This window comes from Benincasa hispida, chromosome 3 (genome assembly GCF_027475165.1).
Source record: "Benincasa hispida cultivar pf3 chromosome 3, pf3_genome.v1.1, whole genome shotgun sequence".
In the NCBI taxonomy this organism is placed as follows: domain Eukaryota; kingdom Viridiplantae; phylum Streptophyta; class Magnoliopsida; order Cucurbitales; family Cucurbitaceae; genus Benincasa; species Benincasa hispida.
Genome location: NC_143480.1, coordinates 33004948 through 33077036, shown reverse-complemented (window position 1 = coordinate 33077036; position 72089 = coordinate 33004948). Strand labels below are relative to the sequence as shown.

Below are 72089 nucleotides of genomic sequence, written 5' to 3'. Positions count from 1 at the left end.
CACCCAGCTGGTTCAGTTCAATTGGACCCAATCCAATTGGAAAACGAAAATGACATGAAATAACTATATAATGAACTCGTTTATTTATTTTTATTTTTATTTTTATTTACTATTTTTATGAGAATAATTGTAGTTATTTTTTAAAATAAAACAAATAAATTTCATTATGGAGCTTGAATCTTACCGTCTATTTGATCGTGCTTTATTTTTTCACATGTTTTAAAAAATTTTGCAAGATGAGGATGGAACCTCTAATCTATTATTTAGTCTAAAATTAATTTCAGGCTAATGTCTAATACCCTATTAGTTTTGATTTTCTTTGAAAAAATCAATTATAATTATAGACATCTAATCATAATATGAATTTGCAAAAAATTATGCCTACGTACTTTAAACTTATTCGATTGGTTTTAACACTCTATTTTCAATTATAAAAATATAGTAATTGTATTTATCATAACACTTTAAATTAATCTTTCTAGATTGTTTTTTTTTTCTTTTTGTCGAACTTAATCGAATAATAACTATAATTTCATTCTAAAAATAAGAATATGATGTAAATTTGTATCCAAATTTTATAAAGAGAAGTTAATCGCAAGATTTGTTTGTTTGGAAATGTTGACAATAAATTAAAAATATGGACTAATTTTAAATTTATTAAAAGTATAAAGACTAAATTTAGATTTTTAAAAGAGAGAGAAAATGAGAGAGAAAAATATAGGACTAAAATAGTTCTTTTTAAACTTAAAAAATATCAATAATAATGACAAGAATGTTTTCGTTTTTTGTTTTTCAAATTTCGTATAAAAAATCTTGACACCCATTTCAATTTTTGTTTTTCTATTTCTAATAAAGATACTAATTTCATTTCACCTATGTGTTTAGTTATCTTTTAGTTACGTGTATTTAGAATCTAACCTCATTCCAACATCTAACGAATGAAAATAAATTAATAGAGTTGGAGTAAACCTGAATATATATATATATATATAAAAAAAAATGGAGGAAGAATTTTGAGTCGATATTCTTAGCCGAGCATCCCCGAGCCCAAACATAGACGCCAACCTCCAAGCTTTTCATGAGCACCGGCACCCACCATTGTTTCAAACTCCATGGTTGAAATATCGCTCTAGTACGATGGATCAAGAAGGTCTACTAGAGGAAATGGGAGACGAAACTTTTTTTAAATATATTATATATATATATAATAGAGTTGTTTGTTTTCTTTCTGTTCAAACATTTCTTGTGCTTAGATAATAACACAGTAATATTATTATTATAAGAAGAAGAAGAAGAAGAAGAAGAAGAAACAATTACATTAATCTTGACAAGTCATTTCACCATAATTCTTCAAAAACAGCTTTCCATACAAGTTTGGAAACCCATTGATTCGAATCAAATGGTCATAATCTTTCTTTAATAAAATAAGATTTTTTAGAAAATGTTGATTATTAAAAAGGAAAAAAAAAAAGGGGACACATTTTCCAAGATAGAAAGAAGAGGATTAAAATATTCTGCTTTCTGGGTCACAAGCATGTGTGATGCACACTGTCCATGGAAAAAGAGACAAAACTAAATAGTTTATCCTTATTATTATCATCGTCGTCATCATCATATTAATAAAATAAAATAAACAAGAAGAGAGAGAAAGTGAGCTTGGAGAGAGAGAGAGAGAGAATTTTAGGATATAAGGTAATTGATGTGGGTAGGAGTTTGCAATTATGACCATTTTATCCATTCAGGAGTGGTCCAAAAATGTATGTTAAATTGGATTCAAATCCAAAAACAAATACCCAACAAAATTTTCACAAAAAGCTTTCATAATCATTTATAGAATTCTGTAATTGAATGACTTCTAAAAAGATTTAAATTTCAATATAGATTTTCTGAAGGGGAAAAAAAAAAGGTAGAAAATAGTTATTTATCTTTTCATGGTAAAAAACAAGGAGTAACTTCCAAACTGAACTTCCATTGAGCCACTAAAACTGACTCAAAACCATATCCTAAATCCTATTTTTGATTAAAACTTAATTCTCATAATCTTTTTTTGGTTCTTATAAAGTTGGGAGATGTAATTGAAAATGGAAAGAAAAGGCCAAAAGAAACCTCTACTTAGTCTCCATCAAGTGAGGACACAAAAAATGGAGGAAGCTCTTTTCATATGAATAATCATCCATTGGTGTCTCTCATATATAAACAACCAAAAAGAAAGCATAAACAACTGAAAGAAACTGTTTATATACACATTTTTATGAAGAAAAAAAAAGTTTTAAACAACTTTTATGTATAAAATAACAAAGATTACATACATTCAATTGGTTGAGAGATACTACACTAGCAGCTGCATGCTATGCCATCTCAAAGTGGTGTACACAAGAAAATTTTTAAAATTTTGAGCTGCAAAATCTCCCATCATCTCCATCCATCCTTTCTTCTTTTCCCTCCAAAAGAATTCTCTCGATTTCTTCTCTTACTTGCCTTCTGGTTCTGGTACTTCCTTTAAGCTCATATCTACCATGTCGACGCCGAGGTTATCAGTTCCAATTGTAGATTGTGAATCCATCCCCGATCCCGCTTGGATTTCCTTGAACATCGTCATTACTTGGATCATGGTCGGACGCCGCCATGACCTATCATCTAAGCAAGCAACGGCTACTTTCAAGTGTTCTAAAAGCTCCATCTTGAGGCTTGGATCCTCCTTTATGAGTTCGGGATCAAAAACATCGGTTAGGTCCAACTTGGCGTGTTGTTTTACCCATCCAACGAGATTGTTGTCCCCGAAATCTGCAGAGTCTGTAGGTCGTTTTCCTGTTAAGAGCTCGAGCATAACAACACCGTAACTGTAAACGTCGCCTTTTGTAGAACACCGGAAGCTTTGGTAATATTCGGGAGGGACGTAACCAGGTGTTCCGGCTAATGTGCTGACACTCAAATGAGTGTCCATGGCGCTCATTAGTCTTGCCATTCCAAAATCTGAGACTCTGGCTTCCAAATTCTCATCCAGCAATACATTGCTTGATTTCATGTCCCTGTGAATGATGTGAGGGATGCAATTATGGTGAAGGAAAGCCAGTCCCCTTGCAGCTCCAATGGCAATTTTTCTTCTTGCTGCCCAATTCAGTTTGATCCCGCCTTTCTTCTGGTCGTGTAAAACGTCTTCCAGGCTTCCGTATTTCATGTACTCATATACCAGAAGTCGTTCTTCTCCGACTTTGCAGTAGCCTAAAAGCGGTACCAGGTTTCGGTGTTTGATTTTGCCAATGGTTTCCATTTCTGCAGTGAACTCTCGATCACCCTGTCCACTGACATGAATCAGCTTCTTGATGGCTACAGTACTTCCATCCTTCAATTGAGCCTTGTATACGTCGCCAAATCCCCCCGAACCAATCAGGCTATCGTTGTGGAAGCCATTAGTAGCCTCCAGAAGATCAGCAAATGTAAGCTTCCGTAGTGGCTTCTCGAATGTTGCAAGATTGATGCTCAATGCTTCACGAGCACCGGTTAACTTCCAGTTAACGGCGGTGGTCGTGCCTGATTGGGAATGACTCTCAACATAAGAATCAAGAGTAGAATCCTTCTTTTTCCTTCTCTTCCTCATCTCGATAACGACGATAATCAGACCGAAAATACAGAAGAGGGAGAAGAGTAACCCCATTGCAACACTCCCAGCAAGGGATGCCTGTTTCCTATGAGATCTTTGATGTTGAGAGTTTGCATTTCCTGCTGAATCAACCACACATGGAGGGAGAGGATACCCACATAGGCCAGAATTATTCGCAAAACCAGATGCCGAGAATGTTTCGAACTGAGCTGATTCAGGTATCGAACCATTGAGATGATTGTTGGACAGATCAATCTCCATGAGGGAGGAAAGTCCAGTCAAAGACAATGGAATTGATCCTTCAAGCTCATTGCTAGACAGATCAAGAATGTTAAGTTTCGTCAAGTCGCCGAGCTCCTGCGGAATCGGTCCCGAGAGACTGTTATGTCCCAAATCCAAAATGTAGAGATAGTTTGTAGAACCGATCTCCTTGGGAATACTACCAGACAACATATTGTGGGAAAGATCAAGAAAGATCATGGAGCCATTATGGTTAAAAGTGGGCTGAGTCATTCCTTGATAAACCCTAGTGAAATTGCAAGGACTCTTACTTGAAATCCTGTTCACTTGTTCCTGTCTTAGTCCAGCAAACTCAAGCAAATTTCCAGCTCCATGGCACTGCTTACTACCATCATTCTTAATGTAAGCATAAGACTTTCCTGTGATAAAGTTAACAGCAATGTTACCCGATTGACGAAACAGCTCCGAAGGGATTGTTCCATTCAAGAGATTGGTATTAAGGTCAAGCCAAATCAAGCTCCGACAATCGCCAAGCTCCCGAGGAATCCTACCGTAGAATGAGTTGTTGCTGAGCTTAAGGATGGCAAGGCTCGGTAAGCTCCCAATCCAAGCAGGAATCTCTCCGCTTAGCCGGTTGTTCGATAACGAAATCCAGTTCAAGTTGGTGCAGTTGCTTAACCCGGAAGGGATGGTCCCGGTGAGCTCATTGAAATCCAGGATCAGATTCTCGAGCCCTTGAAAGTTGCTAAAATCCGATGGAATCTCCCCCTCCAGCTGATTCAACCACATGATCAAGTTCTTAAGCTTAGAAAGCGATCCCAAGCTGGAAGGGATCGTTCCACTCAGAAAGTTGAAGCTCAAATCAAGAGAAACCAGCTGTGAACAATTACTAATACTCGAAGGGATTCGACCTGTTAACCAATTGTTCTGAAGAAACAGTTCTTTCAAGCTGTTATTAGGGTCTTCACATAGCCCCGCCGGAATCGACCCAGAAAAGTTATTGGAACTCAGATCCAAAGAATTCAAAATGGCAAGCTGAGACAGAGAATCCGACAAAACCCCAAAAAATTTATTGTCTGAAACAGAGAGTTTCTTGAGACTACTCATTTTGGCAAAAACGGCAATGGGGAGCTCACCAGTGAGGTTATTTTTCGAAATGTCTAATGTTTGCAACGAAGAACAAGACCCCAAAGCAGTAGGCAAAGCCCCAATCAAACTATTAGAAGAAAGATCGAGCTCTACCAAACTAGAACACAAATCTGCAATACTTACAGGAATCTCCCCCTGGAAATCGTTGTTAGCAAGCGAAAGAAACCACAAATTGGACGATGAAAACGAAGGGATTGGACCTCCGAACTTGTTGCTGGAGAGATTCAGAAAGGTGAGTTGCTGACAAGACGACAGAGCATGTCCAACGTCGCCGGTGAACTTATTGCCGGAGATATCAAAATGTTCCAAAACAGAGCAATCACCTAACGACGGAATACCGACAGTGAAATTGTTGGCAGAGATATCCAAATGCTCGAGTTTATTACAAGACGATAGATTAATCTCCCCACTGATTTTGTTTCCCTTCAATGCCAAGTGCTGCAAATTACCACACCCACCAGAGAAAATCCATGGAACTAATTTAGACCCAACAATCCGGTTAGAAGAAAGATCAAGAACCTGCAAATCAAGCTTCAATCCAGGGGCAGAGTCTTTAAGAGGAAAATCAAAAGAGTTAAAGGATAAATTAAGCGACTTAACATTGGGGCAAGCCCCCAAGTTTGAGACATCAGAAACAGAACCAAACAAGCCATTGAGAGACAGATCTACAGAAGAAAGCAGAGGGCTACACTTGAATCCAGAGGGCAAAGAAATGGAGCCAGTGAGGTTAGTGGATTTGAGAGAAAGAGATTCCAAATGGTCAAGAGCCGCAAGCAAAGGGAAGACATGACTGAAATTAGAGCTCAAAGACAAGAAGCTCAAGTCTATAGCGGAGACTCTGGTTTCCTTACAAGTAATACCAGAAAACGAACATGGGTCAGCATTGGAAAGCCAGTTCTGAAGAAGGGTTGGGTTTGGAAGTGAAGATTTGAAGGAAACAAGTTTCTGGGTATCTCCATGAGAAGAAGAGGGAGTTACAGAGGAAACAGAGAAGGAGAGAAGAGTGAGAGAGAAAAAGAAGAAAAAGAAGCTGAGAAAGGAATTTGAAGAAGATGGGGAAAAGGGTATCATTGTTTTGGTGTTAATAGGGAAAAAAGAGAAGGTGAAGAATGGTTTAGGGTTTGAAGTCCGCCATTAGAGAGAAAGAAGGAGAGCTCAGTAGCTCTGGTTTTGCAGAGAGAGAGAGAGAGAGAGAGAGAGAATGGGTTTTGGTTTTGGTTTTTGGTTTTTGGTTTTTGGTTTTTGGTGGTTAGAGAGAGAAGAAAAATGAGATCAAAGAAAAGGGTCAAAAGTCTGAGTAAGGAAGGTAAGAAGGGTATTTATCAAGTTGTGAGAGTGGGCACAGCTGTTGCTCACATGCCATGTGATTATGTAACAAAATTTAAATTTAATTAATTTTAAATTATTATTTAAAACTAAAAAAATAAACCCTAATTGAAAAGCTTGATTTAGCTTATCTATGAATTTGAATTAATTATTTAAGTTTGAAAGTTATTATTATTTATTTATTTAAAAAAAAAAAAAAAAAACAGAGTGTTTATCTCTACTAAATTTGTGGCTCCAAAATAGGTTCTTTGTCTCTCTAAAAGGGTAATGAGTACGTGAAATCTGCTAAAGTATCCGTTTAATTAAATTAATCTTTTTTTAATTTTTAATTTAATTTAATTTTGTTTATTTATTAATTAATTAATTTTGGCTTTTTTGGGTTATTTCTCTCTCTAAAATTATCACTTTGTCTCTCTAGCTTTATGTTTACATACGTGTGATCAACGATTGATCCATCACCATCAATTAATTAAACTTTTTTTTTAATTCATCTCTCTTTTAAGGATTAATTCTGAAGAAGATTAATCAATTAATAAATAATAATCATATTTCTCTAAATTTTTATACAAATTCATTGGAAGTTGGAATTACATTGCATGTTTTCCTTTCCCTTTCTCTTCATTAAATAGTAATCTCTTTCAATTTCCATGCATGTGGTCAAGTTTTCTAATCTTTTTTATCATCCAAATTATTTGGGTTTTTCTTTTCACACTTGATTGACTTATTTGATTTAATTTCATTGAATGTTGATTTTTAAGTATTATAAATTATTTTGATTTATTGAAATGGAGTGGGAGAGTAAAAATGTAAATTAGCATGTCACGAGAACTATACGTTTTATTGTTGTTTTTAACATTTTATAATGATATATCTATAACTGAATTGTTTTAAGTTTTGTGATGTAATCATGATTTGGTCCTACCATATCACGTGAAACTTACTATACTAAAACTGGATTCATATTATTCATATGGTTATATTAAGGAGCGTTTTTCTCCTAAAAACGATAATCATAATTTTTTCATGTTTCTTTATTAGAAACAAAAGTTGAATTAGCTAAAAGTTTTTAATGTGTAGATTTTGTTTTCCATTATTATATATAGATATATAACGTGATAGAAATAAAAACCTCATTTACTTATTTCAGTATTTGACTTCAATAAATATGTAGAGTGAGCTTTGAATATCTCTCTTTTTTTCCAATATTATAATGCATTCACTCGTTAGAAAAATTTATTTTTACTTGATTAATCATTAAATGAATCACAACTCAAATTAATGTAATTAATTTTCACATTAAACATTTACTAAACTATAAAATAACAAAATTAAGTGAATATAATTTATGATTGTTTGAACTGATTTTAGGATCGGAAGTTCAAATCCTCATATCGACCTATTATACTACAAAAAATGAAATACTACAAATACCATTCATCATGTCTCATGGTTAATTCAATGGCAATGGAAAAATAAATAAATTTATTTATTTATTAGATTAATTTATATGGAAAAAAAAAAAAAAAAAAGATTCAGGTGCCTTTATAGTCCTTACGTGGGGAAATTTGATTTTTTCGCCGGAGGGCATCCGATAATTGGTATTGTTCCTTTTGAATGAAGAACAATTTCGAAATTTAAAGGAATAATGAAGGGTATATTTGTCATTATGTATTTTGTCGGACATGGTTCGGATAATTGGAGGATGAATTGTCTTTTTAGATCAGTTTTTTCACTCCTAAGCTTTCACTACTTCCTAGATTATCTTTTCAGATGGCAGAATTGGGCTTTTTGATTGGGCTCACGAGGCCCAAAGAAACCCTAATTTGGCCCAAAACATTAAATTAAGATAATTATGATGATTAAGTTGAAAATGTGTTAGGATAAAAAAAAGTAGTAGGAAAATAGGTAGAAGTTAAGTAAAATTGAGGAAATTTGTTTTTACTATTATTTTTGGATCTTTCAGTAAATATTATTTTTGGAGTATAAATAAAGATAGAGTCAACTTTTAAAAGTAGAATAGGCCAACAAAAATCCATAAGTTTAGGAAATTGGTTTCCTTGCATTATAAGTTTAATCAGATTTTTCATGGATTTTCTTCAAAAGAGGGGAAAATAATAGAATTTGGAAAGGAAAAAAAAGATGGGAAAACGTTAATAATTTTTTTTCAAAAAAGAAATAATTTGTGTTTTCATTATAATATGCTATATGCTTTCTATCAATGTTTTATTTTTAAAGAAATATTGGTCATCCCATATGTTGACACATTTCTCTTTCAAAATAATTCGATTTAATAATATTCCCTTTAAACATATCTTTTAAAATGATAATTTGGCATATATTTTCAAACAAATTTAAATTTTGAGAGCACAATTTTTGTTCTTAATTATTTAATATTGCTTCATTAGGGGATGACAAATTAAGATGAATATAATTTGTATTTATCCACTTTTTGTCGCTTTATGATTCCTTTCTCATTCAAGCATATTGATATGACATTGTATTCCTTTGGATCTCAAGTTTAATCATTTTTATCTGTTTAAATTTTATATGTAATTTAGTTGAGTTACCAAAAAGTTTGGGAAAATTAAAAGGAAAATGAACATTTGAAGACCATAATACAAAACTTTAAATTTTGGATGTCAATATACCATAATCATATTCAACTCTAAAATTTAGCGAGTTAAATGCACGATAATATAGATTAAAATTATTTATGATAATATAGATATATATTATCGTTGAGTTCAATAAGAAATAGAGTGAGGATTTAAACTTTTGACCAATATACCTCTTAACCAACTGAATTATGCTTAAGTTTACTGCAATAATGGTAGTATCTTAACGTCTATCATGATTAAGGTCTTATTTTGATTTCTAAATAAAAAGTTCAAATTTTTATAGTAAAAACATATTTGATTAACTGTCAACCTAATACTCCATTACATGATTTTCTTTCCTTTATTGTTATTATTATTATTTTAGACAGATTACATGATTTTCAAAGCTAGACTAAAATCTTTCCGTCTCTCTTTTTTTTTCAATCATTCATAAAGGGGAAAAACTAGGTAGAACTTTGTAAATATATAAAGTTTTGTTTAAGAAAACTATTGTGCACAAAACCGAACAAAACAACCTATAAATTTCTAAACTTTTGAAATAAAATGATTTAAGGAAAAAAAAGAGAGTCATAAATGGGTAAATTAGTAAAAAACAATACAAGATAAATTGGGCTTTACTTGTGTAAGGAGGTCAAACAAATGTTAACCCCACAAGCAACAAACTATCACATTTGTCCATCTTGCCTTTCAACTTTCAAATTCTTTTCTCTTTTGAATGTGAGTGAGAATAATGAAAATAATCCCCTTAAAAAAAAAAAATTATTCTTCTTTCGAATGTTGATGTTTACAAAATAATAATAATAATAAAACAATTAAAAAAATATATTTTTACAAATAAAAAAAATGTCAAACTATTTACAAAAGTTAGAAAAAAATATTGATAGATACGGATAGATTTCTATAAATATTTACTAGTGATAGACTTCTGTCAATTTCGATCACTGATAGATTCTTATTTTTCTGTTTTTAAAAATCCTCTAAAAACATCTAAGATAATTCTTAAAAGCAACTTCGTTGAAAAGCTCGATTCGCTCATTTTCTTTCCTTATTGTTTTTTTTTTTTTTTTCCTTTCTTTTTAACAGTTTGAATGGAAATACTTTTACTTTCACGCATTTGTTTGTTTCTTAAGAAAAGGGAAAGGAATAAAAAGATTTTTTTTTTCAAAAGGTGAACAAAACCGTGCCTAAAATGTAGAAAACAAATTATTCCAATTTTAGAATTTGGTCAAATGGCACCACAAATTTATACATGGCTAAAACCATTATTGTTCTTGTTCGCCTATTGCCTTTTATTATTATTATTATTTTACAGATAGGTTTACATATGAAAAATATTCCCAGCACACACAAAACCCTAAATCGTAAACTAACTTAAATTAGTTTTTATATAATTTTAGAACCGTTTGGAAACCAATTTGTTGTTGGCGTTTCTTTCTTTTTTAATTTCTTTACTAATTTTAAGTTAAATCCTAAAGAAATGCTCTAGAACTTTGTTACTTGTTTCAAAAACATCACGTATCTATAATATATTAAAAAAAATTGATACTAATATTCTTTTGGACTAGTACTAATAAACAATAGATTGAAATCATGCAAATAGTTTTGAAAAAAAAAACAAACATTAGGGCCAAAAACATGTATATTATTTCATAAAAAGTATTTAACCAACAAAAGAAATACTATGAGAATATATAATGTCTTTAGCACGAGAATTTATAAAATTAATCAGAAGTAATTTTGGAAAATAATTATGTTGAATAATATTGCATAAAAAAATATTCAATATTTTGAAAACACACATGTATTGCACGTGATAAAACACTATGTAAAAGTTGCAACATCATCATTGACCTTTCATTAACATTTCAAAACTATTGAAGTAGAGATTCCTTAGAAATATCATATGTAAATTGGAACTTCGACAATATGTGGTAGTAGTAACTCTAGAATTGTGTGATTGATCCAAAATTTTGTTTTATGTCCCTGCTACATTGTTCTAGGTTTCAATTTTCACTCGACGTTTCAATAAATTTTTATTCCAACACAAATATTTCTTAAAATGTTAATGAAATTATTGTAACTCTGGAAACATTCTCGAATAAGTGTCAAGACGAAAATGAACCAATGACCTATATATTCCAATTTTGTTAGTTTCTTTGGGTTGTTCAATGGTTAACAATAATTTTTCTTAATTATATGATTGGATGATTAAGGATAAATACACAAAATAAATAAAATTAACTAAAATTCAATATTAAATATTTTTCTCATTTTAAGATTAAAAGATATGGGAAGAAAAGAAGGATACATGGGAAATTGGTGGGGAAAAAAGTGGAAATAGTAATTTTGCAAAGGCTGGTGGTAGTATCAGTTTTTTCAGTTACCTTTGCATCATTAATTGGTCAGTTTTATTATTATTATTATTATTTAAGTGGGAAAAAAATAGGGATATTATTTGCTTACGACAAGCGAATTTAGGGTAAAAAGGATTGCCTCACGCGAAAAAGGCAGCGGGTTTGTTCCAATTATAATAATAAAAAGAAAAAGAAAAAAGAAAAATGATTAAATAAATAAAAGGAGCGCGTACACGACCAAAAAAACTCGCTGGCGTGAGCTGACACGTGTGCATAAAGAATCTGACTTTCGGCCTCATCACGTTTTCTCTCGCTGTCTCGTACATTTACTGATCCTTATACGTCCAATTAGATTTAACCTAACTTATATTATTCTCTCTCTTCATTTTTCTTTTATTTTAGGGAATTAGTTATGAGATTAATCCATCGTTATAACACTATAATAAATAATTAAAAAAAATGATGAATCCAAAATAGTAAAAACTATAGTAAAAGAGAGTTTTGAAATATTGTTGATGATAGTTAATCGAAAATGCAAAATAATATTTACTATAATAATTGGTGGTTTTAATAGCTGGAGTCTAATTAGAGGCCTAAACAGTCCATAATCTCTAACTCTAAATAAATTTTATTTTTTCCTTTGAAAAAATAGATGATTGATATCTAGATGTAGTTGAAATATTTTTATTTTTGAATTTTGTAAAATATATCAAAGTTAAATATTTCCTATATATAAAATAAAAGTTATGTTTTCATTTCATACATTTAAACTTTTAGAACTTGGTAGATATCTAAAAGTTTCAATTACATTTCATTTGGAAAAACATCGTATAAAACTCATAACTGTATCAGTTAAACTTCCAAATTTTCATAAATCAATCAATTTAGAACATTAGTCATAATTTTATTTGAGAATCGTTCATGCATTTACTTTAATAGTTCGTTTATAAAATCTACACACGTTTGAAAATCAGTGCATGGATGGTTTTCAAAAGTAATTGTAATAAAAGGTCCATATATATTGATTGGTTTATAAAAATTTTGGAGTTTAATTGACTCAAACCGTAAGTTTAACACAATATTGATCGAACGAAATTTAGAAGAGGCTGTAAATTGAAACATTTATGAAAATTTAGGATTTGAATTAATACGATTATTAATTCAAAGTTATAATTTAAAGATATAAATTGATATATTTTTTTAAAGGAGAAATATTTACATTGAAGGGAGTGAAGGAAGGAAGAAAGGAGGAAGAGGATGATGATGGGTTAAAAGAAAGAAAGGAAAGGAAAGGGGCATTTGGAGTCCAATTAGAAGAGAAGAAAGAATGTGTGTACATGTATGAATGAAATATGATACAACAATGGATTACTACACAATCACTTTACATAAATTTATTGAGTGATGAGTTTGATGAGACTCTCAGTCTAAACTCTCTCTCTCTCTCTAAATTTCTGTCCTTCTCTTGGTACTATTGGGTCCCACAAGTGCTATTATTTCTCCCATATGGACCCTACTTTTTTTCTTTCCCCCCCCCCTTTTTTTTTCAATTTTAAAAAAGAAATACTTTTGCTCTCAAAATATGAAGAGAGAGAGAAAATTATTAGTTTTGGTTTGGCATGGAGGAGGGTAGAGGTGGACAATTTTTTTTTTTCTTTTTTCTATTAGATTGTTGCAGTGTTACTGTTTCATAATAATAGTTAATTATGACCTATAAAATTTAAGTTAAAATATTTTGAAATTTATTCCATCTTTGTTTATATATTTTTAGTTGTCAAATTTTGATCTCAAATTTTTAATAAATCTTACATTCAGTCCATATCACTAGTTTATTTTATTTTTTAAATATATTAATATATTGTATTTCATTGCATGAAAATTATTATTATTATTATTTTAATCATTTTTGGTAAAAATTGACTTGGATAAACTAAATTTAAGATTTATTGAAAGTACCAATATTAGAATTGGATAATTGAAAGTACAGTGATTAAAATTAAACAAACTTCAAAATATGGAGACAACATTATATTTTAACAAAAAATTTATTGTATTTTAATAACTACTAAATATAAATTAAACTACTACTTTTCTCTCGTGTATATCCAATATAAAAGTTTGTTAAACATATTGTAGTGGTGTCATTGAATAATTTTCTTGTAACACTGGGACTTTTTTAAATATAAAAAAATATTTAAAAGTATTTATACTTAATAGTAAAAAAGGTTTAAAAGTACAAAACATTTTGAAACTTCTTGCGATAAAATATAAATATTTTTTGGATTTTTCTATTTGTAAGAATTTCCCTACTTCTTTCCATCTTGTAAACGTGAGATGGATTTTATTTAAGGGTTGTTAACAAATATAGAAAAATTAACTAACTTATTTATAAATAGAGCAAAATGACACTGTCTATCAATAATACATTGATAGATATCTATTAGTATTTCATCGACAGATAACAATATTTTGCTATATTTGAAAATAGTTTCAATTCTTTTCAATTAAAAATACCTTATGTTTATTTTGATTTAAATTTTGATGAGAGGGGGAAAAACAAATTTGATGGTGATGATGATGTTGTGGGAAGAGGGACCCACAAGCTGCCATGGACACGTGCCGATGTCCAATATGATGACGTGGATGAATTTGACACGTAGGGTTTGTATTACCATCGCTTAGTTTGACTGCTGGGTCACCGACAGCTTGGCCAGCCTGTCACTGTTACTCTACTCTTCCTTCCAATATGTATATTATAGATATATATATTCGATTAAGGGGGAAATGAAAGAAATACAAAGTATTATATTATTTGAAAGGAAATAATATTATTTTAGTATTTAATGAAAGCAATAATAATTAATAATAATAAGAAGAAAAGGGGAAAAGGGGGAAAATAGAAGAACTTAGGGGGGGGTGATTGGAAAAGTTTGAAAAGGCATTAAACGCGATACATTGAAAAAGGAAAAGAAGAGAGAGAACAGCACACGTGCACAACACAGATACATACAATTATTGGAGGTTTTCTGGGTCCCACCACATATAGTGTAGGCCCCACCCCCCTCTCCTCAATTTCATAATCCCATCTCTCTCCCTTCTTTTATTCATAAATCATTTTATAATAATATTTATATTTATATATACACACATATTTATACATACATACGTACAAATATCAATCTAACGATAAACTTATCTATCTAGTATCTATGATTTACAATATTATACTCTTGATCAAAATGTTATAGGATAATTTTTTAGTCAATTCTCGGCCATATTATTTTTTCATTTTCTAGTCAATGTAAGACATTGGTTATACTGGAAGAATTAAAATTTTAATATTAGTTATAGATTTAGATGTATAGACACATTATTTGGATGTTTTATTGGATACAGTTGAAATCTATTGGTGACCAACTGATTTATAAATTGATCTTCAAATGGTATGTCAAAAAAGGAAATATCTACATTATCAAATATATTAATCAAACAATAATTAATGATACATTGAATGAGTTTTTTGTTCTTTTCTTTTTTATGCAAGATGACCTGACTGAAATTTTTAATACGTTGAAGATAAATTTGAAGATTCTAATAGATTGAATATCGATTTGAGAAAGATCTTAAAGATTGGATCCATTTGACATAGTTAGCTATGTGAAAATAGTGTCTTTTCATCTCTATTTTGGATAAAATTAAACCCAAAATACAAACAAACTATCACTGGGCTTCTAAGAGAATTTTCAAAGCAAACCAAGTTTCAACACACAAATTTGGTTCAAAATTACGTTGAGTTTCCTAGGTTGAGACCAAGCTTATTATATTGATCATGTTAACCTAAGGGTGTCCTACCTATAATTTGTCCATGAAGTCATCCTATCTTTAGGTCAAGTCTGTTGGTTCAACTCAACCATGTTCAACTAAAATATTCTAAAATTTCACGAGATTCGTAGGAATTTGGCAAACCAAATTTGTGCATCAGCAATATAATCTCTTAATTAAGTTGGTAATGTTGTTATTTTTAACGTTTTAAATTTGTTTTCCAATTTTGGTTTTTATCCCATCAAACCTATGTTTACTTTCTACTTGTTTATGGACTTTTGAAAACTTATATTTAATCTCGTGGTTATAAACTACTTTTGCTACAATCTTATTGCAAGTTATTAGAACAAATTGATGCAACATACATATATTATTTTCTCCAAATCGTAAAAATAATTAAAGTTAACATTCAATGAAAATCGTAAAACCAAAATTAAGTTAGTAAAATTTAAACATCACTCTCCAAAAAACAACAATAACAATATATCAAATTAGAAAATAAGTATAGAAGCTAGTTTAACTTCATGTCATTGAGCATTAACACATGCTAGAAAAAGAACCCAAATTTTTGACCTATAAAAAACGTTGTTATTAACGTTTTAATCAACGGGGCTACATTCATGTATGAATATATGGTAGAGATTGTAGATATATAACAACAAAAAATAAAATGGAAAAAGTTATAAGATTAACATTATAAAGTAGTAATAGGGCATGAACTTTACGTGTATAAATGATATGGAAATAATTAGTTAATTAATTAAAGTAGGGTTAAGAGTAATTAGAAGATTAGGTTGAATAAAATGAAGAAGAAAAATTGAAAAGGGGAAAGGAGTTGAAAAGGTGTTGTGTGGGTCTAAGTTTCTTTTTGGTGTTTCTTTGTATGAAAGTACCAATGAATAGTATACAAAATATTAATAATAATTTAATTAAATCAATTACCCACACGAGACCCATCGCTTTTGGAACTTTCTTGACCCACCATTATTATTTTTTTAGATTAATGTATTTCATTTTCTAAAGATATATATTTTTTTAGAAAAAAAAAACTTTATTTTCGAATTAGAGATTAAAGATTGGTTAAAATTCTATTCATTGCCGTGCTATGATGGTAGAACTGTTGGATAATATATATATATATATATATATATGTGTGTGTACCATTTCAAGATAAAAGGGAGGAATTATTTTATTTTATTTTATTGAATAAAATTACTCTTTTGCCCTTTAGGTTCTAATATCCGTTTGTTTTAATCTTATGATTTTGTTTTTATTTAGTTACTACATTTAATATTTTATATTTTTACCTCTGAATTTTCATTAATACTCATCTTTGGTATTAACTTTTAGTAGATTAAAAATTTAAATATGGTGATTTTAATTAATTTTTATAGCGATGAAAAATGATTGAAAACTCACAACGAGAATAATGATCATTGATTATGATTTTAATTAATCATTAATTTTCATAGTTTTTATAGACATTGAGAGCAATGATCCGAAATGAGTATTTTAAGGAAAAATAAAATATAAATATAAATCTTGAAACTTGGAGACCAATTAAAAATAACACTCAAAATTCAAAGATAGAAATATAAAACTTGGAAATCATGGACTAAATGAAAATTAAATTTAAAATTCATAATAAAAAATATAATACTTTGAAATTTATATACCATATAGAAACTAGACTAAAAGCCTTGGGATTAAATGAGTAGTTTTTTCATTTTAAAAAATAAACATGGTAGGGTAATGAAAGTTAGGTTTGGACGTTTGACACTCTTTCAATCCCTTTATTTCCTACTCCTGATTTTTAAAGGGTCTATTTGAAAGAGATTTGTAAATTTATTTGGAGAGATTAAGGGTAATTACAATGGATAACACTTCTAAGCCTAATGATTAAGTGTGTAGCAACATCTTAAAAGATTTGCACATATAGCAAAATCTATTAGTGATAGACTCTATCATTAATGGAATTATATCAATGATAGACTCTATAACTGATAGACTCACTGATAGATTTTGAGAGTTGGATCTAAATTTTGTTATAAATTCTTTTGCATTGTGCTATATTTGTTAATAGATATTGTTACTATATTTGCAACTACTCTTGAACTATTGTAGAATAACCGTTCAAGATGGAACCTAACTCAAATTGATGGTTGAGATAATAGTCAAGCTAACCCTAGTTATCCAAGAGATCACATTGAAAGGGATGGGATATGCCCAAAGCTGGCTTCCAATTGCTTCATTAATTGAATTCTACTCACATCTGCCCAAAAAATAAGGAAATTCAACAGTTTAAAATTGTTTTACTTTTCAACGACAAATATATATATTAACAATGTATAATTATTTCAATTGTGGAAAAATTGTAACTAAAATAATGAATTCTTATAAATATTATAAAAGAGGTATAATTTAGATGCCCATTCTAGTATAAAAAACCAAGTGACATTTGCTCATTACTCCGCGTGTAGTCGATGTCTCTCAAGATTACGTACTATTACGACCCGTTTGGTTCATGAAAATAAAAAGTGGGAATAGGAAATGATATTCTATCACCATATTTGGTATAGGTTTTCTGACAATGAAAATATCTTATTCCAATATTTCTATCTATGAAAGTTTTTCATAACCACCCAAATATAGATGGGTTTTCTCACATGGTTTTTCTCTCTCTCTCTCATAATTTGTATCTTTTCATTTTATTTGTTTTTTTTCCTTATTTATATTGATTAATTTATTTAATTTGTATAAATATGTTTAAATTAAATTTATAATTGACATATATTAAATTTATTGATAATAATGCTAATATAATAATTTATTCTATTATTATGAATTAATATGAAAAATCATATTCTGTTAAAAAAATATAAATAATCATAATTATATTTGTTTAAATTTGTTTTTATTGGTAATAAATATTAACATCATAAATTATTTATTAGTTTTTTTTAAATAAATGATTAATTAATTAATAATAAAATAAATTAATTTTTTTCAATTAAACAAGCTTGTACACTTGTATTTCTAATTTTAATCTATAATCATAGTTATTCTTTTAAATTAAAAATATTTTTTGATGATTTAAAATCAATTAGTTTATACCAATTTCTTTTGTATATATATATATAAGACTTATAATTGACATTAAAGAATTAGTTAATTAATTCTTCAATTAACAAAACTAAAAAAAAACATTTAAATTAATTACCAATATTTTTTTTTTATAAAAGTTGATAATATAAATGTGCAATATAAAAAAAAATAATTGATAATAAATATATTAAGCTAGAGGGTGAGTGAGTAGATTTCATTAAATTCTAATGACTTAAAATTGATTTAATAACTTAATATAATAAAAATAAATTCAAATAAAAAATAATTATTGAAAGAAAAATTCTTATAACTAGAAAAATCCAAAAAATATTTACACATTATAGCAAAAAGTATAGTACATTCCTAGACATCCTATTCCCATTTCCATAGATAATCAAATACAATCATCTTTGATACATTTTTTTATTTTCAGGTATCTATAAAACCTTAAACCAAATAACCCCTTAGTGTTTATGTAATCCACCTCCTACTTGCCAAATTGCTTATAAATAGTGGATTTTGTAATACACAAGTGAAAATTCAAAGAAAGTTGGAGAAAGTGGAGAATTTGGAAAAATCTCTTATTTCATATTTTTGTTATTTTATTTTATTTTTTTATTTATGTATTATGTTTTATATATTTTAATATTATATTTTCTCCATAACTGTGTTTCAGTTGTGTGTCCTTTTGTTCTTCATTTTTACGACACGTTATCAACACGAGCTTCTGTTGATTCCCTTGTTGAAGGTAGGTTTTAATGGTAGGTTGTTTTTCTCCTCTTTATTATATTTAATAAATTAAATATTATTTTTTATAAATTAAATTTATAATATAAATACAATATTTTTTGATATCGTTACTATGACAAACCTTACAAAATTAGAATTGCAGTTCTTGACATTAATAACAATAATTATTTATCATGGGTGCTCGATGCCGAAATCTACCTGAATGCAATGAACCTTAGGGAAATAATTAAAGGAAGGAATACGACATCAAGTCAAGGAAAAGGCAAAAGTCATGATTTACCTTCGTTATCATCTCCACGAGGGATTAAAAAGGGAATATCTAACAGTGAAAGATCCTTGCATCTTGTGGAAGAATTTGAAAGAAAGGTGTGGTCATAAAAAATAAACAGTTATTCTTCCTAAAACTCAATAAGTGAATGCACTTGAGGCTATTAGATTTTAAATCAGCAAGTGATTATAATTCCGCATTATTTAAAATCAGTTCAAAATTGTTGTCATACAGAGAAAATTACCAATGCAAATATGTTGGAGAAGACGTTTTCCACATTTCATGTCTCAAATATTCTCCTGTGGCAGCAGTATCGAGAGAAAGGTTTAAAACAATATTCTGAACTAATTTCATGTCTTCTCGTGGCCGAACAAAATAACAAATTATTGATGAAGAATCATAAATCTTAACCAACGAGAACAACAACATTTCTTGAAGTGAATGTTATGAATTTTAATAATTGTGGTCGGCTTTGGGGTCGTGGTCGAGGTCGTGACCGTGACAGAGAAAGAAATAATTATCAATTTCGTGGTGGTCGTTCTAATCATCCAAATTTCAAAAGAATCGTTCAGAACAATGATCATAAAGGAAAGACTTCACAAGATAAGAATTCAAAAGGTGATGAATAAAAATGCCTCTGATATGGTATGATTGGGTATTGGTCGCATATTTTTCGTACATAAAAACACTTTGTTGATTTATATCAAGCCTATCTGAAGGAAAAATGGGGAAATGTGGAAGCAAAATTTGCATACCAGGATAATGATATATTTGACCCATCCCATATGACAAATTTGGATGTGGAGCATTTCTTTGAATCATCTAAAGAGAAAATTAGTACTAGTGATGGCACAACAAGTGCTTTTTTTTTTTTTTTTTTTTTTTTGAGAATATTTAGTATTATGTTGTCTATTTTTTCGATCTTCATTTTTATTGGTTAATGTTAGCTTTTGTATATTCCAAGTGTTGTTTTTCTTATTGTGATTACTTTATTTTAATGAAGAAACATGGATCATTTTCATAGGTTGAGTGATTAAAAAATGAGCAAAGAAGATCTATGTCTGGCAAACTACACACAGTACTTACCAGTAAAAAATACTTTTCCAAATTGAAAATGCTGAAAGCAAAAGTCAATATTATATCAGATTCTGTAAACCTAATTGACACAGGATTTGGAAAAGCAAATATTATTTTTCCTAGAGGAACAAAATTTACAATTGATAATGCATTGTTCCATAGTCAATCAAAGAGAAATTTGCTTAATTTTATAGATAACGTTGCAATGGTTATCATATTAAGTCTAATAGTAAGAATAATATGGAGTATCTTTATATTATATCTACTGTCTCACATGAAAGTCGTATATTGGAAAAGTTATCTGCTTTATCTTCTAGATTATATTATACTCATATACGAGTAATTGAAACATACGCAAAACTGAACTTGAAGTTCATGAATCCATAAATATTTACAATTTGGCATGATAGGTTAGGTCATCCAAGGTCTACAATGATGAGAAGAATGATTGAGAATTCAAATGGACACCCATTGAAGAGTTGGAAGATTCTTCAATCTAATGAATTATCATGTGATGCTTGCTCTCAAAACAAATAAATTGTTAGACCATCACTAGCTAAAGTGGGAATTAAATCACTATCAAAGCGTTGTAAATATTACGCATTTTGCCCAGGGAAAAAGCTACATCTAGTGCCGGACCAATGATTTAAGCTGATATGTCCCAAGTTGTTTTTTTTTTTTTCCAAGTGTGGAAACTTCAGGATCAAAAGTAGTAGGATTTATTCTCAAAATAAAATGAAATATGTTGAAATTCTTTTGTTTCGAAAATGGAGATTAATTCAATAAAAAATGAGATGGGAGTTCACACTCGACTTCGTTGGTATTGTCCAATGGAATCAAATTCCATTGTTGACTTATGCCATTTGATGAGTCAATTTAAAAGTTCAACCAACCCCATTTTCCGGATAAAAATCTTTAGAAAGTCTTTCATTTTCCTATCATTATATATATTACCATCCGTATTCTCTATGGAATTTGAACCTAAACTCTAACGGTATTTTTTCAACGAATTCATGGTGATATATGTGGACCTATTTACCCACCAGTGGATCGTTTAGATATTTTATGGTATTAATAGATGCATCTAGTAGATGATCACATGTGTGCCATTATCAAGTCGAAACCTTCTATTTGCAAGATTACTTGCTCAAATAAGTAAGATTATACAATTAAAACTTTCGTCTTGATAATGCTGGTGAATTTACATCTCAAACTTTTGATAATTATTGTATTTCAATTGGGATAAGTGTTGAACACTTGTAGTTCATGTCATACACAAAATGGTTTAGCATAATCATTTTATAAAATGATTGCAATTAATAGTTAGACCATTACTTATGAGAGTGAAGCTTCCTACATCTATACGAGGTCATGCTATTTTGCATGTTGCGTCATTTATACGTATTAGACCAGTAGTTTATCATAAGTACTCGCCAGTATAATTAGCTTATGGTAATGAGCCAAATATTTTCCATCCGAAAACCTTTTGATATGTAGTATATGTTCCAATTTGTTAACCACAACATACTAAGAGGGGTCCTCAATGGAGGTTAGGAATAGATGTTGGGTTTGATTCCCCATCAATTATTAAATATCTCGAGCCCATGAAGGGTGATGTATTTATTGCACGATTTTCTAATTTTCATTTTAATGAGACAAAATTTTCAACATTAGGAGGAGGAATTATGAAATTGGAAAAAGAAATTACATGGAATGTATTGTTATTGTCTCATTTAGATCTCCATACAGATCAATGTGAACTTGAAGTTAAGAAGATGACTCATTTGCAAAATATAGGAAATCAGTTACTGGATGCATCTATAGATACTAAGAAAATAACTAAATCACATATACCAGTTGCGAATGTTCCATAACAAATTAATATCCCAATACAACAAGTTGTTATTAATGAGTATAGGACATGCCAGAAGTGTGGTAGACTAATGAATTCCAAAGATAAAAATCTTCGAAAAAGAAAAATAATTAATAGTAAAAAAGACTTGGTTGAAGATGTAAATAGCCATGAAGAAATCCTTGACATGACTAGTGCGGAAGGTGAAATACCTAAAAATAATGATGAGATTTCAACATTTTTGCATATAATATTACTCATGATATTATATTTGAAAATGAGAATTTCGAACAAAATCCATTGAAAAATGTTAACATAGAAAAGACTGGTTTCAGTGGAAGGAAGCAATTGAGGCAGAATTAAACTCACTTTCAAAATGTCAGGTTTTTGGACCAGTAGTTCGAACACCAAAGGTGTCAAACCTATGGGATACAAATGGGTATTTATGAGAAAAAGAAATGAAAATAATGTGGTCACAAGATATAAAGCAAGACTAGTTGCACAAGGATTTTCATAAAGACCTGGTATTAATTATGAGAAAACGTATTCTTTGGTGGTGGATGCAATTACATTAAGATTTTTTAATTGGCTTGATTATACATGAAAGTTTGGAGATGTATCTTAGAGCGCTGCAACGCTGCTCTTCAGACCACCCAGAAATGAGGTAACTTACCTTGGCGTTGCAATGTTAGGATGAATCGTCACAACACTGCTCATCCCAACTGAGAAGATGCGCGCGTGACCCAACCGGTCTTAGAGATTTGGTCAACCCTTTTTGGAGCCTTGGAGGTCCGGGTTTGAGTGGTTCGGGTCTGGTCTGAGTCGGTTCATGAAATCCATAAGCTGTTTGAAGTTATTTTTAATGATTATTGTAATAATTTAGGTTGGTTGCTTGCTTAGGATGCCAAAACTGGTACATATCAGTGTGTGTTTAATTATTTTTGCATTATGAATATATGTTATAATTAAATAAATCTTCTATGTGCATATGGTATGCCATGTAGATTTAAAATCCTACCCTAGGAAGCATGTAGCATGCATTGAAAGTATGTTATAAAAGGTTATAATATATAGTATGCATGTTTAGGATTTCAAGTATTTAATATAAAATGTTATATTAAATCCCTATATGCTTGATGCATGTTATGGATGGAAAACATGTCTAAAGCTTTATAAGTTGTTATAAAAATGGATTAGACATTTAAAATTCATAACAAATATAAGATGCATGCTCACCTAGGGGATTCATCTGATTGAGGAGCTGGGAACACAACTACACAAGACGGAATTCACTCATTCCCCGAGGTCCGTAAAAGTAGATAAATTGCTCCCTTAAGGTCTAATTTTGGGGCTTGAACAATGTGGCGCCACACCCTTTTTTGGCCCAAGAAGGGTTTTGGTCATAGTTGGACTATGATTTATTGTTCATTAGGATCAGTGGTACTTAAAAAGTTAGATGTAACTATAGGGGCAAAATGGTAATTTTGGCCCAGTTGTACTTATGAGCAATTTGTGAAGGTGAAGGAACCTTTGAAGGACCTTGAGCAGAAAACAGGATCGGACCTAAAAATCCAAATTTACAGAACATCAATTTTACAACAAATATATAGAATTATGCATTCAAAAATGAAGAACAATTAAAAAAAGATTACAAAATATAAAATAGTTTAGAAACCCTTTCCTTTGAAGAACCGTTCTTCAAGTAAATCCCTTGAACTAAAAAGGACACCACCACGATGTTACCATTATATTCTCTAGATGAGAATCTAGGAGGTGTAGGTTTTGGCTATTTTGAAAGAGTGAGATTTTTTTTTAGAGAGAAAAGAGGAGAGGAAGATTGGGAAAATCACATAATGTTTTTGTGTTAGTTGTTCTCCAAGGGAAAAAAAAACTAGAGGAATGAGAGAAGGACCTTAACCTCATTAACGTGTATTAGAGAGAAAAGAGGAAAGGGAATAACATCTCCCTCCAAAAGTGTTTTTTAAAATAAAATAAAATGAATTAAAATAATTTATTTTAATAAATAATTTAATATATATTTATATGATAACCACCTTATCATATAATATATATTAAACTATATGTTATATCAAATATAACATATATAAATTATAGTTTGTATATTGTATCAAGTACAATATAACCTAAAGTTTCTATTCTCTCAACAACGACATTTAATATAAATTCCATTTATAAATTGAATTATATGAATCCAATTCACATAATTAATATTTGAATAATTTTCTAACATTTATTTTCTCTCATATATACTTTAAATTATAGTGTATCAACTACATTATAGTAATTATATCATATATAATTAAATTAAAATGGTAATTTTAGCCCAGTTGTACTTACAAGCAATTTGTGAAGGTGAAAGAACCTTTGAAGGTTCTTAAGCGGAAAACGGGATCGGACCCAAAAATCCAAATTTACAGAACATCAATTTTACAACAAATATATAGAATTATGCATTTAAAAATGAAGAACAATTAATTTAGAGCATGATAAAAAAGATTACACAATAAAAAATGGTTTAGAAACCCTTACCTTCAAAGAACCGTTCTTCAAGTAAAATCCCTCGAACCAAAAAGGACACCACCACGATGTTACCACTGTATTCTTTGGATGAGAATCCAGTAGATGTGGGCTCTGACTATTTTCGAAGAGAGAAATTTTTTTAAGTGAGAAGAGAGGAGAGGAAGATTGGGAAAATTGCATAACGTTTCTTTATTAGTTGTTCTCTGTAAATATATAGAGAGAGAAAGGAAGGAGAGAAAGACCTCAACCCCACTAATGTGTATTAGAGAGAAAAGAAGGGAGGGAGTTACAACTCCCTCCCAATGTGTTTTTTAGATAAAATAAAATAAAATAAAGTAATTTATTTTAATAAATTATTTAATATATATTTATATGAAAACTACCTTATCATATAATATATATTAAAGCATATGTTATATCAAATATAACATATATAACCTATAATTTCTATATTGTATCATGTACAATATAACCTATAGTTTATATTCTCTCAACAACGACATTTAACATAAATTGCATTTATATTAAATTTAATTATATGAATCCAATTCACATAATTAATAATTGAATCATATTCAAATATTTATTTCCTCTCATATATACTTTATATTATAATGTATCAAATACAACATAGTAATTATATATAATTAATTCCCTCAATTAATTTGAACAATTCAAATTAATCCAAAAATTAATTCTCATTAATTCCTGTTGAGCTACAGAGGAGATTTCATGGACCTGTAGCTTGAAGCTCCAATGGTACGTGAATAATTAATTAAAATCTTTAATTAAAATATTCACCATCTGTTAACTGTCGGGCACTCCACTAAAGACTACAGTTGCACTCTTCGTACTACAGATATATTTTTGTGTCTATTGGATATAACCAATCAATAGTACGATGACCCTTCACAAATTACTTGTAAGTACAGCTGGGCCAAAATTACCGTTTTGCCTCTATAGTTACATCTAACTCTTTAAGTACCATCGATCCTTCTAATGAACAATAAATCATAGTCCAACTATGACCAGACTGTTAGGGTTGATGCCCTAAATCTCGTAGGATCTTATAGTTTGTAAACATCGTTGAACAAACTCTTTATGTATTTAATAAAATATTTGATATTTTATTCATTGTCTATAAAATATTTGATATTTTAATTGCATTAAACTTAAACCAATAAACTAACATCCAAGGTTATCTTTGTAAATTAAACATGTATGTGGAGACATACGGGTGGATCATGTTTAAATGATAACCTAAAAGATCTGTAGTAGATGGATAAGACTGGGTACCTTATCCTGATGACACTATGAATATGGCCCGCTTTATAGGTGTTACAATTGTTGTAAAGTGCTACAAATGATCTGATCTTGATCATTCATGTATTATACATGCGAGCGGGAATATTCTATACAAAGGAGTTTGTACAAGACAAGACCATGAAATGTTTAGTCTCATTATATAACGCCGTTCATAATAGAGACTTACATTTCACCAAGATGACCATAGGTAACATGATCTGAATCTTGAGTGAGTTGTGAACTCCTGCTCGTGAGGGCGGTCCTTTGATTTGTATGGGTGAGAGTGGCTAGATCACCGACTCAACAAGCCTACCATTTTGGGGATTCATATAATTGGGGAGCTGGGAACACAGGTATACAAGATGGAATTCACTCATTCCCGGGGATAGGGGTAAGTAGATAAATTGCTCCCTTAAGGATTGATTCTGAGTCATGAACAATGTGACACCACACCTTCTCCTAGCCCAAAAGGGGTTTAGTCATAGTTGGACTATGATTTATTGTTCATTAGAGTGATCAGTGGTACTTAAAGAGTGAGATGTAACTACAGGGGCAAAGCGTAAATTGGCCCAGCTGTACTTACAAGCATTTGTGAAGAGTTATCGTACTCATGATTGGTTATATCCGTTGGACACATAAATATATCTGTGGTAAGAAGAGTGCAACTGTCGGTCTTTAGTGGAGTGCCCAACAGTTAACGGATGGTGAATAATGTAATTAAAGAGTTTAATTAATTATTCATGTACCGTTGGAGCTTCAAGCTACAGGTCCATGAGATCCCCTTGGTAGCTCAATAGGATTTAGTTGAAAATCAGTTTTTGGATTAATTTGAATTGTTCAAATTAATAGAAGGTGATATAATTAAATCATGTCAATTATATGTGATATAATTGTCATAATGTATTTGATATATTATAGCTTAATGGAAAGAAAGAAATATTTGAATGAGATTCAAATATATTTTCTATGAATGAAATTCATAGTTGTTAAATTTAATATAAATATGATTTATATTAAATACCATATAATAGAAAAAAGAAACTATAATTTATATATATATATATATATATATATATATATAATATGATAAATTAGTTATCATATTTATATTTATATTTATATTATTATTATTATTTTGATAATAAGGAAATGAGTTACAACTCCCTTCCCCATATTTTCTCTCCATCCACATTAGCGGGGGTGGTTATTCTATTTGGCAAAAAGAGAATAAAAAGAAAAGAGTTTCTTTTTGTTCTAGATGATAACTGTGAAGGATCTCATACCGAGAGTTCCATGAACGGGTTTAGATCGCTCCGATTTCGCAGTGACCAAAACACAAATGACATACATTCAACACATAGAGTTATGCATCTAAAACTCATTATCGGCATGTTCAAAACACAATAATTAACCAGGAAAAAGGTTCATACCAGATGATGACTCTTTTCGTATGTCTGAACCTTAAGCAGAGGAAAACCTCCCACTGATCTACCAGCACCCGGCGAGTATGTCGACTACAACACCACGATCAGAACATACTAGAATAATGCAGTGGGGACGAAACCACCACAAGAGAAACCCGGGTATCCTTGGCGATAAAAACCCAAAGAGTGGGCTCTGGTGAGTTTGGTAGAGGACGGAGGAAAATACGTCCTGTAGACAATAAGCAAGTGGGAGATGAAACTCTGTTATCGTATAGCGGAAATGCTTATCGTATAGTAAAGCTACACAATTGTGTAGGAAAAACTGAATGATCGTTTAGGAAAAATGTATGCGATCGTTTAGAGACGTGAGGCAAACGATCGTTTAAACGAACGAGCTTCTATCGTATAGGCTCTCACGATCGCTTTCATGGATTCTTTTGGGTGCACGAAAATACGTGACACACAAATTTTAAGTCTTTATCATCATACAAGCTCATTTCGCGGTTACCGGCAACGGTGCAATAAACTTGTAATGCATATGTATGACATAATTTTAATCTAAGCTTGATGGCATAAAATGTGATGATGCCATAAACTTATTGACATGTATGAATATGAATGAATAAAATTAATCTTCTTATGTCATACAACGCATGGATGATTGCGATACTACTTCTAGATATGCATTATTAATGATTGATCTTATAGTATGTTGTGCATTGTCACAACTTTCCTTGCGTTGAAACCAAGTATAATTTCACCGCAAGTTTCTCAGTGTGATCCGAGGTCGAATACAGGGATTGTTTTAGGTTAATTGCGTTATATTTGTGATATATGCGACTAGGGGTTTTTCAATTTAATAAAAGTGTGGTTTGTACATGCGATAAAGTAAATTGTGCAGTAAAGTAAAGATAAGTGATAAAAATGTGATAATAAAGTAAATTGCGATGAAAGTAAAGTGCGATAAAATAAACCTAAGCTATGATGATACAAGATACAAGTTACATAATACAACATACCGAGGTTGAGACTGACTGTGAAAAATATACAAAGATCGTGTTATGCGGTGGTAAGCCTTATGTGCGAAACAGAAAAAGAAAGGATAATTAATATAAACAGCGCAAGTTTCTTAATTGCTTTAAAGATATAAGTACGGTTCGCTTTCCCTTGGCATACACCTTTCAGTGATCGGCCGCGTTTCCCACATCTCTATGGTGAAACAGGGGCGAACGTAGTGAACACAAGGTTGCTTCCATCTCTGGAAGTATTTCTTGCTTTAGTTAACGCATTCTTTTAACCTTATCTCGACAGATCAGAATGACATCTTCACTTCTGCTCTCACAGGTGAAGATGCCGTCTAGCATGTTTTAGTTAAAACATCTTTATTTCTTTAGCACAGATTAAGTTACTTGTTTAATTCATATTAATCACCAAGAGATTAAGAAAACATCGTGGAGAAAGCGATTAATGGAGGAACGGAAATAGACAGAAATGTTGAAGTGAAAGTGATCATGACATTTAATTATAAAATCAAGCGTCTGATACATGGTTGTGAATGATTTAGACTAAGAAGATGAAATACAATTGATGAATAAGAGTTAGAAACAGATACAGAAGAGTGCCAATGTCTTGACACCGATCTGGATGGAGATATTGCTTGCCGGCGTAGATGAAGTGAATGGAAGGATGAACTTCCCTCTCAGTTTTGCTCAACCGGTAGAGTTGATCTCGGTACAGAGCTTCGCGGCGGGGATTTGGGATGATTCGCCCTGAGACTCACCTCTTGGCCTTGTCTCTTTTCTTCCCGAATTTTCTCCGATCAGCACTCATATCGGTTTCTCTCTCAATAGCCTCGTATAAATTATCCCCCGTATCCAGTATATCCTTCAGTGAATTCTTTGAGGGTATTTATAGATGAATGCTTTGGCTCTCTGACTTGTGGTCCCCACTTTATTGTTATTGAAATTCCAAGAATGGTGGAATAAATATTCCTTCTGTTATGCAATCAGTCCGTTGAAAATGCACAACGGTTAGTTGTACACGTGTCAAAATCCTCCGTGATTGCATTGCTCATTTGCATCTTCGATCGTGTGCCTGCATCCGGTGTTGTTTTTATTATCACATGCGGTTGAAGTTCAGCTCTGGATCGATTGTCGCATGCGCCGTTATTGCGTTGATCGTCTATTCATTCCTGACTGATGGGCGTAATGCGACGTAGATGCGTTAATCTTTCTCTCTTGAGCCATGAGCGCATACGGTGACTGGATTTCCTGCAAAACAGACTTGAAATATTCTTTTCTACCATCGCAATGGTGTTAGTGGGGTGTATTGACAACAATTTATAATTATTGTATTTCTTAACCAATTTCCATACAATTGACGCAACTTTCCTCTCTTTTGGCCGCAATATCTAAATAAAGCAGTATAAATAATTATTGTATTTCTACAAGTTATCCCACCCCCAAATTGAGATATATGTTTGTCCTCAAGCATATCTTCGACTAAGGCAATAAAGTTCAATTCCTATCTTATATTTTTGTGTTGATTGGTTGCTCCGAATGCTCCACTTAGGCACATTACTTGACAACGCAATTTTCTTCTATCCTTGCTAAGTCGTATCAAAGTCCTACTTTATTCTTCTATACAAAAAATTTCTGCTCAAAAATACTTTTCTAGTTTTAAAAATAATGTTTACCTCTTATTTATCAAAACAACTTTACGCGTCTGTGTGCGGTGGTTAAATTTTGCATCATTTATTAGAGACTGTTGATCATGGTTATACTATTCGTTTTGGCTTGTTCCCACGGGTGTCATGTGAACATCCAACCACAGTTGTGTGCCAATTCAACTTTAACTCATGAATTTCAGAGGAGTTGTCTCTTGCATTCTTTTATTTTCCTTTTCTTTTTCATATTACGTTGTTCTTGGAAACCCACCTTCGTTTTGGCTTGCTCCCACAGGTGTCATGTGTACATCTAACTACGAACAGGTTCCTTTCACAACTAACTCTTATCAGGTTGGGAATGTTTTGGGTTTCCCTTACGCTGACATTGGAGTTGATATGAAAATATATTTTTTTAAATGAAAAATGAATGCATTTTTCTTAAAGACCGCATAATCTTGATCTCATCTGCTCAGACCTTCCCCACCCCCAAATTTAGAGATGCGCAAGGTCCTCATTGCGTTGTTTGTACAGAATAGACAAACACTTAGAAAAAATTTTAAAAAGAAAGGTTTGAGCAGAACTTTGAAGGGAAAAAGGTAAAGTATTGCTAAACTACAAATTAACTAAGTGTTAGTTAAAATTTACAAAGTATGGGAAATGTTTCTAAGTGAGTACATATTATACATCATGGCAGTGCAATGAATAACGCAAAAAGAAAGATTAAGAATAACGTAATTATTGATAAAGGATGGTAAAGAAAAAGATATAGGCAAATAGAGAGAATTGCTAATTAGCTGTATTGAAAATTCACTAAGTATACAAATAATTAAAAGTTAACGCAATACAAAAATTGTTGACCTGTACAAAGAATCAAGGAATTTCGTTAACTTAGAAAAATAATGAATTGAATCAAAATATAGAATGGCCGCATAAAAATGTAAAGATTATTGTTGAGGAGCAGGAGGGTCTGGAGGAGGGTTCTGATGCGGTACGGGTGGAGTCTCTTCGAACATCAGACACTACCTGAGATGCAGAGGCATCATAGGACCATGAAGATATGCTGTCAGAAAATTAAAGTACTCATGGTTGCGCTCCACAAGCTGTCTTTGTTGGCGATGGATTGTATAAATGTTGCGCTGAATATTGATCAACGCCTCCCTTGACGTAGCAGCACTGTGCTGTATATAATCGGCTTGCTCCATTACCACATCAAATTTCTGGTTGAAGAAGGCTTGTTGCTGAGCGAAGAGTTGTTGTTGTTGGAGAAGAGGGACTGCATTTCTGCTAACTCAGCAGCTAAGGAGGCGACATTGGGTTGTGCCTGCGATGTCTCGCCAGCAACGTTTTGGGGTTGGGCAGAGGTGCCTTCACTTAAATCGTGTGGGTCATCAACATGCGGCGGTGGAAGGGAATGTTGCAGTGATGATGCTAAAGGTAAGAATGAGGCTGCTTGATATGTGGTTGGAGAATTTGGGGCAAGGAGACGGTTGGTAAAGTGCTCAAGAAGGGAAGAAGAAGAAGGTTGTGTGGGAGGGCTTGAAGCGCGGATTACTAAGGGTAAGGGGTCTAAAAGTTATGTCTCTTGCGATGGTAATTCATGGACCTTTTCTTTTCCTTTATCATCTCTGCGTTGTCTCTTTGGCTTGGGTTCTTGCGGCGCATTGAGATCGATTGCGGGCTTCTTTAAAGGTAGTTTAGGGAAATGTGGGGAATCTTTGAGGAGCAACCTTAAAATCTTGACGTTTATCAGGTCGTGAACTTTTTCCATTGGCTCTTCATCAATGCTCATACCTAGTGATAGGCATAAACTTGACACTGTCCATGGGAAAAAGTACTACCCTCTTATGTGCCCCACAAAACCCCTGATTTGTCTTGCGATCAACCAGCCTACATCGATTGGAATGCCGCGTGCAATGCAGTATGCGACCATAACTCGATCACTTGAAATTGTCTTTTCATGGGAAGTTGGGATCAGCCGCCGTTTAACCAAGTAAACCCAAAGCTGTGCCTCCGGAAGAAGAGTCTTGGACGCCAGGGTCTTGATGCCTTTTAAAGAAACCGACCATTTAGTGCTCGGTTGCGTTAATATTCGCAGTACATCTTCCATCTACTCTTCCATGAGATCATCTATGATTTTGTTGCCTGGTGCATCCGGGATATCCTTTATTTGGTATCTTTCATTGATGTACCTTGTACTAAAAGATACCATTCGCCCTTTTATGGTCACCACATTCTTGGTGCCATGTAGCCGTCCATGGTAGAAGTCGCGCACTACCTTTGGAACAACAATGGTTGGGCACTGGCAAAATGTGTCCCACCCATGCTCCACGATCACCCTCGTGATTAGATCTGGTAGTGGCGTCGGCACAGGGAAAAGCCTATCTCCATCAATAAATTGTCGTTCTCTTTCTTTCTTGATGGACACACCTTTGCCAACGCGAGCTTGCTGCTTTTTGCGACAGCTTTGCCATTTCTTTTGGCCAATGCAAGTCGAGATTGTTGCCTTTCTTTTCTTTTCTGTTCCTTGCGTTGTTCGTCATTTTCTCATTCAGCAAGTTCCTTGCCCTTCTTCTTAATTAAACGTTGCTTGTTGGCTTCGCGCTTTCTCTCATTCTCTTCTCTCATTGTCCTTTCTTCTTCTGCCTTCTTTTTCTTTTCTTCTTCTTCCTTTTCTCTTACTTCTATTTCAAACTCTTCCACAAACTACTCAGAGGCCAACAAAAGGCGTTGTTCCTCTTCGATCTGCCTTATTTCTTCAAGCCTCGAGATCTCGTTATTACGACGCACTTTCTCATCATGTAGTATTCTTCTTCTATCGCCTTCTGCGATGATGAGTTGTGCCTGTGCCATTTTTTCCTTCTTTTCTTCCTCTTCCTTTCTCCTCTTTTCCTCTTCTTCTAATGCATTGATCAAAATTGAAGGGTCAACGGTAGACCCTTGCAGCGCATTCTCCTTGCGACGCCGCATTAGGGGGGTAACTTCTCCTTCTTCGCCTTCGTCGGCTGCAACCAATTGCGTTATTTTAGGTTGTGTTGGCTCCCTAAGTTGCCCTAGTTCCCCCCTATCCTCCCTCACAGAGGTTAATTTTCCATCCATCTCTGGGCTTGTAGCCCTCTTCTTCTTTTCTTCTTCCTTCTTCAAGCGTCTTTCCTCACGCCTCCGATCTTTCCTTTCTCCCTTCTCTTTACTTTTCCTTAGCTTGGCCTTCTCATCTTCTTCATTCTCCTTATTTTCTTTATTCTTTTTCTCTTTGCGATGATGGGATGACTCACCTTTTCCAACCTTCTTTTTCTTGTTCTTCTTTTTATTTTTTTCTTCTCTTCCACTTCTTGTTGCTTCTCTGCCATGACTTCTTCTGATGCGACTCTAATGGGTCCTTCATAGGATTCTACTTATGTAGTTTCCTCAGGATCCCTTATAGCCAGAGTGCTTCTCCTTGTCTCCTCTTCCACCACTTCCTCTATGACTGCAACTTCCTCCGTCATCGCCACTTCCTCAGTTACCGCCACTATCACTTCCTCCATCGACAGTGGTTGATTTACAACCCCTGCCTCAGGCAGTCCTCTTCCTTCCTCCAAGTTACTCAGAATGTTTCCGAATTCCTCATTGTCATCTCGTCTCTTCTTTTCGCTTTCAGTGGAGACTGTTGGAGTTGAGAGTGGGGTGCTTTGAGTACTTTGCCCCCTTTTGAACTGAAGTGGTCTGACGGCTAAAGGGTTTCGCCGGGGTCTTCTGGCAATTCTAGGAACAGTGTGAGGTTGAGCAGCAAGACGACGGCTAGCAGCAAGGAATGTTGCCTCTCACATGGAAAGTTGTGTCGAGAGAAGGTGTGTGACGCTACATCGTTCAAGCCCCGGAATCAGCACTTAAGGGAGCCATCTATTTATTTATCTCTGCTTCAGGGAAGGAGTGAATTCTATCTTGTGTAGCTGAGTTCCCAACTCATAAATCAAACGAATCCCCAAAATGATAGGTTTGAATCTGCGACCTGGCCACTCGCACCCATACAAATCAAAGGACTGCACTCAATGGCAGGAGTTCCCAACTCACTCAGGATTGAGATCATGTTACCTATGGTCATCCTAATGAAGTGAAGTCTTTGTCATGAATGGTGTTATATAATGAGACATTAACACTTCGTGATTAGATATTATACAAACTCTTTGTATAGGACGCCCCCGTTCATATGTCCCCAACACGAATGATCAAGATCAGACCATCTGTGACAAGTCACAACACTTGTGACCATTCCACAAAGCGGGCCGCGTCCCTAGCATTACCAGGATAAGGTGTCCCTCCTTTATCTATATACTACAGACCATTTTGGTTATCTTTCAAGACATGATCCACTTGTACGTCACCATATACATACTTGAGTCACATATAGATAACCAGGGATTTTATGTTTATTGGTTTGTGATAAAGAAAATAAAACAAATAATCGAGCAAAATAACAAGATGTGAAGTAAATATCATATATTAACAATCACAGGTGTTTATATACTGGTTACAAACTACAGGACACGAAACTTTAGGGCACAAACCCCAACAATCTCCCACTTGTCCTAAAGCGAAGTCGGGTGTACAAAAAACTTAGTACAAAACAATAAACTAGGGCATAAAAGCCCAGTATAATAAAATCTCCCACTTGCCCTAGTTCAGCCGCGTGGGATCCTGTAGACCCATGCTTTGTAGGTGACCCTTAAACATTGTAGCCATGAAAGCCTTCGTAAACAGGTCAGCAACATTGTGCTCCAAAGTGATCTTCATGACGATCACATCCCCTTGATGCACTATCTCGCAAATCAGATGATACTTTCGCTCTATGTGTTTACCGTGCCAGTAACTCCTTGGCTCCTTGGAGTTCGCAATAGAGGGTAATGGGCTAGACATATCTGGAATGGGATAAACATATCTGGAAAAATTTCTAAGTTTGTTAAGAACTTCCTGAGCCAGACGACCTTTTTAGCAGCTTCGCAAGTCACTACGTACTCAGCCTCCATAGTGGAGTCAATGATGCACCCCTGCTTAGTGCTTTGCCACACTATAGCTCCTTCGTTAAGAGTAAAGACTGACCCTGATATGGACTTACGAAAGTTCTTATCAATTTGAAAGTCAGAATCTGTGTATCCCTTAAGGATCAAATCCCTCGAACCATACACGAGCATGTAGTCCGTCGTTCTCCGAAGATACTTGAGGATGTTCTTCACTGTGGTCCAATGACCCTGGCGTGTGTTAGACTGATACCTACTGACTATGCCCACAGCGTAGCAGATGTCTGGACGAGTACAAAGCATCGTGTACATCAAACTACCAATGGCAGACGCATATAAGATCTGTCTCATCTCTTCAACCTCTTGACTTGTCTTAGGACATATTTCCTTAGACAAAGTGACTCCATGTCTGAACGGCAGTAGGCCCCTCTTAGAGTCCTGCATCAAATACTTGAGCAACATCTTGTCAATGTACGATGCCTGAGACAGTGCTAGCACTTTGTTCTTACGATCCCATGAGATCTGTATGCCTAGAACAAACTGAGCCTCTTCCAGATATTTCATTTAGAATTAGGTCGCTAGCCAGTTCTTAACTGTAGTAAGTAGACCTACATCATTCCTAATGAGTAGGATATCGTCTCTAATTAGATAAATCCCCAAAATTTTAGGCCTATTGAGTCGGTGATCTGGCCACTCTCACCCATACAAATCAAAGAACCACCTTCATAGGCAGGAGTTCATAACTCACTCAAGATTCAGGTCTTGTTACCTATGGTCATCCTGGGTTAAATGTAAGTCTCAATTATGAATCTATTATATAATAAGACTAAAATTTTTTTGGTTCGATCTTATACAAACTCTTTTGTATAGAATACCCCAATCACATGTCTCTACATGAATGATCAGGATCAGATCATTTGTAGCACTTTACAACAATTGTAACATCTACAAAGTGGGTCATACTCGCAGTATCACCAGGATAAGGTATCCAGCTTTATCCATCTATTATAGATTATTTAGGTTAACACTTAAACATGATCCACCTATATGTCTCTACATTCATGTTTAAGGTACGAGATAACCTTGGATGTTAGTTTATTGGTTTGTGGATTAATACAATTAAATGCCAAATAAACATCACATATTTTATTAAATATATAAGATGTTTGTATAATACAATTACAAACTATAGCACCTTACGAGATTTAGGGCATCGACCCCAGCAATGGTCATTGCACTATTGATTGATTTTAACCAATAGACACAAAAATATATTTGTAGTGCGATGAGTGAAGCTGTCGGTCTTTAGTGGACTGCCCAACAGTTAATGATGTTGAATAATATAATCAAAGGAGTTTAATTAATTATTCATGTACCATTAGAGCTTCAATGTCACACCCCCTCCCGAGCCTTAGCCCAAGACTTAGAAGGGAGTGTGAAGAAATGCCAATTTACCTCTAGGATAGCTATCATATCTATATTTCTCTTATTAAGGATTAAAAATCTTAGAATGTCTACAATATTCATACAATTTTTTTTTTTTTATACAAATGATCTAGCTATCCTACTGATTTTTTCCACTACCCAATCTGAGTCATGCCCTAAGAGATTACCTGAACGCTTCGGTCCGCTACCTTGGGGGTTGGGTGACTTCTTCCCTGAATGCTCCGGTCCGCTACCTTGGGGGGAGGGGGGAAGAAAATATTTGGAAAGCATGAGCTATAAAGCCCTGTGAGTGGTATCTTTTAAATAAACAATAACTTTGATTATAGAAATATACTTTTGGGAAATCAATACATAATCTATGAGTACATTACCACAAGTTCACAATTATTTCTCCAGCTAAACCGCTGAATCATCCATCCACTGGTCAAACATTCCCAGCCATACTACTAGCTATTTTTGGCGTAATTTAAAGCAACACAACAACAATTCTTGTGGAAACCTTTCCTATATCCTATTTTCCCGCCAATGTGCACATCGACTATTTCTTTCCCGCTAGCTATGCTTAGGTAACTTTACTATATTTCCCGTCGGTCCTTTTACTATGATTTCCCGCCGACCGAAGCCGACTATATTTTCCCACCAAGTACCTTTTCAAGCATGCTAACTATATATATCCTGGGTATAATTCCAGTTTCCATCACAAACATATAAGCAATATTTTAGCAAGCATAGTAACATAATAACCATGCATCCCTGTTCATGTTAAGTTGATATTATCCCCTATATATATACACCTATATATATAGAAATACATTAATCATACAATACACAATAACCACTCACAGTATTTGCAAGGCTTCCTACTGCAAGTTACTTTTGAATTGTTTTCCTAAAATTTCTCCATTTCCAATGAAAATGATTACTTTGCATTTAATCTCCGCCTTACACCTCCTACTTAAGTAGATAAGAATCACTTTGCATGCAATATCCTTAAGCCACCTCATCTGCTTAATGTTTAAGAGTATTTATCCGGATGATTTAGCATCACTTATAGGCGCATTCCATACTCTCATGATCGCGAACCAACTTGCATTCATCCAATCATTAATGGGGTCAACCACATATGCGTTCATCCGATCACTGCAATATCACATGTCTGGACACTCCCCTTGGCGCATGCATCCATTAATCCTTGCCTTTTGAATTGTTTCTCCAAACTATTGCCACATAGCACTTTTTCCCATATGTGACTTACTAACCTTGATTGTGCAACTTTCGCTTGTGCAACTTGGTCGCATATGCTAGGAACTCACAAGGTTCATTCTAACCTTATTCCCTTTTCTTGGTTAGAAATCCTCAACTTGAGGCTATCTCATCAGCGCATCACTTGAGTCAAAACTCAAAGCATTGCATCCTTTCCCTCTTCCGCATAGCTTACCTTTTGCCTATGTGCTCGCCTAAGATTATGATCAACACTCTTTCAACGCATACAACTAGCTTATCCTATGTGCCCACAAGCCTTCGAGTGTTCAACGTATAGCACATGTCCATCGCATAGCACATTACCAACGCATAGTGGTGCCGCATATCATCGTGTAGCACTGCCGCATCCATCGCATCCATTGTCGCATGTCATCGTGTAGTACTGCCGCATCCATCGAGCAGCACTACCGCGTCCATCGCCGCATGCTATCCATCACCGCATGCCTCGCACCGCATCAATGCATTCCTCGCACCACATCAACGCATGCCCTCGCATCACCGCATGCTCTCGCACCATTGCATTCCCTTGTACCGCATGCTTTCGCATCACCATATATTACCAACGCATTTCCTTCGGTCGCATCCAACGTCCAGCGCCCTTGGATTCACAACTTGAGGTCGTCGCATGCGTTGTTCTAACCCATAAAGACATTTGTTGCCGCATGCGTTTCTCTTGGCCATACTTTGGCTCCCTTCAGTATCTCAAATAACCTCTAAATGATCAAAGCCAACACATAGACAACACTAACATCAATACAAGGCCAACTCATTATCTAGTATTTAAGCTATTTTACCTTGGTTTCCAATGCATAATTCCTTTTTGACACTATTCTTAACCAAATTTTCACTAGTTATGTCTTATTTCAAACTACTAAGCAATCCATTTAAACATTTATAATTTTTCCTCCTGTTTGATCCTGACTTATTTCTCTATTCTAACCAAAAATCGTCTAGGTTAAGGGTTAGGGTCTTACATTTACCACTCACTTAAATAAAATTTTGTCCTCGAAATTAAGCCAATAATATTTCATAAACAAATTTTATTGATTGATTGGTTTAACAAAATTTAATTACATAATCAACTTCTATTTTAATCCTCTAAAATTTTCCCTTTACCCTTTCTAGTGTCGGGCATATCTTCTTCCCGAGTTTCAGTTAACCCGTATAATTGTCCCAATGTCATCTTTCCTGATTCATCTCTTCTTCCTCCAACACTACGTCCTTCTCCCATAGTCGTTGGTTTTACTCCCTTGTTATTCCTCTGTTGTATATTTCCAGCTTCCATATTTATCAACTAGGGACATTCTCGTTTAAAGTGTCTTGAGTTAAACATGTACGTGCTCACCCTCGGGTTTGTTCCCAACATTTACCCCATTGATACCCATTACAGATTGTACATCTGGGTTTTTTATTTACACTTGCCATTGACTCTTTTATTTGACTTTCTCGTCCGGAGTCCTCCCCAATATTTCCAATTCCCTTCCTCTTCCATATTTTCAATTCTGGGAGTAAAATTTTTCCGTTCCTCCCTTCACCACCTGTTTGTTGACAAGTCTCTCTTTGGCTTAAACTCTTCTACTGCTAGACTCTTTTCCACTCTCATCGCCACTTCTACTAGTGTCGAGAATTCTCCCCACTCCACAGTTGCTATCACTGGGGTTTGGATCTTTTGTCTTAATCCCACCTCAAACCTCCTGCAGCGTTCCTTCTCATCCTCGATTATGTTTAAAGCATACTTTGAAAGCTCAGTATACTTTAATTCATATTTTGCTACAGTCATACTTCCCTACATGAGCTGTGGAAACTCATCTCGTTTCATATCTCGAAACGATCGAGGATAGAATCTTTCGAAGAACGTTTCTCGAAATTCTTCCTAACAGAGTTCTTCTTTGTCACCTCTTCTATTCTTTAGCAAATTCCACCAGTCTTCAGCTTGTTTTTGTAATAGGAAAGTTCCAAGACTTACCTTTCTGTTTTTAGGGCATCACATTATCCCAAAACATTTCTCTAATTGATTCATCCAAACCTCTGCATCCTCAGGGTCCGTTATTCCCTCGAAGTTTTTAGCTCCCAGGGATTTCAGTCATTCTATCCTGTACTTTTTCTTGAGATCAGGCTGTATATTTCCCAAACTTTTTTGAAGCCTTTAGGAAAATTTATCCATTTGTTTTTCCTCCCTCGTCTTTTCCCTCAGATGACTTGATGCACTTCCACTTTCGTCACCAGAGTGCTATCCGGTCCGACGTTTTCCACTCCTCAGCATTTTAGCTACAAGCAAGCACATATAGATTAAACATACACCCAGCATACAAAACATGTTACTTCTTATTTATTTACATAGGTTATATACATTTTAAGTCTATTTTTATCTTTGGCTGCTTTTTACTCTTTTAAAGTTTTCGTTCTAGTTCCTATCTTGTATATACAGATTCCCAAAAATAATTCGTAGTCGATCGTTTCTCCATGGACATCTCTCCTGCACGTGTCCGATTTCCTTGCAGAAGATGCAAAATTTGTATGTTTCTACATCACCAGGTTTAGTTGTGGGTTGTTCTTCAAACTCAATGACTATTCGTCGGGGTATGTCCTTCTTGGCTTCTCGTGCCCATTTCTGAGATGAGCTTCCAGCCACATTAACTCCTTTGAATTCTTGATCAAATTCCGGGTTTGGCATCACACTGTTGTTTTTGTTGCTTGAGCCTCCAGCTATTTCTTACTGGAATTGCTATTGTATTTCTTTGGTTTTCCTTTAGAAATAATAGCAATTCTTCTGAATGTGGCTGTATTTACCACAATCATAACAAATTCTGGTCCCTATTAAACATGGACCATCGTGGTTTTTACCACACCTCGGACATCCCTTATTACCTCTGGATTTCGATAATCTCGTATTAGTCATAGAAGTGTGATGTTCAATATTATCATTTAAACTATGCTCAGATATTTCAGGGTTTCCCCTTAAATTAGCATTGCAGTTTGCTTCCTACGTTCGAGAGTCGTGCCATCACCAGGTCCTGTTGCTCGGATCCATTTCCTACAGTGGACATTATTCAAATTACTATCTAATTTTTAACTAATCTTTTTACCCTATTTTCCTTTTCTCGAGATGTCTTGTAACCCTTTTTTATTTTTTCTCTGTATGTTACTAAGTATTTTCCGATACCCACTTGGTATCATTTTTTACTTTTCCTAGTCTTACTAGGACCTTTCTTATTCATCTCAAGTTTTCTACTGTACATCATTTTATCTACCATTTTTTTTTTTTTTTTAGGTTTCGACTCAAACCAATTTCAACTCTACCCGGCTTCCAAATCCTAGGTAAGCATTTTCCCCGATACCGACTTGGCATCAATTTAACCTTCTTTCTTCTTTCCTCCCAGGTTTTACATCAACTCATATCCTCACACTAATGTCAATTTTATTCTCAATTCCCTAGGTTTTTATTTATACTATACAAACTCGACTTCCTAGACCTATATATACCTTTGTTTTGTTACTGACCTAGTATTGACTTGGTTACCCTTCACATTTTTCCCCAGGTTTTACGTAAACTTTTGCTCTAATACCAAGTTGTCACACCCTTCCCGAGCCTTAGCCTAAAACTTAGAAGTGAGCATGAAGAAATTCTAATTTACCTCTAGAACAACTATCATATCTATATTTCTCTTATTAAGGATTAAGAATCTTAGAATGTCTACAATATTCATACAATTTTTTTTTTTTATACAAATGATCTAGCTATCCTACTGATTTTTTCCACTACCCAATCCGAGTCATGCCCTAAGAGATTACCAAGTCCCTGGTGTTTGGTGGTTGGGTGACTTCTTCCCTGAATGCTTCGCTCCGCTACCTAGGGGGGGAGAAAGAAAATATTTGGAAAGCATGAGCTATAAAGCCCAGTGAGTGGTATCTTTTAAATAAACAATAACTTTGATTACAGAAATATACTTTTGGGAAATCAATACATAATCTATGAGTACATTACCACAAGTTCACAATTATTTCTCGAGCTAAATCGCTGAATCATCCATCCGCTGGTCAAACATTCCCAGCCATACTACTAGCTATTTCTGGCGTAATTTAAAGCAACACAACAACAATTCTTGTGGAAACCTTTCCTATACCCTATTTTCCCGCCAATGTGCACATCGACTATTTCTTTCCCACTAGCTATGCTTAGGTAACTTGACTATATTTCTCGCCGGTCGTCATCGACTATGATTTTCCACCGACCGAAGCCGATTATATTTTCCCGCCAAATACCTTTTCAAGCATGCTAACTATATATATCTTGGGTATAATTCCAGTTTCCATCACAAACATATAAGCAATATTTTAGCAAGCATAATAACATAATAAGCATGCATCCCTGTTCATGCTAAGTTGATATTATCCCCTATATATATATACACCTATATATATAGAAATGCATTAATCATACAATACACAATAACCACTCACAGTGTTTGCAAGGCTTCCTACTGCAAATTACTTTTGAAGTGTTTTCCTGAAATTTCTCCTTTTCCAATGAAATTCTCAATTAATACCATTATTTTACAAAATAACTTTAAAATATTCAAAATATCCTTTTATACCAAAATTACTAGCTTATCCTACTCAAAACTTCAGCCAAAAACCTCAAACAGTTTGTTTAGAGGTTATTTCAACCAACACCGAGTGTTGCTGCTTGTGACAAGGCGAGGCCGCGCGTGCAAAGTGCGTTGGGTAGGGGGTTTGTGGCGTCAGACTTTGCGTAGGAGGTGCGTGTGAGCAATGCGTTGCGTTGATGGTCACGGCGTCCGGTCGATGCGTTGAGCGTGTGCTGGCTTGTGCGTTAGTCTGGCCCTTCAACTTGTCAACGCAATTCCTGATTCCTCCGTACTACAAATATAACGGTAGCCTGAGAACTTATTGTCAACTCTCTATTTAGGATTTTAGTACTTGAAATTTGGAAATGGCACGGGTAAATTGTTCACGCCAAGCCCTCCTATTTATAGATATCCTGGGCTCCTCTCCTTGCGACAACTCAAAATCCAAATGTCTTTCCTTCATGCTGCCAACACTAATTCCTTGCTAGCAAAGCCTTGAGTTTTTTTAATCTTAGTTTGCCAACGAAAATGTTTACTTTGCCTGTAATCTCCGCCTTACACCTCCTACTTAAGTAGATAAGAATCACTTTGCATGCAATATTCTTAAGCCACCTTATCTGCTTAATTTTTAAGAGTATTTATCTGGATGATTTAGCATCACTTATGGGCGCATTCCATACTCTCATGATCGCAAGCCAACTTACGTTCATCCAATCATCAATGGGGTCAACCACATATGCGTTCATCCGATCACCTCTATATCACATGTCTGGACATTCCCCTTGGCGCATGTGTGCATCAATCCTTGCGCTTTTGAATTGTTTCTCTAAACTATTGCTGCATAGCACTTTTTCCCATATGTGACCTACTAATCTTGATTGTGCAACTTGGTCGCATATGCTAGGTGCTCGCAAGGTTCATTCTAACCTTATGCTATTTTCTTGGTTAGCCATCCTCAACTTGAGGCTTTGTCATCAGCGCATCACTTGAGTCAAAACTCAAAGCATCGCATCCTTGCCCTCTTCCGCATAACTTACCTTTTTCCTATGCGCTCGCCTAAGATTATGACCAACACTCTTTCAATGCATACAACTAGCTTATCCTATGCGCCCACATGCCTTCGAGTGTTCAACGCATAGCACATGTCCAACACATAGCACATTACCAATGCATAGTGTTGTCGCATATCATCGCGTAGCACTGCCGCATCCATCGCATCCATCACCGCATGCCATCGTGTAGTACTACTGCATCCATCGCGTAGCATTGTCGCGTCCATCGCCGTATGCCTTTATCACCACATGCCATCTATCACCGCATGCCTTGCACCGCATCAATGCATGCCCTTGCACTACATGCTCTCACACCACCACATGCCCTTGCACTGCATGCTCTCGTACCATCGCATGCCCTTGCACCGCATGCTTTTGCTTCATCGATCAACGCATTTTCTTCGGTACGCATGCACGCATCCACCACATCCAAGGTTCAGTGCCCTTGGATGCGCAACTTGAGGTCGTCGCATGCATTGTTCTAACCTCTAAAGAAATTTGTTGCCGCATGCGTTTCTCTTGACGATACTTTGGCTTCCTTCAACGTCCCAAATAACCTCTAAATGATCAAAGTCAACGCATAGATAACACTAACATCAATACAAGGCCAACGCATTATCTAGTATTTAAGCTATTTTACCTTGGTTTCCAACGCATAATTCCTTTTTGACACTATTCTTAACCAAATTTTCACTAGTTATGTCTTATTTCAAACTACTAAGCAATCTATTTAAACACTTATAATTTTTCCTCCTCTTTGATCCTAACTTGTTTCTCTATTCTAACCCAATATCGTCTAGGTTAAGGGTTAGATCTTACATTTAAGCTATAGGTCCTCTGTCCATGAGGTCCCCTTTGTAGCTCAACAAGGATTAAATGAGAATCAATTTTAGATTAATTTGAATTGTTCAAATTAATTGAGGGAATTAAATATATGTGATATAATTAATTTAATTTAATTATATATGACATAATTACTATAATGTATTTGATACATTATAATATAAAGTTTATATGAGAGGAAATAAATATTTGAATATGATTCAAATATTAATTATGTGAATTTGATTCATATAATTAAATTTAATATAAATTGAATTTATATTAAATATCGTTGATGATGGAATTAAAACTATAGGTTATATTGTATGTGATACAATATTAAAACCATAGGACTTATGTTATATATGATATAATATATTGTTATATATATGTATACATATAATAAGTTGGTTATTATATATATATCAAAACTAAATTTATTTTTAATTTTAATTTTAAGTTTAAGTTTGAAATTGAGGGAGGGAAATAACTTCTCTCCCTTATTCTCTCTCAACCCACGTATTATGTGGGTGGTTGGGAGATTCTTCATTCTTCTTCTTCTTCACTTTTGTTTTTAATAGAGGTTTTTCTCTAATTTTTTCAGAACAGTTCTGTAATTGGCTTTCTCCTCCCAATATCTCTTTTTCTCTCTCTGAATTCCCCTCTTCTTCCAAAAAATAAAGTCCACAAAACTCCTGGATTCTCATCCCAGAGAATACAAATGACTCCTTTTGGTGGTTGCCATTTAAGTTAAATTAGGGTTTTGAGTTCGTGACCATTTAACAGAGGATAATTCTTATGAGAAGAAACATTCTTCAAGGGTTAGTTTTCATCTCCTTATTCTCTTTTCTCTCTTTCTCTTATTTGTTTGTAAGCATGTTGTATTTTCATTAAAGTTCATAACATTCTATATTTATTTTGTAAAATTGCAAATTCTATAAAATTTGGGTTTGGGTTCGATCCTGTTTCCGCTCAAGGACCTTCAGGTTCCACTAGATATTTAATCTTCCACTCTCTGGATTCAACCCTAGTTCCACCTCACATGCTCCCCTAGGTGTGCTTAGCCCTAGATGTCTTACTAGATGACTCAAGTATGCATCCAACTTGGTCTTTCATAACCTAGTATGCGTCTAACCTAAGGTAATAAGTTCAAGTGAAAATTTTAAACTTCTAACCATGCTATGACTTCAACCTTTCCTTTTCAACACATGATTCCAATATTAAAGAATTTTCCTAAGCCTCACTTCCTTGGTTAAAGCATAGTTTTGAGTACTTAGCCAAATTTTAGTTTCTTAAATCCAATGTACATTCCACCTTAACTTTTTGGCTCAAATGTTAACTTGGCTTATCCTAAACTTGGATTGAGGGCTTACATATCTTATGGATGTTGCTAGGGCATATTTATATGAATCTCTTGATAATGACATTTATATAAGAATCCCAGAAGGATTTAAGATACCTGAAATGTATAAATCAAGTTCCCGGGAGTTGTACTCAATAAAGTTACAGAGATCACTATATGGATTGAAGCAATTAGGACGAATGTGGTACAATTGCCTAAGTGGATATTTGTTGAAAAAAGGATATCAAAATAATCCAATATGTCTGTATGTTTTTATAAAAAAATCACAGTAATGATTTGCAGTTATAATTGTATATATTAATGACCTAAATATAATTGGAACTTCTGAAGAACTTTCAAAGGCAACAGAATACCTTAAGAAAGAATTTGAGATAAAAGATGTTGGAAATACAAAATTTTTCCTTGACTTGCAAATCGAGCATTTAGCAAATGAGATATTTGTTCATCAATCAACTTATACAGATTTTTTTTTTTTTTGAAAATGTTCTATATGGACAAAACACATCCATTAAATATTCCAATGGGAATATCATGGGATGTAAAGAAAGATATATTTCAACCTCGATATGGAAATGAAGAATTTTTTAGTCCTAAGTACCATATCTTAGTGTAATTGGTGCACTGATGTATCTTGCTAATAATACAATACCAGATATTGCATTTTTAGTAAATTTATTAGCTAGATATAGTTTTTCTCCAACAAAGAGACAATGGAAAGGAATTAAGCATATACTCAGTTATCTCTGAGAAACGATCAATATGGGTTTGTTTTATTCAAATAAATTAAATTTTGATCTAGCTGGTTATATAGATTTTGGATATTTATCTGATCCATACAAAACTAGATCTCAAACATGTTATATGTTTACATGTGGAGGAACTGCTATATCATGGTGATAAGTGAAACGGACCACAACATCCATTTCCTCAAATTGCTGAAATTCTTGCAATTCACGAAGCTAGTCGAGAATGTGTATGGCTAATATCAATGACTTAGCACATTCGTGAAACATGTGGCTTGTCTTCTTGTAAAAATCTTCCAATGATATTAAACAAAGACAACATAACATGTATAATGCAAATCAAAGGAGGATATATTAAAGGAGATAGAACAAAATATATTTTACTAAAACTTTTATACACTCATGATTTTGAAGAAAATGATGACATCACTGTACAACAAATTTATTCGAAGGATAACTTGATAGACTTATTTAGAAAATTATTACCAGCCGTAACCTTTGAAAAATTGGTGCACAACATTGGAATGCAACAACTTAGAGATCTTAAGTGATGTTTTCATGAGGGAAAGTAAATATTTTAGGAGTATAAATTATATGAAATATGTACTTTTTTCCTTCACTAAATTTTTTCCCATTGGGTTTTTTCTAGTAAGGTTTAATGACGCACAACTCATATAAATAATAGGTAATTTAGATCCTCATTCTTAGTGTCAAAGAACCAAGTGACATTTGCCCATTACTCCATGTGTAGTCCATGTGTCTCAAAATTATACACTATTAGTGTCCATGTAATCCACCTCCTATTTACCAAATTACCTATAAATAGTGACAATTGGTAGATTTTGTAATACAAATTCAAAGAAACTTGGAGAAATGGAGAATTTGGAAAAATCTCTTATTTCATATTTTTGTTATTCTATTTTATTTTCTTTATTTATATATCATGTTTCATATATTTTAATATTATATTTTCTCCATATTATATTCTAATATAGCATCAAGTCCAAACGTATAAACGGATATTACGTCAAGAAAATTGAGATCGATTAATAAATGTCATTTGATAATATTTGAGGACCCAAATATAATTCTTTTTTTGAACCGTGAGCACCAAAATAGAAGGAGGGGAAATTTGTAGGGACAAACTGTAATTTTAACTCCTTTTTTGCTTGAATGACATTAATAGCATAATTAATGAGTTAATTCTAAGAAGCTCCTGAAGCATTTATTTGTTCTGAAAAATTTATAAACGTACTTCGATGACATTAATTAACTTTATATTACTTATTATTTTTATGATCTATTCAATGATTGTACATTTCAATTATATAGTAAATTATATCAATTTATTACAAAGAAAAAAGTGTTGTATTAAAAAAAAAGAAAAGTGCATTGCTACTGATTAAATGAAGTATACCAAGAATGTAGTGAACCATCGGTCAAGATTCAATTCAATTCTCTCACCTCCACGTACCACTAATAAAAAAAAATAAATATTTTCACTTTTAAAGATGAAAATTTCAAATTAAAATTAGATTTAATACTCGCTTTTATTTTCTTTTTTCTTTTCTAATTAAGACAAATTCGAATTAAAATGGGGATTAAAAGGAAATATAGGAACATCGGTCCTAAAGGTTGTTTTGTGATCAACATTTTTTTGCTTTTATCAATGAAAAAATGCAATTTTCTTTTAAATTAAAACGCTTTTATTTTTCAACGTGTTGAAAGACTTTAAAGTTAATGTTTAATGCTTGCACGAAAGCATAAGGACCAACTTAGAATTACATTTGTTTATTGGACACTAATATGAAATATTGGCTGTTTTATAAATCATAATAACAGTTATTTGTTATTATTTTGTGAAATGCACAGTAATTTTGATCACTTTTTTCCTAATGGAAAAAAAAGTGACTAAATAGAATTGAAAATAACTCACTCAAAACGGGCCCAATTTTCTCAATGTTTTAAGTTTATTGTGGCCCATGAAGCCCTAAAAGTTCGCTCCAATTGGCTTTTGAAGAGCTTGAACCGATTTATATAGTTGTTGTTCATGATTAAAGAATACATATAACAATTTTAATAAATACATTTTAATTTTAGCATTAAAAATCTGACAATCAAAGATAAAGAAAAAACGTAAAGAAAAAAAAATAAACACAAGTTTATTAGTGAACCGTGTGTTAACCACGTTTATGGGATAAGAGGAAAAACAATTTTATTAGAGACAATAATATAAATCACAATATTGAGACGTCTCATAAGTCATATCAGATTCAAGGTATTCTGAAACTTCCTCAAAGGATAAAAGCACAAAATTGAAACTAAAAATTAAAGTTAACCAAAAGGGTTAAAGTTTGGCTGGGTTAATTTCAGTACTTAAAACAGAAAACTTGAACAAATTTGATAAATTTAACAAAGATTTGCTTTTAACTACATATCATTGAACTGAAAAAAGAAAAAAAATATCTAAAAACTAAGAACAAAGATCAATGGAACTGAGTTCTAAACAATGAGATAATTTGAATTATTTCAGTGACAGTCCGCTTTCATGATATGATATTAGCAAAGTGTGTTGAGTCAATTATTGTTAGATTGAAATATGTTCAAGTGTTCCTCTTTCTCCCTCTCTCTCTCTTATTATTTGCACAAAAGTACTTGAACAGTATCATATACTATTCACAACTCAAAAGCTATATATTCAGCTTTGAAAACAAGAGGATAATTGTGGAAACAAAGGAGATGAATAATGATGTTAAAGGAATATGAATTTAGATAATGTCCAAATTTTTTGTACCCAAATCTTAGGCAGCCTATGGCCATTCTGAGCCACATAGGGACATATTCTTGGACCCAAATGCAGCTGTATCTGAACCTAATTTTCTCTCTCTAAAAACCCCTTTTCTCTTGTTTTTTTTTTTCCCTCCATCACTGAAAAGAATCACTCAAGCAGAAAGAGGGAGGGCTAAGAACCACTGGGCAACAACATAACCAACCTAAACTATAGGTTGTCTACAAAATATATATATATAAAAATAAAAAGACCAGAAGTGTAAAAAAGAGGCTTGGTTCCTATAATGAGCACAGAAAAACCAAGATTTATGGAGGTGAAGAAGATTGTGAACTTTTCCATAGCTACAATAGGAAATAAGGCATCTAGAAAGAGTCAGTGAGTGATGACATTTTCCAATCTGCAAATGAGAAGTTCCTAGAAGGAAGCAAGTGCTGATACCCTGCATAGATAATAAATTCCACAAGTGTCAAATTAGGCATACAGTTTACTGTTTCTTATGAAAGCATCATTCTCTATAGAGAACTGCCACAGTGAAGTCTATTTATAGGCATTGTTCTCTGTCTAGAAAGTTTTTGTCTTGAAAAGGAAAAAAAAAAAAAAAAAAAAAACCAAAATGGATATAGCTCAACTGGCCATAAACTCGAGGTCTGAGATTCAATAAAAAAAAAAAAAAAAAACTGTGTTGGGACAGAGGTTCCTGTTTTACAATAGTCATACCAATAATTCAGGATCCTTCTTCCACTCTAAAGGCCATCGTAACACAAGAAGTTATGTTCCTTGCATGCACAATTTTCTGAGTGATCTTCAAAAGAAATCATATTCACTCAATCGAGAAGTTAGAAAGAAAGAAAATAAGATTGCAACTAATGTTTGGCTATTGAAATGGGGTAATCATATATGGTAAGAAAATTTCAATCAGCAGAGCATAAAATAACATCATTTGATTGTCAACCAATGAACTAAAAGGTTGGAACAGCGACAAGACATGGAGATTGAAATATCTTGCAGGGAGAAATATCTATATTGTTGATAACTATGGTCTCTGTAACATTGTAAACTTTTTGTAACCTTTGGGATGCATCCTTTCAAAAGGCGGCATACCTTTTCCTGTTGATAAAAGAAGGGGGGAAAAAGAAGCTATAATGAACTATATAATCAGTGAGGGGCCTGCCAATTACGTGTCAAGAATCTCCTGGAATCTACTGAAGTCAAACATCAAGTGTTTTTCTTTTGTTTCTCTCTATATCATTTCCCTTCTATTTTTTCTTCCATGGATATTATCGAGGGGAGGAATAAAAACTGTGAATTCTACTCAACTCTAAGACCTTTTCACCAGGGCCGGAAGATTCTGATCCAGTATGCTTTAATGACTTGCTGCTCGTTGAGGAAAAGCTACAACACTCCTTCCCTCCTGGCTTCGATGAGGCATTGCCAAACCAGATCATTCCTAGAATTGCAATGGCCATACCCATAATTACTTGTAAGTTGAGGCCCTCTTTCCCAAAGAAAAGGAATCCTAGCGTCAAGACTAAAATGGTCTTCACATGGCCGAGCACTTGGAATGACAGCAGTGAACCTACCAATGCATATGAACTGGTTGAGATTGGTCCCCCTACTGCAATGGTACATAAAAGGATTAAGAACGTCTGCAAACGAATACACATTGGTAAGAATCGGTTGCTAAGCAAAGATCAAGTGGAAAAAAAAGCAGTAATCAAATATTTGCATCTTGCGTTAGTTATATTAGCTTCATCCTGAAAGAACTACTAATACAACATTTGAGATTGAATTTTTTATTGGCAAGATCCATGTAACAGGAATAATGTTTTCTTGATTTGTACAGGTGATTCAAGCTTACATGTACACATCAAAGATTACAAGAGCAAGATGAGCTTTAATAATGTGATCCGGCCCCCAAGAAGATCCAAGCAGATGATGAACAATGGGCACAAAGGTTGTTCATTATACGAGACTTTGTAGGTCACAAATGAAACTACTAACACACCTATTAAAAAAAATCTCATCATCAACCCTTCAATATCTACAAAGATTCAGTCTCTCCTTTCCTTGTGAGCTCTTTATTCTTAATCTTTTCCAAACAGTGGGCTTCGGAGGAAAATGGGTTTCTTTGCATTCAACAGATCGACAAAAGAAAGGAAGTTTTCCAGAAACAACAAAAGCAAGTTTGTCATTATTCCTTGGAGTGAAAACCCGAAGGTTGGAAAGAGTTGGTGGGCCTCGTTAACAGATTCTTTGAAAACTTCAATGGGGCCCCTCTGAGATAAAATTCAAAGAAATGGCTCGACTTATACTGTAGTCAGTCATTCAGAGCGACAAGGGGAAAAACACAAATAAGTTGTCTCTTGTCCTTCGCCATTATGTTACCCTCAAGAGAGAGCTTGGACAGGTAAAAAAAAAAAAAAAAAATCTGCTAGAAAGGAGATATCAGTGATTACCAGGAGGCACTTTCACAGTAATTGGGGGTGAATTAAGATTCCTAGTTTCATCCATAAGAAGATCTCGTTATCAAAAAATCTGCTAGAGAGGAGATAACAGTGATTACCAGGAGGCACATTTCACAGGAATTGGGGGTGAATTAAGATTCCTAGTTTCATCTATAAGAAGATCTCATTATCAAAAAGCTATATTGAAATGTCCAATAGGGACGATACACTATAACCCATGGCTATATTGAAGCCTATGGCAGTTGGACCAATTTAAGGAACATTACTCTTTTAAGTCTATGGACTTTGGAAGCCCATGAATTTATGTGGTGGCTTCACTAAGTGCCCTGATATAAACTTCTGGTTTGGTAAAAAGTTTGAAAACTATTATGTTATAGCTGGGATAACTATTGAGGTTTTTTGTTCCTCGCTGAAACAAACAATCAAAAGGAAGATGGAATTACATTTGTGGCTCAATAGTCCCCTTCAGTCATTGAAAACCTCCATCGGTGAGGAAAATCAGAGCTCACAACGGCATTTCTAAAGAACCAGCAAGAACTTTCCATGAAGCTTAAAGACGATCTTCTGAACTACTTCCTTATGAAGTGGATTTCAAACCAAGGAAGCTTAAACCAGTCCAAGACTTATGAGATCAATGCAAAAACTTTGACGATCTGACCTTAGTCCGAGAAGATTAGAAGGAAGACCAAAAAATATTTTCTAAAGATAATCCAGCCTCGTCACGATCTAACTGATGTTGATAGGGCACCCCTATTCAAGAAGAGACGAGTCTTATGAACTCTAAAGAGGAAAGAGGCGCAGCCTTTTTATTTAGAAAAGTAACAGGGCAAGAGTGAAAATTAAGACCGTCAACCTCTACAACTAATTGAGCTATGGACTCTACTCAAATTGGATGGGACTTTGAACTTTTGGCCTTTAAAGAGGTATCTTATTTTATAGATGCTCATATATTTCTTTGAGAAACAGGGACAAGGACTTTCACAGGGGGATTTCCTCTGTCCAGTGAAACTATGGAAGCTCAAAGAGATTTGAATCTCCTTGATCACAATCTGCCAATCTGATTTGAGAAAAAAAATTAAAGAAAATGTCAACTACTTTGCTTATATTATCAAATCTAAATCGGGAATGTTTGTTTGATCCTGCACTTTAAGCAAAGGGCATTTCTCATCTCGTTGGCCACTAGGTTCTTTCAATAAAGCTACTCTCTTCTCCAAAATATAGAAGTGGCTAGGAGATGGATGGTGCAACAATAAAAACAAGAAATGTGGTGAAGCACTCACGGCATGAGATGATCCATAGGAAATTATGCATTAATGCAAGCACATCCATGCTATGAAGTTCCTGGTTGGAAAGGAATAATAGGTGTTCATTTATTCAGCAAAGGATTGTGTAGATGTGTTTGAAATAGCCAAATATCAATGTTCTGTTTAGCATCTTTGGACAGTTTTTCAATGATTCGTCTCTCCTATCAATAATAATTAAGCAAGTTTCAGATCGGAATATTATAACTGCATGATATTGACCTTTGATGTGCGCTTTTGGAAGGTTTGGGATTGGGATTTGGTAGGATGTCCTTAAGGATTGTTTTGTTAATTTTCCAATGTCCAATGTCCTTTTCTCCTTCATACCACATCGGAGAAGAATAGTCTGATTATGACCCACAAAATCGTTCTGGATCTTTCGACCCAGCACCCCACTTGATGGCCTTGGCTCCTTGGTTGAATGAACTAGGCCTCTGCATAAAGGCGATTCCTGCTAGAGGACAATCCAACCGGTTATCATCAAAGAGGAAAAAAGGAATGAGAGAGCTTCAAAATCTAGAAAGTTCCATCACATATGACAAAAGAGCTTGCTTAGAGAAGATTCTACATCCTTCGGCTATGGGGTTTCTTCAAAGACAAATCTTCTTTTTTGCGTGTTTCATCTTTCTATGTGCTCTTCATCTGCTTTTGTATTTGGAGTATCTTTTAAATCTTTCTCGACCTTTTTGTATGGCCTCCCCCTCCTATTATGTTTTTCTCTTTTTATCATTGGGGTTGTCTTCTCCCCTTTAGGTATCTCTGTATCTATCATGATTCTTTCTATGTATCGCTTTGGATATTTCATGAATGAATGAAATGTTTCTTATCCACATATATATATATATATATATATATCCAAGCACCATCCAAATCAACGCACGTAGCTGCATCATAAGCAATAACCATTTGTAAGCAGCCATAGTAAAGAAACTGACAGTCCTTAATTTGATATGCATATAACGAATTTTGTATAGAGACTCGAGTTAACTACTGGTTTATTGTGGTTAAAATTTAAAATTTCCTAATTGATAATAAAGGAACAAAATTGTTGAATTTTTTTAGAGATATATCAATAATCAACACATCCATTTTTAAGTACCTTATTTGCCCATGTCAGTGAAATGTTTTATGCTTCTTATAAAAAGAATTTTGGAGTAAGCCAGTTTTTTCTTTTTAAAAGAAAAAAGGAACTGGCTCTATGCTTACCATTACTCAGAACTATACACATTTGGAACTCTAAACCAAGTACAATCTTCCCAAAGTATACTACTAATGGATACAACAACTTACCAATAACATAAAATTGTATCCGTAGGCATCAACTCTCTTTCCAGTCAACCAGTGGTCTGAAAAGGGGCCAATTAACAGCAAAGAAGCAGCCTGCACTGGAGCGGGTATGACCTAATAAGTTGAAAGGATCCAAGAGAATATTTTCGTTGGAGATGATGTACATACTGCACCCAGAGAAACAAACCCAAGGTTGTATTAGAAGAAGATAATTGGTCCGTGAAATTATCAGTTGCTTTTTTTATTTCACCATGATTAAAAAAAATTATAATTTCAAATCATTTTACACAGCAGCACCAATTTAAGATTAATGATGCAGCTACTTACATACTGCTGCAATGAAGTTCTCCTTACTGCCACTATGCCAGCCACAAAACCTTTCATGTTGGCACTAACATCAGTGACAGTACAAACTCCAACACCAAGTAGAACTAACAGAATGCTAAGTTTCGTGTCCCTTGAATATTGCACCTTATCCAAAACAACTTCTAGAAAACAAGATACTGGGATATACTCAGCTTTGCAATCTGAAAATGAAAGAAGAATTACGATCTCACGTCTTAATTCTAAAAATTGGGGGAAGAACGAACAATTAACAATTAACAAAAAAAAAAGGAAAAAAATACCTGATAGAACCCAACAGAATTCCACATTAAGCTGACGTTTCATTCCCACGATTGAGAAATTTGCAAATATAACAAATTTAAGAATGTCAAGGAATGGTAAGTGAGAATCTTGGATATAACCAAGTTGATTGAGAATAAAAGTCAGCAAGGAGGTTGTGGCAAAATGAATGCCAGTTAAAGTTGTAGCTGCATGGTGATGTTAAACAAAGTAATTAAAAAAAAAAAAAAGGTCAAGTAATTTATGTCTAGCAAACAAAGATCACTTTATCCACATGGAAACTGAACGATTAGAAATGTAAAAAATTTGAATATACGATGAGAATTCTCATCCACACCAAAGCTGAATCCATATGTGGCCATCAATGCCTTATTGACCATGATTATCCCAACAGATGTGACAATATCGAACATCCATGAGGCAGCATCAAGAGTTTCCTTGTGATCACTCTCTCTTCACTTGTGACCACTCTTTCCAGTTGAAGACATTACCTCAAGTGCTATCAGTATTATCTTAATTAATACTTGATATGTAACTTTGACAGTTTTTTATTACTTAGCAGTTTTTTCTTTTAACTTGACAGCTTTATTTGGCAAACGTAACTAACAACTTAATTAATACTTAATATGTTTTGTTTGTCAAGTTCGTATGTATTTTTTTTAAGAAAAAAATTATACTATTGGAAATTACCTATATAATTGCTCCTATTTTGAGGTTCAACAATCAAATTGATACATATAAGACAAATAATATTCATCACACATTTCCAATCTTGTCAACCATATAAACAAATAATATATATTCACAATTTTATGTCAACGACATTACTAAACTAACATTTATATGAATAATTCCAAAATTACAATTCTATATAAATACTTTCAATATTACAACACTAACAACTTCATGAATGAAAGTCATTTGAACACAATATACTTGATAACAAAATATGAGTTATGATCCTTAATCATAAAACATAAAGTATATGTAATAATAAGAAAGAGAAACAACACTCTCCTCCAAGCACCACAACACTCTTAGATAACTCCAAAGTCAAAGTCTCACCGGATGTTATCCTCAACTCTTTGAAATCTACAAACAAAAAGAGAAGAGTATTAAACCAAGAACTTTATGTTCAAACAATGTCTCCAAGAAACTCTCCTACCAACTCAAGAAGCTAAACTCCAAACACCAAAATCCCAAATCATAAGTCAATTACCGCATGAATTACCAGAGATTCCATATCCAGCATTAATTGACTTCTCTAATTGTATCCTAAGTGATAATTTGACTATGAAAACCACAGACACTCTATCTCCAAAATCAAGCAACAACAATATGGTTACAACTACAAACAAAAACCCTATCTCCATTTCATCTTCCAACAAGAAAAGATAAGCATTAAAAATAATAATAATAAATAAGAGGCTTTCATATTAAGATGAGACATTTAGACAAACAATGAAATCAAATGTTCGGTGACATAATAATAATAATAATACAACTTCAAATTTTTTAAGTGGAGGAAAAAGATTAGGAGCAAATGTGGGTTTTGCCCCATTTTGTTTCCCCCTTGTTTGGCATAATCCTTTCTTACCCCTCTTTTGTACTTATAATTCACTTGCTAATTGATACCCGTAGAAATGCCTTTTTGTCAGCTCTATTGGCTTCCTTAACCTACCTTCAACCAGCAGATTTTAATGTTTGACTAAAACTGGAAAAGAAACCAACCTTGAAGTTTTACACAAAATATACTCTACATGCAGCTATATGCAGCTATATTCAGGAGCTATAATAAATAAAGAACAAAAATTCCATTGCACACATGCAAATTGTCTCTCATGTCAAAGTGTTTGATAGTTGCAAACCTTTCCCCTCCCTCTTCAAACTACTTATAGGATTTTGTAAACATTGCAGAGAAAATTTCAGAAAACACTTCATAATTCTCTTTTTTCTCACAAATCACAGAATCACCTATTTCAGCACAATGAAAATCCAAAGCAATTGAAAAAGTGAAAACAACTCACATATATTGACCTAATTTCATCTCTTTTTTCATTGCTCTCTTGAAAATGATTTTAACAATAAGAACTAGTTTTCTTCCAATTAATAGGTACAGTTTGTTTTATGAACTGTAATGAACTGTAACCACAAACTACTTTCAAATCTCTTTTTTCATCACAATCTCTTATGAACTGTAACCACAAAACTTTTATCTCCCCGATAAAAGGGTGAACAGTTTGCCAATTAAAAGAAAGCAGGATTTGAGAACAGGCAGACGCCAAAGTAAGAGATGAGTCTCTAGATCATACAATACAGAAACCAATACTCCATAGTCCACTAGAATCAAATGCAACATCCACAATCTAGCAATAGCACTCCTTATAGTACTCAACTAATCTAACCAGATCAAACAATTTTAGTGAGCAAACGACAAGCATAGATCTATTCCATTCACAATGTAAACCTTCGCACCAAACTTGAAATTAGAAGACAGATTATCAAGCAGTAAAACCATAAAAAAAATCAGTTGAAATTTTAGAGGAAGAGGAAGATCAGTTACCAAATTTTTGGCCAACAATGCAGTGCCAGGCTGGTCAATACACTCTGCTATATCCTTCTCTACGCTATGTTTTTCAAATGTTTAATACCAAAATCCACATAGGATTGTGAGTAAAAATAACAGTCCAAACATGAAATTCAAAGACGAAATTAGAAAAAAGAAAATTAGCGATAGAGAAAAGAGCACTTACAATTATGGCGACATCGATAGCCTCCTGCGCATCACCAAACATATCAGCACTCTTTATATTGATTTTCTTGCCGGTAGTTGCCAAGCCAGATTCACTTGAATGCTTCTCATAACTTTGTTACTCTTTTTTTTCTGCTGCTTCTTCTCTAATCGCCGGTGCCGATCGGTAGCTATCAACTTAGAACAGCAATAAAAGGAAAAGGAACAAAAATGTAAAAATTTGCTCTCTAGAATAGAGAAGAAGCAAAAGGAACACATAAATTTAACGAAATGACATTCTTAGAACAACAGTAAGTACAGTAGTATCCAACCGATTTATATCCAAAATCCAAGGAAAGAACTTCCCACTTCATAATCAATTCCATTAAACCGCACATAATGAAAACTAATAAGGCTCGATTATAGCTCAGATAGAACCAACCCAAAGAAGCTAAGCACTCCATCTCTTCAAAGTTCTTTTTTTTTTTTTTTTTTTCCGATTTAGGTATACTGAAACAAGCACGTACCTCACCTTACACATTGAAACAGTAATCCCCAACTCGCGCCAAACCCGAAATTTCAGTTTAAATTTTCACAATCCATTTCCAGAAGTACTAAAAAAGATTGCAAAATCACTCTTTCATGGTTTTTTGTTTGATGAAATTTAAAATTATCAATTTAAGTACGTCAGTACCTAAGGATGGCCTCCACTTTGTAGAATTTGGAATCAGGCACATAATCTACAAAGAAAAACAACAAGAACACTGCGTATTACAAATTGAGAAGCTCGAGAACAATCCATCTGTGTATACAAAATGTGAGGCGTGTGATATATACCGTGAGAGCCTTGGGTGGCCTTGACCAGAGGGAGGATTTGACGATTGGAAGGCTTGTTGGTGAGGTTGAAGTGAGAGAATCTGACGGCGGTGGAGCTGGGAGTGATCGAAGAGGAAGAAGTGAAGTGATGAAACTGTCGAAGAGGAGAATGGAGGGGAAGAAGAAGAAGAGCGGTGGGATTCCTTGTGATCGCCGCCATGGAAACTGGGATTCGAGAATCAGAGATGGTCGAAGAAGAGGGTCAGGGTTAAGGTGTGGCTGCTTTGGACGTTGAGAGGCCAGAGGGGCTGCTTTGGTCGGAGAAAGAAAATTTCACAAAAGGACTCAAAACTCAAAAAATTTTCTAACCAAATGACCTATTCCAAAAAATTTATCTTTTGTCCATGCAAAATATCAAAATTATCCCAATTTTTAAAATTCCTCAAACCACACCATATTTCTTCTCCCTTCAACAATTTCTTCGGTCATTCATTTAATGTGCATTCAATACAACACCAATATTCTACCAAAAACATTTATTCCCAACTAATATTCTACCAATAGCATTGAATAACATTGGTATGAAAAGAATGGAAAGTCACTTTCAGTATTCACTTTCTGTTGAACTCTCCACGAAATTCTCCCATTGTTCTCTCGTAGCTTTCTCTCAGAGTTTCAGTCCAACATCTTCGTCGATCGCTTTCATCATCAGAATCAGAAACGGAGATAATGTAAGTGGTATTCTACGATTTCTTGTCCTAGATCGCTTTCATAATAAGTGTCGTTTAGCATTAAATGAACGATCGTATAGTAATATATACACGATCGTTCGTTACAAAATGGACGATCGTTCATAAATTACAATACAATCGTCCGTTACAATATGGACGATCGTTCATAAATTACAATATGATCGTATAGTACGTTATAAATGATTGTTTAGTAAATTATACACGATCGTTTAGTAAGTTTGTGAGTTTGCAACCATTCTGACATGCAATATTCATACCATGTTGATGATCATATTGAGCCATGTAACTTGGGGGATGACCGAAGTGAAGCTTGGTTTGGTCACAATAGTGAACTCAGATGTACTTCACAATTCGATATTGAACATGGATGTGGACAATCTTCAGGACCACAAACTTCTCCAATACCTAACATCCATGTTCCAACCCCACCTACTCCTATCCCACCAATTGTGATGTCTTTGGTTCTAATGCATTCTACCATTCCAACCAAACCATTTGTTGATATGCCTAGACCATCAGAGGGCCAATCGTATGACGACCTCATCACAATACCTCATGATTTTCTGAATCACGAGGATATAAAGGTAAGTCAAATTTTCTTTTCGAAACATGATTTATCAGTTATATTATCGATGCTTACAATAAGAAAGAACTTTGACTACTGTGTAAAAAAGTCAACAAATAGCTTGTTAACTATTTGATGTTTAGTGGAGAAATGCAAGTGGAGGGTTTGTGCAAAAAAAAATGAAAGAAAGTGATTCCTTCAAAATGATGAAATATCCAAGCGAACATATATGTTCTCTTGAAATGAGAATTGGTAATCATCGACAAGTAAAAAGTTGGATTATTGGACACTTAATCAAGTCCAAATACGAACAAGTTGGTCGAATATACCGCCCAATGGATATAATTGAGAACGAACGACGAGATTATGGAGTGAACATAAGTTACGGGTGGGCTTATCGCACTAGAGAGTACGGATTGGTGTTCGCACGGGGGTCGCCAGAAGGATCATATGCTATTGTTACGACAGATGGCGAGGCACTTAAGCTTGCAAATCCAGGTATGATATTTGAGATTGAAGTAGAGGACAAATAATACTTTAAATATGTTTTCATGGCACTTGATCTGTGTATCAGGGGTTTTCTGAACTGCATCTGCCCAGTAGTCGTTGTTGATGGGACCCATTTATACGAGAAATACAAAGGTGTGTTGTTAATAACAACGTGTGTATCAATGGCAATAACAACATAAATCCTATCGCCTTCAGTATTGTGATGGTGAGAATGATGCATCAAGGACTTGGTTCATGACTCGATTGAAGGCTTCAATAGAAGACGTTCCCAATTTAGTGATTATATCATATCGTCACATTTCAATTGCAAAGGCTATTGCAAGTATATTCCCTGATGCATTTCATGCCCTATGCATATATTATATATCATAACATTTCAATAATAAGGACATAATTTCACACTTCTACCTAGCGGCGAAAGCTTATAGAATGTTTGAGTTTCAGATGTATTGAGCTAAGCTCCATCAATATCCTGGTATGACGGCCTATCTTGAGGAGGTTGGATTACAACGATGGGTAAGGGTTTATCAAGTCCATTGTAGGTATGACAAGATGATGACAAATATAGTAGAATGCCTCAATGGAGTGTTGAAAGATGCACGAGAATTACCAATCACGAAGCTATTAGAGCATATCTGCAAGTGGCTACAAGGTTGGTTATGTATCTGACGTATACATGCAATGGCATGCACAAACATTGTAACTAATTATGCAATGAGTATTCTTAAGTAATCAGAATTGATGTCTAGAACATATCGTGTTTCCCTGGTGGATATGCATATAATTAATATGGATGATGGATATTTCAGGGGATTGGTTGATCTTCGTTCATAGACATGTACTTGTATGAAGTTTAATTGCATGAAGATCCTGTGCTCCCATGCAATATCAGCGGCAAGCCTTAGAAATATTTATGTTAAAACATTATGTGCAAAATTGTTTACCGTTGAGTGTATGCTTGCTATTTATGCTAAACCAATCTTCCTAATAGGACATAGACAAGAATGGAGTCGAAGTACATATTTTGACGATTTTAAAGTTGTACCACCACGAAAGGTAGCAAATGTCGGCCGACATCAAACCGTCAGGATACCTTCTATTGGAGAGGAGCCATAACAAATACATAGGTGTACACAATGTGGTCAGAGAGGACATAACAAGAAAACGTGCAGACAAACATTGATAACATCTGACAGTGGCCCATCTAGACTGAACGATATGTAATTTTTTTGGGCGATCGTTCAGTTATTTCTGTACGATCGCTTAGTTATTTGTACGCAATCGCTTAGTTATTTGTGTGTGATCGCTCAGTTAATTATGGATGATCGCTTAGCTAATTATGCGCTATCGTTTAGATAGTATTAAAGGATCGTATAGATTTTCTAAACGATCGGTTAGAAATTTCTAAACGATCATTTAGATTTTCTAGACGATCATTTACATATTCTTAAACGATTTTCACATAATCTTAAATGATCTTTTACTTAGTTTTTGGCGATTGCTTAGTTATTTATTTGCTTAGCTATTTATTTGCTTAGTTAAATGTACAACACCAATTATATTCTACAAATTTAGCACAAATTTATCACAAAAAAATATCACCATAAATATTTATTTGCCCACAACTGGGCAACATATTGTTTCCTATACAATCTCATATTCACTTGTGTTAAGTCAGCTCTATCAGCCCCTGTTACACAATATTCTATAAATTTAGCATAAAATATTCCACAATCCAGAGACTTGCCCTTTTTGAGGGTCAAATTCGATCTCCTAACTTCCCATTGTCCGTACTTGAACTTCTTATGTTGTTTGTCGAATCCGACAGAAATCAACATGGACGGTATTGCTCTAGCCACGAGCATCAGATAACCCTCAACTATGTCGCCACCGATGTAGTTCGACATGGAGTCGAATACAAGGATTGTACACCCTTGTAGATTGATGGCAAGTATAAGCCAATGTTATTTCATGTTGATTGCCCCAAATACGAAGTCAACGTCCATCCATATTGGCTTATATCCTTTGTACTATCCAAACACGTAGTCAAGGAAGAAGTGAAAGCACACCCAAAACCTCATGTGTGCTTCTTGATCCAACCAACCTGCCACTTTATTATCCTCTATTTCAATACCGTCTGGTCGCATCTTAGAAGCAACACCCTCTGGCTTCATCAAAGCATCCTGGGAAAGGCAAGATGTAAATACATGCTTGAGTAACAGTAGTTTAAATAGATATGTGAAATTTCCATACCGTGAAGCTCGAATCAATGACTGTGAATCGAATCGTATAGAGGTCAGGTTTCGAGTGCAACTTCTGATGCACATGCATCAAAAGAAGATCCATAGTCTGGTACAACAAAGAAAAGTATAAGTTGAGCTTAAAAGTTATTAAAAGAAAATTATAAATGATCGTTTAGAAACTTCTAATCGATCACATAGAAAATGGATCTTCTTTAGAAGTTTCTAAATGATCGTTTAGAAGTTTCTAAGCGATCGTTTAGAAAATTCTAATCGATCGTTTATTAGAATTCTAATTCTAATCGATCGATTAGAATTTTCTGAACGATCGTATAGAATTTTCTGAATGATCAATCTTGATTAATGAATTAACATAAATACTACGTCTCTAAGCACCCATGTGTTCTACTCAAACATTTTGAAGAAATTATTGGTCCTGAATGTATATATTACCGTTCCTCCTCGTTTTTTCGCTTTAGGATGGCTTTTCCATTTATTGTATACATTCCACATAACATCAAGGACTAGGAAGCATGGATCATAGGAATGAATGGTCCTTGTAGGGAAGTTAGGTACAAGGACCAAGGGGTTGAGATTGATAACACTAGTGGCCGATTTCAGTGCCATTATAGGTGATTCAGCTTCTTCACATTAGGGCTGAAGAGATCTTAGAAGTGAATGAGTTTAAATTGTTTCTAGATGTGATTAAGAATGGTCGTGAGAAGATTGGGGCTGAGTTTTAAACTTCTTCCCCCTTTTGAAACACTCAAGTGTGAACTTGGCTGGTTTTTTCCCTTTTCTGGCGCTCTCGGCCATTTATTTCCTATATTTAAATTATAAAACAATGGTAGTAAAATTTTGAGAATACTAATTCATGTAATAGTCATACCTCGACTTCAGTGGCATCATTTTCAGTTGACGTCCCCGAATTGAAATGGACCTTAACACTGAACGCTTCAGTTGACGTCCCCATAACCGGTTCCAATATTTCATCAGTAGTTTGAGGAACTGGTTGTTCATTGACAGAGGTGTCCCTCAATTCAGATATTGGATCCTGATCGTTGACAGTTTTGGACTCTCATTGATCGTCGCAGCTGGCTGTTCACTGTGGGTTTCTTGGTGGATCTAAGGGGGATCTTGTGCATCAATCTGTGGGGGATCATCATCATTATGAGATTCCTGATTATTATTACCATCATCAATATTATCATCACGAGGTCCCTCATCATGATGAGTCTTTGTATTATTACTATCCTGAACAAATCAAACGAACAATTCTGTCAAGGGAGGTAATCGATCGTCTAAGAATATGTAAACGATCATTTAGAAAATCTATACGATCGTCTAGAAAATCTAAATAATCGTCTAGAAAATGTAAACGATCGTCTAGACAATATGAACGATCATCTAGAAAATATAAATGATCGTTTAGACAATCTATACAATCGTCTAGGAAATATAAATGATTGTTTAGACAATCTATACGATTGTCTAGAAAATCTAAACGATCCTATAGATATTCTAAACGGTTGGTTAGAATTTCTAAATGATCGTTCATTTGAAAATATCTAAACGACTGTACAAAAATACATACCTCACATAGACGATGGACCATCATCTTTATCTCGTTCAGTTGTTGGCCCATCAGATGACATTGTACGTAAATGTATCTCCCATCTGACGAACCATGGTAGTTAAGTTCGCCAAATCTTTATGAACTTCTTTTATTTCCTCCTTAAGAATCTTGTACGATTTAGAATTACGATGTTTGTAGGAATTTTGTTGCTTATGTGGTTACGACTCTATTTGGTTAGTCTGAACTGGCATACGTGGTTCTAACTCTATACATTGCACATTTACAGAGCTTTCTACATTGGGTTCATGCTCTTCGTGCCCCCCAAGGGCTCGCGAGTGTTGACGAAGTGTTCAACTGCTTCAATCCTTCTTTCTCCAACAACAGGAACCACATTAAGTCCTTCAAGTCGGTTCTTCTTGTACCTTAACTCCTCTGTGCTAGGTACAAGTCTCGACACAACAATAGTCTGTATAAATGAGCAAGTCAAAATGCATGAAACTATAAACAATGAACATATCAGAAGTGATCGGTTACTTACTTTTTTTTGCTGGAAAACTTTATTGCTTAATGATTTATAAGATGGAGCACGAGAAAAAGTCCATCTAAGAATTCTAGGGATTGCAACCTTGCTGACTTTGGTGGCTATGAACTTACTCGATGTGGATAAAATTTCGTAAGCCCAAACCTACGATATATAAACTTCTTAAACGAACATAACACAGGTTCAATGTATTAGAGTGAATAAAAAACAAAAGTACATACCTAGAATGCAAGTACGAATCCCTTTATACAGTAATGTGAGGCGTGGTGATCACCTTCTGCTTTCTTTGAATCATATGCCTCCTTCTTCCCATGCATGATAATCTTCATGCTATTCAATGTACCTCCATAGAAGAGGGAAGACCAGTCATAATGTACAAAGACATTGTGGTCATCGACAATCCCAAATATATTGCTATCGAATTGGGTTTTCTTGTTTTTTCCAATCATCACTGTTTCAATGAACAGTGCCAATGCAACCTTGACAGCATCTTCGTTATTAGTAAAATCGAAATTCTCGAAGGCGATCTCCACATCCTTGCAAGAACTATCCTTTCCATTTTGGTTCTTGGGTCCAAGAATGAGTTCCCGCAGCCTTTCACCACTTGTTTCTCTTTCCACTGTTTCCTTGGTCAGCCACAACCTAGTTATCAAGTTAAAATCCTCTTGGGAGAATGTTACCTTCTTCCCTAGAATATCGAATGAAATAATGTTTGGGTTTGCATCTGCTACCTCCCTTAACAAAAAGTGGTGCAAAAGTTGTCCATTGAAAACAAGATCTATATCCAACAGAGGGTCCAAGGTCATTTGTCTATATAGTCTCATCTGTTCTTCTGTCAACTTTTTCTTAATGACAGGGGCAATTTTGTGGACTTGGCAAGCGACTGTAGTAGGAAAATATTTCTCAGTAGGGACGACCATCTTACCAATCTAACAATCGTGTACATTATAAGAATTAGTAAACAATCACATAACAAAAATTATGCAATCGTATAACAAAAACTAAACAATCGCATAACAAAACCTAAACGATCGTATAACAAATACTAAACGATCGCATAACAAAAACTAAATGAACGCATAACATATATCTAAACGATCACATAATAGTTAGCCAAACGATCGCATAACAGATATCTAAATGATCGCGTAACAGTTAGCTAAACGAACACATAACAGATGTCTAAACGATCGTGTAACAGTTAGCTAAATGATCGCACGATATATACCTAAACGATCTGATCATTTAGTAATCTCTATCCAATCGCTTAGTAATATCTAAATACTCACTTAATATTCTCTAAACGCTCACTTAGTATTCTCTATCTGATTGGTTAGTATTCTCTCAATGATAGATTATGAACGATTCTCTCAATGATAGATTATGAACGAACACACGATTAAACCCTAAAAGATAGTTAAACCTCAAATATCAACATGCATTCTTCAAGGAACAGAGTCCCATACCTTTTAGATCACGACGACGGTGGCAAATGTGTAGAGATGACCGGCGAGAAACCTATGAGGAGTGCTCAGCTTCGGAGATAAAACGGGAGCAAGATCGAGAGAAAACGCTTAGAAGAGAAATGTTTTGAGCAAGAAATGAACGAAATGGAGGGATACCCTATCGTTATAAAGTATTCGTAGAGACGTGCGTTCACCAAACGGTCTGAAGGTTTTCTTAAAACTAGGGGTAATTTTGAAATTTCGCATGGGAAAAAGATCAGTGGTAGAAAAGTTTTTAGGAAGAGGTCATTGGTAGAAAAGTTTTTGGGTTTTGGGTTTTGGGTCATTTTGTGAAATTTTCCGTCGAAGAAAAGGGTTAGGAAAAAAAAAGAGAACCAAAGAAGATGACGGGGGAGGGGTAAGGTTTTTCTTTTATTTATATATTTTTAATCTTCAAGTGATGGAGACGAGAATGAGAGAGGGAAAACAAAATATAAGGGGGTGTTTGGGACAAGGAGTTGGTTATTATAGTTGGGTTATAATAATGTGTGTTTAGGGTATAGATTATTTTAGTTTGGGTTATAATAGTATGTGTTTGAGGTATAAACTATTTTAGTTTAAGAAGGAAATAGTAAACATTGTAGCAATGAATAAAAAATGATGAATGTAAATAGTAAAAACTGTAGCAGATAGTAAATATTGTAGCAAATAAGGGTTTTGAAATAGTGTCGACTGTAGCTAATTGGAGAATACAAAATAGTATTTACTGTAGCAAGAGGTTGTTATTATAGTCTTAGGATAATCTTCACCCCAAACACACCCTAAGGGGTTGTCTGATAGTTGAGTTGGAGTTGGGCTATGTAATAAAAAGCTCACCTGGTGCTTGATGGTCGGTTAAATGGTTTGAAGTTAGGTTGGTTGTTTAAAACCCACTGTTTTACTTACCCATTTTCTCTCCTCATTTAACTCCTCATTTGCAGTGTTTTAGTTACTCTCCCTCTCCCTCTCTCTTTCTGTCACGCATTTTCATTATTCATCTCTTACTCTCTTCTCTTCTCATCTTCTCTCTTCTTTCGTCGTTCGGGTTGTCTTCTTCATTTTGTCTCTTCGTTCTCCCTCTGACTGGAATGGGTTGTATTCCTCTTAGACTTCGTCTTTTTGGGGTTGATGCCCTAAATCTCACAGGATACAAACATTTTATTTAGTTATGTAATAAAATATGTGATATTTTATTCCAAAATTAGTTGCAAACCACAAACCAATAAACCAACATCCAAGGTTATCTTGTAGCTTAAATATGTATGTAGGGACATACGGGTGGATTATGTTTAAGTGATAACCTAAATGGTATGTATTACATAGATAAGGTTGGATACCTTATCCCGGTGACATTACGAGTATGACCCGCTTTTTAAATGTTACAATTATTGTAAAGTGCTACAAATGATCTGATCCTGATTATTCATGTGAAAACATGTAAGCGGGGATATTCTATATAAACGAGTTTGTATAAGACCGAACCACAAAATTTTTAGTCTTATTATATAATTCCGTTCATAATAGAGACTTACATTTCACTAGGATGACCATAAATAACTGAAAGGAAACTCAACATGAGATCTTTGAACGGAAGCGGATCGTCCAAATTCTATTTCAATTGATAACATAAATTTGCAATACAACAAACAGATTATGCAATTAAAGTAAATTACAACATGCTTTTAAAATAAAATACATAGTTTAAAGGATATTACCTTTGAAGAACACTTCTTCTCGTATCCCTCGAACGATCACGAACTCCTCAATCAAACAATAACAAGAACTCAAAGACCTTTTTCAAGTGAATCACAAACCAAATGGGAAGAGAACACTACCACTCGAATTCCTTGGTATGCTCGGGGTGAGAACCCAAGGGTGGTAGGCTCTAACTATTTTGGTTAAAATGATAATTGTGAGTTTGGAGGAGGAAGACGATCGAAGAAGAAGCACTATCGCATAGTAAGCTTCTCGATCGTATAGGCTATCGTAGCAAAACTTCCTATCACATAGATTATCACAACAAAACTTCCTATCGCATAGACAAAGGGAGCCTATTGTATATGCTCTGTGTTTGTCGTGTAGACTATCACATAGTCTATTCTTTGTGATCTTTTAGTAATTAGTTTCTTTCTCTTAGTCTTCGCAGTAAAATAAAAAACTCATTTTCATTTTATTCCAATTGTCATAAAATTTCCATAGCCACTCACTAAGGTAGTTTTTGAGAAAAATGATTATTATTCAAAATAATAAATAATATAAATAAATATGATAATGATGGGCGGAAATTGGAAGTCAATTTTTACTCGACAACCTAATCCCGTGGACGCATTATGAGATGCATGTTCCTAAAATATGCATTGATAGCCATGCGTCGATGGTCATGCGTTGGAATGAAAATGCACCAACAATGTATGCGATGACCATGCGTCCTGTCACAAGTTTTCTTGCGTTCACGTCAAGTATAACATGAACGCAAGATTCTCGGGTAATCCGAGGTCGAACACAGGGACTTGTAACTATATGTTTGTGGTGATTGTACATGCAGCGGTATAAATAAAATAATGGAGGGGTTATTGTTAAATTAATCCTACTCCTACTCCTATCTAACAGACAACACAATGAGAATATGCATGAAAGGTAGAGATGCAACAAACCGTGACATGAAATAAATGTGTGGAAAAATGGATAAAATGCGGAGATGTTTTCATTGTAACCCTTAAGAGTGACAGTAAGGTCAACCCTAGTCAACGCAAGCTAATGCGATCATGCAACACTCATACAATAGTAAACCACCTCTCGGTGCGAATGCTACGGCTTCTAATGCTAGAACACATGCGATATATGTGCAGAGGTGTCTATAAGGCCTACACATAAGCCTCTAATTCTTGTCTATGCGATGATACACAAACAAGGCGACCACATATCATCATTCCTATTCCTAGGGTGCATGCGATGTAGTGTTGACAAACAGAGCTTATCTCTAAGTCCCTATCTCTTACTTATGCTGATCTAATCTCGCTCTCTCGAGTCTAGATTCTAACCTCGCTCTCTCAAGTCATTAGGTTCTTTCTTTAGACTCTCTCTCAAGTAGCTTTAAAGGGGTGTTGGGCACAACATAAGACAAGACAAACGCATGAACTTGGTCGACACAAGGTTATTACTATCCCTAGTGAACAACGCATACATTACTTAATGTGACCAACCACTTACCCTCTCGGGTAGTTGATATTTGCTGACTTCACTCATAGACAAGCAATGCATTAACCTATAGATAGGCATTGCAGCAGCTTCATACTAAGTAAGTAAGGTTACTCACATACTCGCGCAACGCATACCTCTCGGTAGTTTGCTACATGCTTCATATCCCTAATCCACATGACTAAGTATGCAATACCCAAGCAATCCCACTAAGTGTTGCAATGAAAGTAAAGATGCTAAGCAAGAAGATGGAGATGAAGTTGAAGGAAAAGAGAAATGTATTGAAAACACATTGTATTAATTTCTTAATTCCAAAATGTTATACAATACAATATGAGAAAAGAAAGGAAAAGAAATGACCGGCTGGAAGCAAAGATTTGCTTCTAGCGGATGTGCGTCAAGGTTGTCGGTGGTGCCATGGATGGGCGGAGGAGCTAACTCTCTCGAGATCAAACTCTGATCGAAGGCTCCGGTCGTCACTCGGAATGGATGAAGGAGGTGAAGAACTTTCAGCTTCTTCTCATGCAGTTTGTCTGGATCACAAGGATCCGCCATAGGCGAACCTCAGACGAAAACCTTGGATTCAACCTTGAGCGAAAACCCTGGATACCATGAATTTGAGCTCATTGGCTTCTATTTATAGAGCTTGGCCGTCGACAGCATTAATTGGATTGCTCTGAGTCTAACATTCGGCACGTTCGTCCTTTCTGAACCTCTGCCACTAACGGCGTGGTAGGTGAAATGTCAGCATCAACTTTGGATTTTCTCGAGGTAGATGTGTTGATACGTTCATTCTACCAACTTTGCGTTGATCCCATTAGAATGCATTGTCGCGTAGCTGCAGTCATTCAATGGCCGCATTCATTTAACACCGCAACACTACATGATGACCGCAATCGCTTGACGAGTGCAACTCCCATGCGATGGACGCATACGGCTAATTACCGCAACATCCATGCGTTAATCGATGTGTTTGCCTTGCGATGGAGTGTTTCTCCGCATGCGGTCGTCTATGTGATGGTCTGGTTTCCGCGTTTGCGTTCATTTTCTGCATTGGCTACAAAAATAGAACATTGAACGCACAATTAATGCAAAGTAATGGGTTAGATGAGATTCGACATGCTGTTTGACGAAAACTTTTTTTCTCATGAATTCCTAGCACGATTGACACAATTTCTGCCTAGCAACCTTCATAATTCTAAGTAAAAGGACTAAGATGACATGCAGATAACCTTATCATATTATATTTAACCTATAGTTTTAATATTGCATCACATACAATATAAACTATAGTTCTTTTTCTCAATTTTGTGGCATTTAATATAAATCATATTTATATTAAATTAACAACTATTTGAATCTCATTCAAATATTTATTCCTCTAATTAATGTATCAAATACATTATATCAATTATGTCCTATATAATTGAATTAAATAATTATATCATATATAATTAAATTCCCTCTTATTAATTTGAACAATTCAAATTAACTCAAAACCTGATTCTCAACATAATCCTTTTGAGCTACCAACGAGACCTTATGAACCTATAGCTTGAAGCTCCAACGGTACGTGAATAATTAATTAAACTCTTTAATTACATTACCCACCATCCGTTAACTGTCGGACACTCCACTAAAGACTGACAGTTGCACTATTCGTACTACAGATATATTTGTGTCCGTTGGATATAACCAATCAACAATGCGACGACCCTTCACAAATTGCTCGTAAGTACAACTAGGCCAAATTACCATTTTACCCATGTAATTACATCTAACTCCTTAAGTACCACTGATTCCTCTAATGAATAATAAGTCATAGTCCCACTATGACTAAGTCCTCTTAAGCCAGGAGAGAGTGTGGCCACTAAGTTCAAGACCTAGAATCAGCCCTTAACGAAACAATTTATCTACTTACCCCTACATCGGGGAATGAGTGAATTTTGTCTTGTGTAGCTGAGTTTCCAGCTCCCCAATCAGAAGAATCCTCAAAATGGTAGGCTTGTTGAGTTGGCAATCTGGCCACTCTCACCCATACAAATCAAAGGACCACCTTCATGAGCAGGAGTTCACAACTCACTCAAGATTCAGGTCATGTCACCTATGGTCATTCTAGTGAAATGTAAGTCTCTACTATCAACGATGTTATATAAAGAGACTAATCATTTCGTGGTCCGGTCTTATACAAACTCTTTTTATAGGATACCTCCACTCTATGTCTCTATGTGAATGATCAGGATCAGATCATTTGTAGTACTTTACAATATTTGTAACACCTACAAAGCGGGTCGTATCCATAGTGTCACCAGGATAAGGTACCTAATCTTATTCATTTACTATAGACCATTTAGGTTATTATTTAAACAAGATCCACCTATATGTCTCTACATACTTGTTTAAATTTACAAAGTCTATAACTTCGGATCTTAGTTTATTGGATTGAGTATATGCTTATGAAATAACACTTATTTTATTTATAACAATATGTTTATCGGAGTTTACAAACTACGAGATTACAGGGAGATTTAGGACACCAATCCCAACAAGAACATGACCTAAATCCTGAGTGAGTTGTGAAGTTCTGTCTATAAAAGTGATCTTTTGATTTGTATGGATGAGAGTGGTTAGATTGCTGACTCAACAAACCTACCATTTTGGGGATTCATCTGATTGTGGAGTTGGGAACACAACTACACAAGAATGAACTCCTTCCCCAATGTTGGGGTAAGTAATAAATTGCTCCCTTAAAGGTTGATTCCGAAGCTTGAACAATGTGGCATCACACCATCTCCTAGCCAGAGAGGGATTTGATCATAGTTGTACTATGATTTATTGT

The 72089-nt window shown here is 34.2% G+C and overlaps 3 protein-coding genes and 1 pseudogene across 5 annotated transcripts; all 4 read right to left on the bottom strand.

Moving 5' to 3' along the window:
- Positions 1–2142: 2142 nt before the first annotated feature.
- On the bottom strand, positions 2143–6292 carry BRI1 (Leucine-rich receptor-like protein kinase family protein). Its single transcript, XM_039025238.2, has one exon. The coding sequence runs from the start codon at positions 6059–6061 to the stop codon at positions 2471–2473; it is 3591 nt and encodes a 1196-aa protein (XP_038881166.1). The 5' UTR covers positions 6062–6292; the 3' UTR covers positions 2143–2470.
- A 43794-nt stretch (positions 6293–50086) lies between these two features.
- On the bottom strand, positions 50087–56210 carry LOC120073527 (UDP-rhamnose/UDP-galactose transporter 4-like; annotated as a pseudogene). The gene is made up of 7 exons (XR_016528465.1): positions 56057–56210; positions 55851–55929; positions 55175–55290; positions 54840–55025; positions 54541–54740; positions 54217–54380; positions 50087–50806 (listed from the first exon to the last, which is right to left on the bottom strand). The product of XR_016528465.1 is annotated as a UDP-rhamnose/UDP-galactose transporter 4-like (transcript).
- LOC120073108 (nitrogen regulatory protein P-II homolog) lies at positions 55646–58768 on the bottom strand. 2 transcript variants are annotated; one of them, XR_005480677.2, is made up of 5 exons: positions 58406–58768; positions 58263–58308; positions 57591–57766; positions 57401–57464; positions 55646–55929 (listed from the first exon to the last, which is right to left on the bottom strand). XR_005480677.2 is itself a non-coding variant. In XM_090312401.1 (3 exons), exons 1-3 carry the CDS (start codon positions 58602–58604, stop codon positions 57763–57765), a joined length of 249 nt encoding a protein of 82 aa, XP_090168527.1. In that variant the 5' UTR covers positions 58605–58754; the 3' UTR covers positions 55646–57762. The 2 variants fall into 2 exon arrangements, 1 of the variants encoding a protein (XP_090168527.1); XM_090312401.1 differs by having other exon boundaries at positions 55646–57766; positions 58406–58754.
- A 5551-nt stretch (positions 58769–64319) lies between these two features.
- On the bottom strand, positions 64320–65488 carry LOC150037203 (uncharacterized). Its single transcript, XM_090311915.1, has 2 exons — positions 64805–65488; positions 64320–64493 (listed from the first exon to the last, which is right to left on the bottom strand). Exons 1-2 carry the CDS (start codon positions 65486–65488, stop codon positions 64320–64322), a joined length of 858 nt encoding a protein of 285 aa, XP_090168041.1.
- Positions 65489–72089: the final 6601 nt, after the last annotated feature.

Excerpts from the sequence above, each read along its gene's own strand:
- LOC150037203 (XM_090311915.1), bottom strand. The coding sequence starts at position 65,488 with ATGGTCGTCCCTACTGAGAAATATTTTCCTACTACAGTCGCTTGCCAA. Across the intron at positions 64,494-64,804 it reads ATTACTGTATAAAGGGATTC|ACTATTGTTGTGTCGAGACT; the intron begins GTACTTGCATTC and ends TCATTTATACAG.
- LOC120073108 (XM_090312401.1), bottom strand. The coding sequence starts at position 58,604 with ATGGCGGCGATCACAAGGAATCCCACCGCTCTTCTTCTTCTTCCCCTC. Across the intron at positions 58,309-58,405 it reads GGCCACCCAAGGCTCTCACG|ATTATGTGCCTGATTCCAAA; the intron begins GTATATATCACA and ends TTTTCTTTGTAG.
- BRI1 (XM_039025238.2), bottom strand. The coding sequence starts at position 6,061 with ATGATACCCTTTTCCCCATCTTCTTCAAATTCCTTTCTCAGCTTCTTT.